General features: G+C 43.7%; 3 protein-coding genes across 4 annotated transcripts; 1 reads left to right on the top strand and 2 right to left on the bottom strand.

The window, feature by feature from the left end:
* Nucleotides 1-7,472: 7,472 nt before the first annotated feature.
* Nucleotides 7,473-9,152, top strand: lg14h17orf97 (linkage group 14 C17orf97 homolog). The gene is made up of 2 exons (XM_024445041.1): nucleotides 7,473-8,033; nucleotides 8,696-9,152. The coding sequence occupies exons 1-2, from the start codon at nucleotides 7,853-7,855 to the stop codon at nucleotides 9,112-9,114; spliced, it is 600 nt and encodes a 199-aa protein (XP_024300809.1). The 5' UTR covers nucleotides 7,473-7,852; the 3' UTR covers nucleotides 9,115-9,152.
* A 211-nt stretch (nucleotides 9,153-9,363) lies between these two features.
* On the bottom strand, nucleotides 9,364-12,255 carry LOC112267034 (refilin-B). 2 transcript variants are annotated; one of them, XM_024445040.2, is made up of 4 exons: nucleotides 11,946-12,254; nucleotides 11,613-11,812; nucleotides 11,271-11,365; nucleotides 9,364-10,952 (listed from the first exon to the last, which is right to left on the bottom strand). In XM_024445040.2, exons 2-4 carry the CDS (start codon nucleotides 11,808-11,810, stop codon nucleotides 10,634-10,636), a joined length of 612 nt encoding a protein of 203 aa, XP_024300808.1. In that variant the 5' UTR covers nucleotides 11,811-11,812; nucleotides 11,946-12,254; the 3' UTR covers nucleotides 9,364-10,633. The 2 variants fall into 2 exon arrangements, with proteins under 2 accessions (XP_024300808.1, XP_024300807.1); XM_024445039.2 differs by having other exon boundaries at nucleotides 11,613-12,255.
* A 1,398-nt stretch (nucleotides 12,256-13,653) lies between these two features.
* Nucleotides 13,654-45,406, bottom strand: LOC112267033 (VPS53 subunit of GARP complex). Its single transcript, XM_024445038.2, has 22 exons — nucleotides 44,957-45,406; nucleotides 44,417-44,497; nucleotides 43,002-43,051; nucleotides 42,848-42,914; nucleotides 36,969-37,055; nucleotides 35,689-35,804; nucleotides 35,120-35,239; nucleotides 33,269-33,347; nucleotides 32,975-33,118; nucleotides 30,151-30,293; nucleotides 29,570-29,711; nucleotides 25,421-25,516; nucleotides 25,100-25,194; nucleotides 23,801-24,043; nucleotides 22,662-22,809; nucleotides 22,505-22,587; nucleotides 22,303-22,381; nucleotides 22,060-22,208; nucleotides 21,832-21,901; nucleotides 21,543-21,680; nucleotides 15,078-15,182; nucleotides 13,654-14,909 (listed from the first exon to the last, which is right to left on the bottom strand). Exons 1-22 carry the CDS (start codon nucleotides 45,044-45,046, stop codon nucleotides 14,739-14,741), a joined length of 2,496 nt encoding a protein of 831 aa, XP_024300806.1. The 5' UTR covers nucleotides 45,047-45,406; the 3' UTR covers nucleotides 13,654-14,738.
* Between the last annotated feature and the right edge of the window lie 6,474 nt (nucleotides 45,407-51,880).

Genomic DNA, 51,880 nt, shown 5'->3' on the forward strand with positions numbered 1-51,880 from the left:
TACAATATAGCAATTAAACACTGGAATAGTAGGATGTGCAGAAGATGAATGTGCAAGTAGAGATACTGGGATGCAAAGGAGCAATATAAATAAATACAGTATGGGGTTTGAGGTAGATTGGATGGGCTATTTACAGATGAGCTATGTGCAGTGATCTGTGAGCTGCTGTGACAGCTGGTGCTTAAAGCTAGTGAGGGAGATAAGAGTCTCCAGCTTCAGAGATTTTTGCAGTTCGTTCCAGTCATTGGCAGCAGAGAACTGGAAGGAGAGGCGGCCAAAGGAAGAATTGGCTTTGGGGGTGACCAGTGAGATATACCTGCTGGAGCGCGTGCTACGGGTGGGTGCTGCTATGGTGACCAGTGAGCTGAGATAAGGTGGGGCTTTACCTAGCAGATACTTGTAGATGACCTGGAGCCAGTGGGTTTGGCGACGAGTATGACGCGAGGGCCAGCGAACGAGAGCATACAGGTCGCAGTTGTGGGTAGTATATGGGGCTTTGGTGACAAAATGGATGGCACTGTGATAGACTGCATCCAATTTGTTGAGTAGGGTGTTGGAGGCCATTTTGTAAATGATGTTGCCAAAGTCAAGGATCGGTAGGATGGTCAGTTTTACGAGGGTGTTTGGCAGCATGAGTGAAGGATGCTTTGTTGCGAAATAGGAAGCCAATTCCAGATGTCATTTTGGATTGGACATGTTTAATGTGAGTCTGGAAGGAGAGTTTACAGCCTAACCAGACACCTAGGTATTTGTAGTTGTCCACATATTCTAAGTCAGAACCGTCCAGAATAGTGACGCTGGACGGGCGGGCAGATGCGGGCAGCGATCGGTTGAAGAGCATGCATTTAGTTGTACTTGCATTTAAGAGCAGTTGGAGGCCACGGAAGGAGAGTTGTATGGCATTGAAGCTTGTCTAGAGGTTAGTTAGCACAGTGTCTAAAGAAGGGCCAGAAGTATACAGAATGGTGTCGTCTGCGTAGAGGTGGATCAGAGCATCACCAGCAGCGAGAGCGACACCATTGATGTATACAGAGAAGATTGTCAGCCCGAGAATTGAACCCTGTGGCACCCCCATAGAGACTGCCAGAGGTCCGGACAACAGGCCCTTCGATTTGACATACTGAACTCTATCGGAGAAGTAGTTGGTGAACCAGGTGAGGCAATCATTTGAGAGACCAAGGCTGTTGAGTCTGCCAATAAGAATAAAGGACACCCATAAGAAGATAAGACTTGTTTGGGCTAAGAAACACAAGCAATGGACATTAGACTGATGGAAATCGATCTTTTGGTCAGATGAGTCCAAATTTGAGATTTTGGTTCCAACCACCGTATGTATCATTGTGAGGTGCAGTGTAGGTGAATGGATGATCTCCGCATGTGTGCTTCCCACCATGAAGCATGGAGGAGGAAATGTGATGATGTGAGGGTGCTTTGCTGGTGACACTGTCTGTGATTTATATATATATATATATATATTTATATATATAGAATTCAAGGTACACTTAACCAGCATGGCTACAACTGCATTCTACAACAATACACCATCCCATCTGGTTTGCGCTTAGTGGGACTATCATTTGTTTTTTAACAGGACAATGACCCAGTACACCTCCAGGCTGTGTAAGGGATATTTGACAAAGAAGGAGAGTGATGGAGAGCTGCATCAGATGACCTGGCCTCCACAATCACCCAACCTCAAACAAATTGAGATGGAAAAGCAGCCAACAAGTGCTCAGCATATGTGGGAACTCCTTCAGGACTGTTGGAAAAGCATTCCGGGTGAATCTGGTTGAGAGAATGCCAAGAGTGTGCAAAGCTGTCATTAAGGCAAAGGGTGGCTACTTTGAAGAATCTAAACACACATACACTGAGTATACCAAACATTAGGAACACCTTAATATTGAGTTGTCGAAAGCATTCCACAGGGAAGCTGGCCCATGTTGACTCCAAAGCATCCCACAGTTTTGTAAAGTTGGCTGGATATCTTTTGACTGGTGGACCATTCTATTAAAAACACACGTGAAACTATTGAGCCTGAAAAACCCAGCAGCGTTGCAGTTATTGACACAAACCGGTGCGCTTGACACCTACTACCATACCCCGTTCAAAGACACTTCAATCTTTTGTCTTGCCCATTCACCCTCTGAATGGCACATGAACACAATCCATGTCTCAATTGTCTCAAGGCTAAAAAAATCTATCTTTAACCTGTCTCCTCCCTTTCATCTACACTGATTTAATTGGATTTAACAAGTGACATCTTAAGGGATCATAGATTTCACCTGGATTCACCTGGTCTTTCTACCGGTCATGGAAAGAGGTTCTTAATGTTTTGTATACTCAGTATTCACACCCCTTGACTTTTTCCCCACATGTTGTTGTGCTACAAAGTGGGATTAAAATGGATTGAATTGTCTTTTTTGTCAACGATCTACACAAAACATTTGTAATGTCAAAGTGGAAGAAAAAATAAATAAATACAAAATAATAGACAATAAAAAACGAATATATCTTAATTAGTATTCAACCCTGAGTCATTACATGTTAGAATCACCTTTGGCATTGATTACGGCTGTGAGTCTCTAAGTCTCTAAGAGTTTAACACCTGGATTGTACAATATTTGCCCATTATTCTTTAAAAAATTCTTCAAGCTCTGTCACGTTGGTTGTTGATCATCGCTTGACAGCCATTTTAAAGTCTTGCCATAGATATTCGAGACAATTTAAGTCAAAACTCTAACTAGGTCACTCAGGAACATTCAATGTTGTCTTGGTTAGCAACTCCAGTGTATATTTGGCCCACAAAGGTGAAAAGGTCTCCCAGTTTGTTGGAAAGCAGACAACCAGGTTTTTCCTCTAGAATTTTGCCTGTGCTTAGATCTATTTAGTTTCTTTTTATCCTAAAAAACACCCTAGTCCTTGCCGATGACAAGCATACCCATAACATGATGCAGCAACCCCATACTTGAAAATATGAAGAGTTGGGGTCAAAGCCAACCCCAACTTTGTATTTGGGACAAAAAGTTCCATTTCTTTGCCGTTTTAATTGAGTGCCTTATTGCAAACAGGATGCATGTTTTGGAATATTTTTATTCTATACAGGCTTCCTTATTTTCACTGTAATTTAGGTCAGTATTGTGGAGTAACTGCAATGTTGTTGATCCATCCTCATTTATCTCCTATCACAGCCATTAAACTCTGTTTTAAAATCACCATTGGCCTCATGATAAAATCCCTGAGTGGTTCTTCTCCTGGCAACTGAGTTAGGAAGGGCACCTGTATATTTGTAGTGACTGGGTGTATTGCTACACCATTCAAAGTGTAATTAATAACTGCACCCATCTACCAATGGGTGCCCTTCTTTACGAACCATAGGAAAACCTTTCTGGTCTTTGTGGTTGATTCTGTGCTTGAAATTCAAAGCTTGACTCAGGGACCTTACAGATAATTTTAAGTGTGTGTTTCAGAGACAGGGTTGTCATTTAAACATGTTAAACACTATTATTGCACACAGAGTGAGTACATGCAACTTATATGACTTGTTAAGCAAAATTGTTTACTCCTGAACTTATTTAGGCTTGCCATAACAAAAGGGTTGAAGCCTTATTGACTCAAGACATCTCAAGACATCTCAGCTTTTCAATTTTAATTAATTTGTAAGCATTTCTACAAACATAATTACACGTTGATATTATGGGGTACTGTGTATAGATCAGTGACACAAAAATGTAATTTCATCCATTTAAACTTTTAAAGTGCAGGCTGTAACAGAACAAAATGTGGAAAAAGTCCAGGTGTATGAATGCTTTCTGAAGGAATGTGGAACAGATATTTATATGCAAATGTTAGAAAAATAAATGTACCCTTCTTACTGGTTATTGCACATATGATTGCTTAAATTCTTTAGGGAAAGTCTTCCCGTCAACGGATCAGTCCCGTCAACAGGGCACACGCTGCATTAATGCAGCGCCGTGTGTCACGATCACAGATTTTAGAGAAACAACAAAAAACAAACAACAACAACAAACATTGAAACAACATTTAGGGTTAGATTTTCACAGATTCCTTTCTTTCCAAATTGAAAGAGTGGAAATACAAAATCGATCTGGCATGCTATATGGACCTTTTTAGGATATGAAAAATGATTTTATCTAACAAAACGACACTTCATGTTATCTCTGGGACCCATTGGATGACAAATCAGAGCAAGATTTCAGAATGTAAGTACACATTTCACCTTCAGAGGTGAATTTATCAAACCTATCGCGGTGAAAAAAGTGTTTTGTTGTTAGGAGCTCTCCTCAAACAATAGCATGCCATTTTTTCACAGTAATAGCTACTGTAAATTGGACAGTGCAGTTATATTGATGAGAATTTAAGCTTTCAGCCAATATAAGACACTTATATGTACAAACATTTGTTGTTTCTCTAAAATCTGTGATCGTGACACACGGCGCTGCATGATTTACAACTGCCCCATTGACGGGCTGCCTATCCCTAAAAAAGGTTTACTGGCTTAAGGCTACAATAGAAGCTTCCTGAACCACACTTCACTGGAGTTGTTGGATCTTAATTTGACCAGTTTTGTCACAGGAGTAAAATTATCCTGAGGCAGGTTATTTGTTTATCCTCAAAAAATAGATAATTTCTAACAGGAAATGTATTTTTGATAGGCTACAGTAGACTATAGTTCAGGTGCAGCTTGTGGCTGCGTTTTGGATTCACTTGTACTGTATGTCGTAGTGGAGACCAATATCGATCTTGTGTTATTAAGATACATAAATCAACAGTTGTGGATTTGTATGTCTGCATTTCAGATATATATTTGTACATTTGAATGTCGCATTAGTAGGACCTACAGAAGTAGAACATTTATTGTGCCTGGTGCTTTAGCTTTTGAGCGAGAGAGAAATTTATGTAAATCACAAGGCTCATTTGAATTTCCTGTGGAGCAGGAAAATTCACAGTGACAGCGGAATTATCAAATTAAGATAAGACCCCTGTACACTAAGGTTGAATATTTTTCCAATATTTTACAAATGTTCAATGCCTAGAATAAATCACTTTTCTCCCGGGTAACCTGGTATTTGGGGCGGCAGGGTAGCCTAGTGGTTAGAGCGTTGGACTAGTAACCGGAAGGTTGCACAGTTCAAACCCCCGAGCTGACAAGGTACAAATCTGTTCTTCTGCCCCTGAACAGGCAGTTAACCCATTGTTCCTAGGCCGTCATTGAAAATAAGAATTTGTTCTTAACTGACTTGCCTAGTTAAATAAAAGGTAAAATAAAGAATCCGGAAGTGTCATTCTAAAGCCTATAAAGCATATAATTGGATTTGATTAGAGCATGAAAATTCAAGCAGGACCTGAGCCATTACATTGAAGACATTTTATGAGATCTATATATATTTTTTATTTTTACCCCTTTTTCCTCCCCAATTTTTTCCGTGGTATCCAATTGTTTTAGTAGCTACTATCTTGTCTCATCGCTACAACTCCCGTACGGGCTTGGGAGAGACGAAGGTTGAAAGTCATGCGTCCTCCGATACACAACCCAACCAGCCGTACTGCTTCTTAACACAGCTCGCATCCAACCCGGAAGCCAGCCGCACCAATGTGTCGGAGGGTACACCGTGCACCTGGCAACCTTAGTTAGCGCGCACTGCGCCCGGCCCGCCACAGGAGCGACAGAGCCTGGGCGCGAACCCAGGGACTCTGATGGCACTGCGCCACCCGGGAGGCTCTTATGAGATCTATATTAAAGACATTATGTCCCAAGCCCCAGAAAATCCCAAATGATTGTGCCGTTATCCAATACATACGGTGCATTCGGAGGGTATTCAGACCTTTTCTTTTTCCACCTTTTGTTACATTACAGCCCAATTCTAAAATGGATTCAATTGTTTTCCCCTCATTAATCTACACAATAGCCCATAATGATAAAGCAAAAACAGGTTAGTAGACATTTTTGAAAATGTATTACAAAAAAATATATATCACATTTCTAGAAGTATTCAGACCCTTTATACTCAGTACTTTGTTGAAGCACCTTTGGCAGGGATTACACCTTTGAGTGTTCTTTGGCATGACGCTACAAAGCTTGCCACACCTGTATTTGGGGAGTTTCTCAAATTCTTCTCTGCAGATCCTTTCAAGCTCTGTCAGGTTCGATGGGGAGCGTCACTGCACAGCTATTTTCAGGTCTCTCCAGAGATGTTCGATCGGGTTCAAGTCTGGGCTTTGACAGGGACACTCAAGGACATTCAGAGACTTGTCCGGAAGCATTGTCTTTCCTGTGTGCTAGACTGATTCTTTAACTCATACATTACATGTAGTCCTATGTCCAATAATGGTCCGTTATTGTCTGGTTTATGTCTGGTTCACAGAGGCTGCTGAGGGGAGGACATCTCTTAATAATGGCAATATGGCAATATTGTGAGAGAGCCCACTCCCTTGGCTGAGAAGCAACCCCACACATGAATGGTCTCAGGATGCTTTACTGTTGGCATGGCACAGGACTGATGGTAGTGCTCACCTTGTCTTCTCCGGACAAGCTTTTTTCCGGATGCCACAAACAATCAGAAAGGGGATTCACCAGAGAAAATGACTTTACCCCAGTCCTCAGCAGTTCAATCCCTGTACCTTTTGCAGAATATCAGTCTGTCCTTGATGTTTTTCCTGGAGAGAAGTGACTTCTTTGCTGCCCTTCTTGACACCAGGCCATCCTCCAAAAGTCTTCGCCTCACAGTGTGTGCAGATGCACTCACACCTGCCTGCTGCCATTCCTGAGCAAGCTCTGTACTGGTGGTGCTCCGATCCCGCAGCTAAATCAACTTTAGGAGACGGTCCTGGTGCTTGCTGGACTTTCTTGGGCGCCAATCAACTTTAGGTGAAATCTTAATGGCAGCAATATCCTTGCCTGTGAAGCCCTTTTTTGTGCAAAACAATGATGACGGCACATGTTCACTTGCAGGTAACCATGGTTGACAGAGGAAGAACAGATTCCAAGCACCACCCTCCTTTTGAAACTTCCAGTCTGTTATTCAAACTCAATCAGCATGACAGAGTGATCTCCAGCCTTGTCCTCGTCAACACTCACACCTGCGTTAACAAGAGAATCACTTTACATGATGTCAGCTTGTCCTTTCATGATAGGGCTGAAATGCAGTGGAAATGTTTGAGATTCAGTTCATTTGCGTGGCAAAGAGAGACTTTGCAATTCATCTGATCACTCTTCATAACATTCTGGAGTATATGCAAATTGCCATCATACAAACTGAGGCAGCAGACTTTGTGAAAATTCATATTTGTGTCATTCTCAAAACTTTTGGCCACGACTGTACAATGGATTTTTTGCCCAGACTTGTCAGAGTAAAGTCACTCCCCATTTGACATCAGAATAGTTTTGATCGTGTCTCATTGGTTCGTGTCTGTGAAAGATCACGTGAGTAACTAGTGTTGTTAAAATGTTGCTACAGTAATCAATCGCTGCAACACTAGTTCCTCACGTGATCCTCCACAGACACGTCATATGGGGTCTTGTTTTATACTTTGTATCACGCGCGAGTTTTACTGTACAACTCATAGAAATCATTCTAGAATAGGTCAGACGAACGCGAAGAATTTGGGAATGGTGATCCTTTGGTTTCCATGGAGAAGTTCCATGTGAGAAGTGGATCGGAGTGCACACCTTGAAAGTATCTGATTAAGTTCTCGTTTCTCAATTCATCACGCCGGTGTAACCGTTGTATAAAGTTTAGGCCTTATGTAATCCTTCGATATAAAGCAGTTGACACAATGTATCAACTATCAATAATTTGATGGTGTATCGAGTTAGCCCAAGCATCGGTAGAGAATGAACCACAGCAGAAACGTTGATACGGCGGTATGGAGCCAGGACGCTCTGTCTACCAACGTGAGCCTTACAAATGACAGCAAGCGAAAGAAAAAGAGAAAGCACAAAACAAAAGATAAAAAGAAGAGTGGTTCGACGAGAAGAGGACCGAGCTCGCCTTCAAACTCCGATGATGCAGCAGGTTGGTTTGTTTTGGTGATGCTCACAAAATCTAGTTTTAAATGCCTAGTGTGGACCTATAGTCCTACCCACAACGGGTTTACCATAACGTTATCATAGTAACCCCAACATGGATTGTTTTTGTTAAAGCTGCAGTATGTAACTTTGAGTCACCCGAACAAATTCGCATAGAAATGTGAGTTGTAGATCTGTCACTCATTGAAAGCAAGTCTGACCCCCTGATAAAATAAAAAAGCGGTAGATATGTTTTATGTGCACCATTTCTGTTTCCTGTTCTGAAGTTTCGTTTGTGCGTTTTATTTTCGGTTTTGCTTCAAACACAATATTTTTGGTTAATATTTCACAGCGGTTTAGGTGGTACAATGATTTTCAACACTATACATTTCTTGTCAAAAACGGAAATTAGGGGAACTATTAGAATTTAAGTAAAAAGGAAATGTCTGAGTTATTTCTGCATGTTGCACCTTCAATAAACAATGAATAGCTTATAGCATTATATATTTTTTGAAAAAAAAACACTGCCTGCCCCGCTAAAAAGGCACTAAATGCGAGAGTCTAAAGTGACCTGCAAGGGGAGAATGTGTTGAGTGATAGTGTTGTGAAATCAAAACACTTTGGTATCAAATTAAGATTAACCTGCACTTTGCCGGCCTGCACTCACAGCAGATAAACTCACCAACACTGAGCAGCAACAGGTCGTCAAAGGCTCCTCCTCCACACGGTCCAAACCCACCCTGAAGAGCTCCAACAGCAAAAAGACCAAGGCCAGAAGTCTGACCAGCCTCCGCAACAATAAATCCCAGCGAGAGGCAATGAAACACGAGGAAACGTTGACAGGGCCAGACGCTGGTACCCACCAAGCCCCACTGTCATGGGACCAGGCTGGCCAGAACGACCCAGCCAGGGAGAGCCTGAGGTGGGATGGAGTTTTGGAGGATCCGGTGGCCGAGGCAGAGAGGATAGAGGTGTACAAGGCCAACCGGAGGAAACGGTACCTGGCCTCACAGCAGGGGGTGATGGACTACTTGGGCTTGTTCAAGGGACACTTGGAGAGCAGTAGTGCCATTACACACAATATCTAGGTGGGGCTGTTTTCACATGAATAAATCTATAGGTTTTATGTGCAGTACCTTCTCTATCCTGCAGATGGCATAGCAGTCTCAATCTGAGATGGTGGAACATTGTAATTGCATCTTTACTCAAATAGTGGCAATTTAAAAAAAAAGGCATATCCCTAATTGATAACCAAAAGATAAAATCCTGATAAGACCATTTTGAATTTGCTTATGGCATTGGAGTACATATCAAATAATTGTAACACTTCTCAAATCTGATATAAAACAGTTGGTCTTTATTTGAAACAAACACTATAAAAACAGAGCTTTAAAAGCGAAATCATTTTACTTCAATAAGGCCCTTTGGGTATCTCAAGACAGTTCAGGTCCTCTAGATGTGTATCCTTGTAGGAACTTGAGGGAAGTTACCTGTGTTTGGTAGACTAATAGTAATCTATTAGGCTACCAAAAGGAGTTTATTAGCATCAAATAAATGCGTAACTAAATTAAACCTCTGGAAGCAACCAGAAGAGGATAGGCAAAGATTATGGACAGTCCATAAGGTGTTAGTAAGAACAAGACTGCACTATTAGGAAAATACAAAAACTTTATAACTGAAAACAATAATGACACATTTGATAATCTCTCGCTACTCATTACCAACTAATACAAACTTCTTCAATTCGCAATGGTCTGTGGGAAGAAAAATGTCCCACCTTTCAACACAGAACTTGCAACTCTTACACAATATGAAAAAAGCTGTGGCTTTCTGCTCCATGACCATACTTACAGTAGACAATGTTGGTTTAGGCAAGACTTCGATGGGGTTTGGTGTTACACCAGGATCATACATCTCTATACATGGCTCGGTGTTACACTATCCAGGAATATATATATTCTGCTTGTGGTAAGTAATATTGTGCAACAAATACACCATAATACCATGATTTGACAAGCCATTTTGAAGCCCAGTCATAGACAGTAATTTGACAACTCCCCATGTCTACAAATGTAAAAACTTACAAAAATCACATGGAAACTCCACTATTGCCTTGAATCTTATATTGTTGGATCATTGTTCAATGAGCTCCACTGCAATGGTTAGGCCTAAACACAGAATGTTGACAGTGATGGTCCAGACTACATTTCCCTAACAATCCTTCACTTCCAAATCTGGTTTCTAAGTGCCTCCATGGTGATAGTATACAGTACACCATCACCTGTCTCAGTCCACAGTTCAACACATGGTTAAAATGAATCCAACTTTGACATACCAGAGAACTCTTTACTAGCTACTAATGGATCAACACTTTGGTAGATGGCAGCCTCACTCAGATGTCCCTGCTATTTGTTTGATACTCCAGATCTAGAGATATGGCTTCCATCTTCTGCCCTCCTGGAGACTGGAAAGTATCGTAGCCCACATTTGAGTACCAATCTAAACTAATAGACTGTGTAACCTGGGTCCATGTGTGGCGTCGGCCTGGTGGATGGTTGGGCCCCACAGGGCCCTCTCCCTCAGGCTGTGCCCAGCCTTCCCCTAACCTCAATGGGGTAGCCTTCTCCGGTCAGCAGCCTCCAGCTCCACGCTCGACAAGAATCTCCTGGCTAGCCGGCGGCTGTCGTAGCTCAGCTCTGTGGTGTAGATGGTGCGAGCGTGCTTGGGGTAGACAATGGTGGTGCTCTGGAAATGCTGGGCCCGCTGGCGAGGCTGGAGGTCTAGCTGGGTCTTGTAGTGTCTCCAGGTGCTGTGAGGGACAGCCAGGAACGTCTGACTGCAGTTCTCCAGACCCAGGCCTCTGGGCTGCATGGCCACGTCGTGGATAAAGTGACACTCTGAATCATAGTGGACAGACGATGTGTATCTAGGAATGACAACGTTTGGGCAAGTGTCATTTCACTGCTTGTTCAGCTAGATATCGTTTTAGAACTGGAATGCAGCAAGTTTTCAAGCACAGCAAACCTCCAAAAAATAGACACTTGGCTACAGGAGGCCTACAGAGGCTGACAGAAGTAAAATAACTTTTTTTTAAATGCAACATTTGATCTGTGGTCCACCACATTTCTTTAAAAAAAAAGGTATTTATACCAATAGCGAGGCAGATGCAGCACACAGTGCTAAGCGAATTTCAAACCACACACAAACATTCATAGCCTACATGCAGTCATTTAAAACAGCATACCGTATTTCCTTGGACGGTAGTGGATCAAGTTCTATGCCCTCCCCGTAGGACAACGTGTGCAGCTGAGGAACAGATCCAATCGATAAAATAGGGACCTGCAAGCAGTCAGCACTCGCATAAGGAGAACATATTTGGTGGAGGTGGCAAATGTGATTGGCTTAAGTTCCTCACCCAATTTACTATTGACATGACCCAGATTCACTATGGGCCATGCAGGGAAACGTATTCAGAGGCCATTTCAGAAACAATGTTTTAACAATGCAACAACTGTCTTACAATTTCATAGCAGGATTTTATCAGTTACTGTAACAATTGTAGTAAACCGTGCGACAGCCTACGTACCAAGGATGACCCTGTCCTCTCGTCTTCAGACACCGGGCTTATGGCACCTTTATCCCCGCAATCAGTCAGCAGCCAGTGGCTCGGACTGGGGCTGGGAGGTAGTCCGGAGTCCGGGCTGTCAAGTCCCCGCTCGGCTTTGCAACTCATGTCCAATGGCTCGTCGTCACATACATTCAGCAAGTTTAGTCTGCCCACCATTGCTTTAAAAAAAAAGTCAAAAAATGACGAGCCCTACTGCGCGACGAGTTTGCAGAACTGTAGGTAAAATTGATTTCCAATTCGTAGAAGCGACTTCCCTTGAATGAAATTGATCCTTCACGTTGAGTAACTTACCAATGATCAAGCACGTTGGCAATTGGCTTGCATCAACTTCTCTTGCTTCGCAATAGGCTACGGTCTAGACAAATTGTACTGCATGCTATTTAAATCTTCCATAAGTCAACGAACATTTCTCCTCCCCAATATGTTTTTGCCCTTCCAAATAAAGAGATTCAACATAAATCGTTGGCCTTGAAGTTAATAGAATAGTGAAATCAAACTATGTGTCAAGGGCACTGAAGTATAAAAGAACACATGAGAAGGCACTGAAGATTGTCCACGCCTACCTGTCTTCAAACTTCTCTCCCTTCAAAAACGTTTCATATTTTTTTTTGCAGTAAAATAGAGAAAAGGTAACGCCTTTCAAACGCACCCTCACCTCTGATTGGAGGAAAAATGAAAGGCAACCAAACGAAACATGGGAACTCCTTTTGCCCTCACCCCCTGAAAAAAACACCCTGGTAAAAGTTCAAACTGAATTGGACCTATTCATTGGTCCGGTTCTGTTGCAAAACATTTCTTAAACGGGAGCGAACTGAACAAAACCGGTAGGGACCTATCTGAATTTGTCTAATATATATTAAAAAATGGTTTGGACTAATGATTACATCTATGGAATCGGATAGAGAGCGGTGTGTGTGTGAGATACAACATTCCTACAAGGAAAACATGATGGCAAACTTGTTGTATTCATGTTTTTGACCAGTTGCCACTACAGTAGGCATTTTTTTAATTTTTAAATGTAACCTTTAACTAGGCAAGTCAGTTAAGAACAAATTATTATTTACAATGATGGCCTACCCCTACTGACAATATAAAGTAACATGTTTTTCTTCTTCTTAACTAAAGGCATGAATGTGTACATGAAAAGCATTAATATATAAATACATACATTTATCTCTTGGGGAGAATAAGGATTTCCAAGGATGAAATCCCAAAACAATCGTTCATGCCTCAACCACAATTATTTAGAATAGATACTTAACGATAAACACATTCTTCAGACCCCATCCTTATTTTGTGCTACACCACCAAATATGAATGAACCACCTCAAATGATCACTGATCCAGAGTATTTGCTGTTACATGCAATAAGTACTTTATCCAAAGCAAGTCACAGTAGAAATAATTAGCTCAATGACAGTATGAAAAGCAACTGTGTTCAATAATATATTATTGTTCTCCACTAGCATCATTGTTCTAACTTCTCAGTTCCCTGTCTAACAGAAACTCATGTTCACTGTTATACAATGATCATTTTCTACAATGTATGTTTTTTGTTGTTGAAGATTTGTCTAAAGCTTTTTCTTTTCTGTTGTTATTCCAGGCCTCTGTTTGACACTGACAGGCCTAGATGACCTGTCAATCATAATGAGAACTTGCCAGGAGATACCAACCCTACCGTTACGCTTGAGCTGTACTGGGGTCGGATCACAATCATGGTTACACACACCGTGAAGCACCATGGTTGAACAATAAAGGAGCTGATTGGCTGACACTGTCATTCCAAACTGGGTGCAGTGGCTACTGCTAGCTAGCATGAGGATGTAAAGGGATGTTTTCTGGGAAAACTAGCGGTATTTCAATCTTACACTGTCTTAATGTAACCATGATTGCATTCCCGACCCCAGTGCAGCTCAGTGCAAACAAGCATAATGGGAGTGTCAGTACATTTTCATTGTTATTGACAGGTAATCTAGGCCTGTCAATGTCAAACAGAGGCCCGGAATAACAGAAAATTAAACAAAAGGTTTAGACAAATCTTAAAACAGAAATCAATATAATGTTGTACAATGCATCCTTGTACAACAGTGAACATGAGTTCCTCTACACTCCTCATGAGTTCCTCTGTTATAAAGTACTGCAACTCTCCCTCACTGTAATCAAATCGATTCAGACTTATATATATATATATATATACACACACACACACACACACACACTTCAGATTGACATTTATAAAACGCTCAGCAAGGAATTACATGGGGAAATAGAGCTTAAATAAATGAACATGCTTAATGTCTCACACGCATACACAGTTCCTGGCAAAGGGCCAGAGTTAAAAGGCTTTGACTGGTTCTCATTTCATGGGGGATTTTCAAAAAGCACAGAAACTGTCTCGTGGCTAATTGAGGAGATAGGAAATCCCAAGATCCTCTCTGTCCTGGACCTGGGGGCTTAACCACTGAACCTGGAGACATCAATGCATGGTGGGATGCGGTCCATCCACCTGGAGGGTGTTCTTGTTGTGAAGGGACACTGGAAACATACAAACTCCTAACTAACTGCATCCTCCCCTTGAACAGGGAACCAAGAGAAACACACAAAGGCACAGGACTGGAGAATATCATAATGTTAGCTTCAAACGCATTGAAGTTCCTTGTTCTCAGTCTGGGACTGGGAGCATAGGTGCCAAAGCGGCAGCAAATTGCTCCTAAAGCCGTTTTTAGTTAGTAGCTCAGTCTAAGTGCAAACACATTTTGTTAAAATGCATAGCGTATGTATGATATAGTCTACATTTAACATTTACAAAGCTCTGGTATTTAGTGTCATAAAAAGAGAAGCAGAAAAGATGTACACAAGTAAATGAGTAATACGTGCCAACAGCTCTGCAGCTGAGGAAATTTCTTCATAATTCGACAGTTGACTTTGAAATCATTAGGGTCATTAAATGCTCCTAACAAAAATGAGACAATCATGTCTTTACTCTGCCTGCAATTCTCCATTATGCTTGAACAGAGCAAGAAAAAGTATGAGATAAATTACTGGAATCTTTTGTGTGTGGTATGGTGATGAGTGTGTGCACGCTTATAGTCTCTTTTTGATGAGCTTCTCCAGTTTGCGTATGCGCGAGTTCTCCTGCTCGGGGGTGGGGGTGCTGAAGGAGAAAGAGGGGCCTCCGTCGGCCCCTGAGGGTGGAGTGGGTAACCTCTGTCTGAAGAGCTCCAACATGCTGCTCTGCTCACTGCGCTTCAACCCCTACACACACACACACACACACACACACACACACACACACACACGTTATTGCAAGAGGAAAAAACAAGAGAGAACAAGACAACAGAGCCAGAGGAAGTAGGCGATAACTGTTGAAAACAGGTCAGTGAGAAAGACAAAACAAGTGAACCCAACCAAAGTGGCCCTTACCTTCATATCCAGAGTTTTCTGGAAGGTCTCTGGGTTTCCATCAGCGAGGAGCTTGATGTAGTTATCCACAAACACCACAGAGGGTTCATGGGGGGCCATGACCACCTGTAGAGGGTGGGTAGTAGACATCAGTGTTGCTCATACATTCACATCTCAATACTGAAGCACAGCATGGGGTTTTTAGACCCCCCCCCCAGTTCCCAAGAGCCATGATGAGACGACCAAGATTCATAAACTATGTGCGCACGGTAAGTGCTTGTGGCCCGTAAGAACAAACGGGCCCCAGAGTCAGTCAACTATCAGACCAGACAGTGTGCAAGTGGTTAAAGCTGCAAACAAAGCCCGAACATAACACTGACTGCTTCCAAAACTACATTCTATTCGCTATATACTGCACTACTTTTGACAAGAGCCCTATGGGATTTAGTCAAAAGTAGTGCACTTTATAGGGAATAGGGTGCCATTATAGAAGCACACACTGACTGCACTGTTAGGCTATATTACTGAAAGGCTATATATTTAGGAGACCTGATCACTCTTCTTTTTACACACCAATTACTCCACGCATGGTGGATGGAAATTAGCCTCACCGGTCATTATTTGGGGCTATAATGAGAGATCGAGTGTTTGGGCAAATTGCAATGGAGATTAGTAAAAAAAGTTTTAAAAAATAAGGTAAAATACTGTAGGTTGAATTTATTTTTTGCTTTCAAGAGAGAGATAGGAAAAGCTGGATCAGATAGCATTGAGACTGATTGTAGTGGGTTGCTACAGAGCGGGCAGACAAACATGGTTGACAGATAACACTGAGAAAAATATATATTATCATTTAAATTTAAAAAAACAAAAAAATCAAATTGAATTTTTATAAATATATATTTTTTAAAATCAGGAATTGCACCCCCTCCACCCCTCCTTTTCTCTACCCAAAACATTTGCCACTCACCAACCCCTCTTGTCCTCTCTCTGTGCCTAAGGGGTGTGGGCCAGAATGTATAAAAGAGCGAAACCAAAGAGAGACGGAACATAGAACACTGGATTGTCTGGAATTCTTGAGGTTCCTTCCCCTCTGGACTGAGTGATTTACTTAGCAACTGTCCTGGAGGGAGGCCCAGGGAAAGCTGGGAGGGACTGTTGTAGTTAGCTCGTAAAAACGAAAGGGAGGGAGACTGAGTGAGAACGAAAAAAGAAAAAAAAACACCCAGGCTAGAAGTAGGTGGGGTGGAGGGGTGTTGTAGCATTTCCACTCCCCAGAAAAGAACTCTGGTGGTGGGGGAGAGAGATGGGGTTGGTGGATAGAGGGCTGGAGAGCGTGGAAAACAGCCACGTCTCATGGGCCAAGGAGGGCTGCCTGAGCCTGAGAGACAGACACAACCTACAGACAGACTCACCAGAACAGGTCTAAACTTGGGAGACCATTATACTCAAACATCCTAAACTACTTTATCAGTCATCATCACCATAACCTTTGCTTTGATCACCCATGGACATCCTACAAACATTTGACCAGGAATAGTCCATCCATACTGGCCTGAGGCCCCACACTGACCTATGTGTATGGATTGATAAGGACTAGGGCTCTGGTCAAAAGTAGTGCACTACATAGGAAATATGGTAACATGTATTTCTCTAGACTTTCAGCATCTGTAGGCCCTGCCAGGCCCAACAAAAAACAATTACCTAACAGGCACATAGGTACCACAACTTCCAGGGCTGAACTGCTCACCAGATCGAAGAAAACAATTCTATACGCCTTGTTTGTCGGTTCAAGGCCTTACAACACACACACACACACACAGGAGAAATGGGCGGCAGACAAAGGGGAATGTACAGTACCAGTCAAAAGTTGCCCCCTACCCATTCAAGGGTTTTTCTTCATTTTTCCTATTTTCTACATTGTAGAATAGTGAAGACATCAAAACTAGACAGGTGTGTGCCTTTCCAAATCATGTCCAATCAATTGAATTTACCACAGGTGGACTCCAATCAAGTTGTAAAACATCTCAAGGATGATCATTGGAAACAGGATGCACCTGAGCTCAATTTCAAGCCTCATAGAAAAAGGTTTAAATACTTATGTAAATAAGGTATATGTTTATTATTTTGTATAAATGTGCTAAAATGGTCCAAAACCTGTTTTCATTGTAATTATGGGGTATTGTGTATAGATTTCTGAGGATTTTTATTTATTTAATCAATTTTAGAATAAGGCTGTAACGTAAGGCTGTAATACTTTCCGAAGCCACTGTATGTGGGAACTCATTCAAACGGTTGGAAAAGCATTCCAGGTGACTATCTTATGAAGCTGGTTGAGAGAATGCCAAGAGTGAGCAAAGCAGTCATCAAGGCAAAGGGTGGCTATATGAAGAATCTCAAATATATTTTGATTTGTTTAACACGTTTTTGGTTACTACATGAATCCATATGTGTTATTTCATAGTTCTGATGTCTTCACTATTATTCTACAATGTAGAAATAGTAAAAAAATAAGAAAAACACTGGAATGAGTATGTGTGTCCCAACTTTGTATCTGATACTGTACTGTATGTAAACACATTCAAGGCATTCCTCTATGGACTAACGGCCTTGTGTGCTTCACATGTGGAATCATCCATACACGTCCCAGGTGTCGACACTGAGGAGAGGCCGCGAAACTGTTTTGAATGTAGGGCCACATATCCTGAATATCTGATAACTAGAAGTCCCTTGGTATAAAATAATCTGATACATGATCTTGACAAAAAACACAGAAAGGGAGACGAGGCTATGCTTGTATCTTCAGTAGTCCTAACGATTGTGGTCAGAATAGATGACATCCTGATGGCTGATGTAGCATTTTTTAAATTTTATATTTCAACTTTATTTAATCAGGTAGGCCAGTTGAGAACAAGTTCTCATTTACAACTGCGACCTGGCCAAGATAAAGCAAAGCAGAGCGACAAAAAAAGAGCTACACATGAGATAAACAAATGTACAGTCAATAACAATATAAAAATCTATATACAGTGTGTGCAAATCAGGTAAGGAGGTAAGGCAATAAATAGGCCATATTAGCAAAGTAATTACAATTTAGCAAATTAACAATGGAGTGATAGATGTGCAGATGATGATGTGCAAGTAGATATACTGGCAAAGAGCAAAAAAGTAAAAAACAATATGGGGATGAGGTAGGTAGTTGGATGGGCTATTTACAGATGGGCTGTGTACAGCTGCAGCAATTGGTGAGCTACTCAAATAGCTGATGCTTAAAGTTAGTGAGGGAGATAAAGTCTCCAACTTCAGCGATTTTTGCAATTCGTTCCAGTCATTGGCAGCAGAGAACTGGCAAAGGAGGTGTTGGCTTTGGGGGTGACCAGTGATATATACCTGCTGGAGCGCATGCTACGGGTGGGTGTTATGGTGACCAGTGAGCTGAGATAAGGCAGAGCTTTACCTAGCAAAGACTTATAGATGATCTGGAGCCAGTAGGTTTGGCGACGAATATGTAGCGAGGGCCAGCCGACGAGAGCATACAGGTCGCAGTAGTGGGTGGTATATGGGGCTTTGGTGACAAAACGGATAGCACTGTGATAGACTGCATCCAATTTGTTGAGTAGAGTGTTGGAGGCTATTTTGTAAATGACGTCGCCAAAGTCGAGGATCGGTATGATAGTCAATTTTACGAGGGTATGTTTGGCAGCATGAGTGAAGGAGGCTTTGTTGTGAAATAGGAAGCCGATTCTAGATTTAATTTTGAATTGGAGATGCATAATATGAGTCTGGAAGGAGAGTTTACAGTCTAGCCATACACCTAGGTATTTGTAGTTTTCCACATATTCTAGGTCAGAACCGTCCAGAGTAGTGATGCTAGTCGGGCAGGCGGGTGCGGGCAGCGATTGGTTGAAGAGCATGCATATAGATTTACTAGCGTTTAAGAGCAGTTGTAGGCCACCGAAGGAGTGTTATATGGCATTGAAGCTTGCTTGGAGGTTTGTTAACACAATGTCCAAAGAAGGGATGGATATAGGTCTTTAACCGTTTGGGTCTAGAGTGTCACCCCTTTGAAGAGGGGGTTGACCCCGGAAGCTTTCCAATCTTTAGGGATCTTGGACGATATGAAAGAGATGTTTAACAGACTAGTACTAGGGGTTGCAACAATGGCGTCGGATAATTTTTAGAAAGACAGGGTCCAGATTGTCTAGCCCAGCTGATTTGTACGGGTCCAGGTTTTGCAGCTCTTTCAGAACATCTGCTATCTGGATTTGGGTGAAGGAGAAGCTGGGGAGGCTTGGGCAAGTAGCTGTGGGAGGTGTTGAGCTGTTGGTCGGGGTTTGGGTCGCCAGGAGGAAAGCATGGCCAGCCGTAGAGAAATGCTTATTGTGTTTCCCAGCCTCGGTGCAGTGGGCAGCTGGGAGGAGGTGCTCTTATTCTACATGGACTTTACAGTGTCCCCGAACTTCTTGGAGTTAGGATACAAATTTCTGTTTGAAAAAGCTAGCCTTTGCTTTCTTAACTGGCTGTGTGTATTGGTTCCTGACTTCCCTGAAAAGTTGCATATTGCGGGGACTATTCGATGCTAGTGCAGTATGCCGCAGGTTGTTTTTGTGCTGGTCGAGGGCAGTCAGGTCTGGAGTGAACCAAGGGCTATATCTGTTCTTAGTTCTAGATTTTTTGAACGGGGCATGCTTATTTAAGATGGTGAGGAAATTACTTTTAAAGAACAACCAGGCATACCAGGCAGTTCTCAGGCTCACCATTAAGACAGATCAGCCTGGCCATTAGAGCAGGTCCCAAGCTGACCATTAAGACAGATCAGCCTGGGAATTAGAGCAGGTCCCAAGCTGATCATTAAGACAGATCAGCCTGGCCATTAGAGCAGGTCCCAGGCTGACCAATAAAACAGACCATTAAGCCCATTAGACAGACATCAAGGCTGCCTTCCTTCGTGTGTGAGGGAGACAAGGGGGTGAGGGAAATTTCCTCTGGGATCGGGTCACAAGCCTTGGGGGCAGGGTAACTGGACTAGGGTAGGGTGAGGGGATAGGCTCTAGGGATGGGTGGGTTTTGGCTGAGAAGACAGGTGCGTGCCATTGTCTTTCTGCATTCTATTGGTCAACCCTGGGGCAAGGTCAACCAATCACAGACTGTGTTTACTCTGTAGAAGAGACAAGCCAAGGATACATGTGTCTGACGTATGTGAGCATTCCCGAAAGTGTGTGTGTTTGCTTGCGTGAGTATACGCGTGGAAGCCTGCATTCCCTAACCACTCACACCTCTCTTGGCTCCAGCAGGTTGACACACTGTGCATGAGCACGTCCATGTGTGTTTAAAGCCTGCCTTCTTCTCCGATCTCTCTCATTAAAACCCAGGGGCACAGCTCAGCTCCTATTCCTCAGCTACATAATGGGAACTTGGTCATAAAACCCTTTCCTTAGTGGGGTTAAAGAGAAATAATTAACCTGTAGACAAGCAGTTATTCAATTAAAATAAAACATACGTTGATAATCTGGTCAAGTCAGACAATGTTCATACTTGGCTCGGCAGTCAAACAGCACACATTTAGACAAAATCCAGTATTTAGTTATTGTTAAATGCCAAAACACAGGAATGAACTGTGGTTATAATCATGTTTAGCCAAGCCAGTGTATTTAAAAAGGGTAGAGGTTAATGGTTAGGATTACCCTTGAGGCGTGGGTTAAGGTTAAGTTTTAGGGTCAATTAAGTGGTAGGATTAGGTAGAAGTGGCTGTAGTGAAACTTTGTTGTGTGGTTGTACAGAAACGGTGTAGCATGGTCAAAGATAGACATTGTAGCATGGTTGTAGTGTCACATTGTAGCATGGTTGTAGTGTAACATTGTAACATGGTTGTAGTGTCACATTGTAGCATGGTTGTAGTGTAACATTGTAGCATGGTTGTAGTGTAACATTGTAGCATGGTTGTAGTGTAACATTGTAGCATGGTTGTAGTGTAACATTGTAACACGGTTGTAGTGTAACATTGTAACATGGTTGTAGTGTAACATTGTAGCATGGTTGTAGTGTAACATTGTAGCATGGTTGTAGTGTAACATTGTAGCATGGTTGTAGTGTAACATGGTTGTAGTGTAACATGGTTGTAGTGTAACATTGTAGGATGGTTGTAGTATAACATTGTAGCATGGTTGTGTGAAGTGCCTATCAGAGTCCAAAACATGTAGGTATACGCACAGCAGTGTTCAAGAATATTGGACTGCTGCCTTTCATACTTTTCGAATTCTCAGTGCGGCTTATGCAATTTCTCCAACTTAACACATTCAAATGAAAAGAGGATTTGTATGCAGAGCTGCGTTGGTTGGGGATTTTGGGGAGGTGCGCAGTCGGGCTGTGCATCCCCTGTGGATGGTGGTCATGTCTGTGTCACAATGGAATGCCGGACTATCGCGTCTCGGTGTCTGTGGACTCTGAATTATGTTTTAGCATCACAGGGCTCAGCGTCACAGGGCTCACCTTGAGGATCATCTCAGCGCGGGTCATCCCCTTCACGACTATCTTGGTGTAGCTGGCTGGAGCCTTGCGGACCACTTGAGACCCTATAGAGGGCAGATCCAACAACACTGTCTTCAGGGAGTGGGTGTCCAGGAGGAGCTGAAGAACAAAGCAGAAGAAGAAAACTAAGCTGAATTATCAGCTACAGGAGCAAACGAACAAATGTTAAAACGTTTGTATTGTTACGGAGACCGTAAGCGTAATTCTACTTAGATAAAGGCTAAGTAAATAAAAGGGTAAGTATGTTTACCTGTTCAGCCCCCACCATGCTGATAGGCTTACACCTGAACAAGTGGTTGATGAATTTAGGAATAAAAGAGCTGAGGGGGGAAAAAAAGACAAGAAAGAATATCAATTCAGTTTTCATTTCTGAACACTGACGATTTCTTCTAAAATCTCTAAATCAATTGTCTTGTCAATGGGAGTACCAAGTCTTCGTCACACATATTGACAAACAGTGAAGAGGGTAGTAACTCACTTGGTGAACTTGATGCAGAACTGGGTGAAGTATTTTCGTGTGGAGGCCAGGTTCCCTCTGATGATGGGGACGTTCTGTTTGATGTGCATGATGACGGACGTCACGTAGGGACTTTGGTCACCTACATGTTCTACACTCTGCCATGGCATCTAGAGGGAGGGAGACCAAGAGAGAATGGTTGAAAGTGAAAATATAATATGACAGCATGAGAAGAGGGAGGGAGGAATGCAGTGGGTGTCCCACCTTGCTCATGGCAGTGAGAGCAGGATCACAGGCAGCGTCCAGGTCCTGAACAAGCAACTGGATACTGTTGGAAATCACACTGATCGACGCAGAGAGAGAGTTTACAGTCATGGACTTCACATCCAATTAATCTCCTAAACTGTTGTTCATTTTGAGTTGGCAGAAGTTGCCCCTATAGTGAAGGTTAGGATTTGGTGCATACTTGCTGAAGGTGTCCATCTCTCCAGTCAGGTTGATTCTCTCCACCAGAGTCTTATCCACCTTCTCCTTCAGCTTCTCCTCTAACTGACACAGAATAGGTTTAACGTTAAGTCTAGACCCGTTTGTGTGTGTGTGTGTGTGTGTGTGTGTGTTCTAACCTGCTGTGTGGTGGCTAGACAGTACTCTGCAGTACTGAGGATGCTACAGATGAGACACAGCTCCTCTACATTGAACTTAGCAGCCTCCGAACCCTCCTTCTCCTGCAGTAGACTCTTGATGGTCAGTCCTCCACTATTACTGCTAGTCCTGAGAGACAGAGACCGAGAGAGACAAAGCATCTAAATAGTTTTAACTAGCTTCCTTTTCTCATGAATTAAAGACAGAAGTCTGCACACATGAGCTCTAAAGGGAAAACACTGGGACCTAGTGTGAACTGACAAGGAGAAACTCCTGGACCTAGTTATAGGTTATTATTCAAAGAAAGTTTGGGATAACTGAGGACACAGCCAGAAACATACACACACACAGACAGACAGGGGGGGCAGTGTTACCATGGCTAAACCGCCTCCCTCTCATTATTAAATGCCACAACCGAAACTTCTGGGAAAACCACAACACAGCTCCAACCCCCCAGAAGAGCCAGCATTAAAACTCCACAAGACAATACATACACTACGCCACACAAGACGTCTGTGTGGGTGTGTGTGTATCAACCCCAGTGAATAATAGGGCTTATGTGGCCATCGAGCCAAAGATGTTTTCGCTCATGAAGTATTAGGCCTCACCACGATGTAAACACCTCCAGAACCACATGACATACAAACAAAGACGATCAAACACAGTGACGACTAAACACTTAAAATTATCAAACAAACCCCTGAGAATTATGGATCACTCTTCTGAATTAACCCACTTTGGCAGATTCCTTCATCAAAAAGGGAATTGGAGCAGATGACAGCATATATCATCCATAAGAATTTGAATCTTGCTTTGACAGAAGCATTTGTCCAAGTCCAGCTCCTAGTAGGCCACAGTTTATACTGGTTGTCATAGTGCCACCTGTGTCAGAATATTTTCCTAACAAAGCCAGAAACCATCCAGAAAATGGTTTGAATGAAAACCAGAGTACACAGTGTCCTTCCGGAATCCATACTGGAAGTACTGCAACTTGCATTCCTGGTTCTAGGGCCCAACACAGTATGTGAGCAGCATGAATAAAAAGCACTTACTAAATAATCACTAGACCTACATTCTCACAAATACATCTGATCATCATATCATTATATAGGTAAATTACTTGGGCAGGTTTCCAGACAGTATCTTCCAGGCATACTCTCTGAGGTACTTCTGGAAGATGGTGGTGAGGGCGATCATAGGTTCCCCTGTGCTGAGCTGGGAGCACTGCACCATGCACTTCTTATAGTAGACAAACAGGTCAGCACAGCTGGGCAGCACTGCTCCCCCGTCCTCCGTGCCCGCCTTAGGGGGGCCCTGCGCCCGGAAGTCTGACACAAAACGGTCAATCATCTCCCCCAGGTTCCTGAGAATAGTAACACACACAGCTCAGTGATGACCCCTAGACACCAGCACACACATGCAGGTTGACGTTTATTGCCATGAATCTTGCCCTGGAGATAGAACTGAGCGATTTACACTAGATTGCCCAGCTGCAAAGTCAAAATGGTCTCTATCGTAAAAATTTCTGAAAACAAAAAATTACCTTTTTGTTCTCAATTGAAGGTTTGGCCTGAGGGTTAGCAGTGTGGTTAGGTATAAAATCAAATATTTATGGCTTTGTGGCTGTGCCAGATAGCAACCACTCTGCAGAGCTGCTTCCAGAGCAAGATTCATGACAAATGCCAACCTGCCACAGACATCAGTAATGATAAAATGGAAGAGACAGACAGGGTAGGAGATTCTCCCTCTATTGCAGCTGTATTCACTGTCCTTTGATTTCAATGTCTACATGGCTGTTAATGTCTAGTACTTTACCCCCTGCCCATCCACTGTTACTGTAAAATGAAGCCAAGGACAGAAAACAAAATCTACTTTGTATGAACAATCAGGTCACTATTCACTCTCCTGTTGTATCCATTGAGACAAGCTGCTTTGGAAATCTCTGTTGTAGAATTATCTTGCCCTGTCTGTTGTGACAGAAAACCATAGCCAGATCATGTAAGGCCCAGTCAGCACTAAACACACCAGATATCCAATACTAGGGGCCGCCACGAGACAGACAAGCCCCAGAACCATGTTCCTGGAGAGACCCCACGTCTGTGGTGGAGGGAGGGGGGGAGGAAATAGTGTGAGAGAGAGAAATAGAGTGGGAGAGAGAAACAAAGAGGAGAAAAAGTGGGAGAGAAAAAGCGGAGAAGGAGTAAAGAGAGAAAAGAATGAACTGCTGCAGCAGCACTTTTCAATCCATCTTTCTCAGCGTCTGTGGTCATGCAGCTAATAGGAACCATTTCTGCCTCAGCAGAGAGACAGAAAGAAAAACAGGGGACGAAAGAGAGTGAAATGGGGGGGGGGGGCTGATGAGGTGGAAAGGAAACGTTCTGGGCACACAGATCTCCAAGCGCGCACACACACAACTTACTTGTCCTGAGACTCGATGTAGACATAGAGGTGAGGCTCAAAGCACTTGGAAATGATGCCATGGAAGGGGTTGTCAGGAGCCTTGTGCTTCTTGGGCTGGGGAGCGGAAAATGGTCAACAATGTAGAATGTAGTTAATACTCATGATTTCTCTCTTTGGGGATGAGTATATTTTTCCAAAGTCATCCCTTAAAAAGGTCCTACCGAGATCCTCCAAGAGATATTTCCATCATGAGTCACCATGATAACCTCAGAAGGTCAGCCTATGCCTATCAAGATCGAAGTTCAGACCGGGTCAAAGGGTCATCTCAAACATGTCTTACCCTATCCAGATCCTCCTCCATCTCTGAACCATCATCTCCAACCTCGTCCTCCAGGAAAGGGTTGGTGGACTCCAGTGGTGGCTCAGGCCTTTTCACCTGAAAACAACACTACAGTCAACAATGATGGCCCAATGGTGTGTGTGTGTGTGTGTGTGTGTGTGTGTGTGTGTGTGTATACAGCACATTCGGACCCCTTGACTTTCCACTTTGTTACGCTATAGCCTTATTCTAAAATGGATTAAAAAAAACATTTTCCTCATCAATCTAAACACAATACCCCATAATGACAAAGTGAAAACAGGTTTAGAAATGTTTGCAAATGTATTAAAAATAAAAAACAGAAATACTTTATTTACATATGTATTCAGACCCTTTGCTATGAGACTCCAAATTGAGCTCAGGTGTATCCTGTTTCAAATGATCATCCTTGAGATGTTTCTACAACTTGATTGGAGTCCACCTGTGCTAAATTCAATTGATTGGTCATGATTTAGAAAGGCATACACCTGTCTATATAAGGTCCCACAGTTGACAGTACATGTCAGAGCAAAAACCAAGCCATGAGGTCGAACGAATTGTCCGTAGAGCTCCGAGACAGGATTGTGTCAAGTTAGGAACCACCAACACTCTTCCTAGAGCTGGCTGCCTGGCCAAACTGAGCAAATGGGGGGAGAAGGGCTTTGGTCAGGGAAGTGACCAAGACCCTGATGGTCAATCTGAAAGAGCTCCAGAGTTCCTCAGAGGATATGAGAGAACCTTCCAGAAGGACAACCATCTCTGCAGTTCTCCTCCAATCAGGCCTTTATGGTAGAGTGAGTAGATGAAAGCCATTCCTCAGTAAAAAAGCACATGAAAGCCCGCTTGGAGTTTGCCAGAAGGCACCTTGAAGGACTCTCAAACCATGAGAAACAAGATTCTCTGGTCTGATGAAACCAAGATTGAACTCTTTAGTGTGAATGGCAAGCTTCACCTCTGGCACCATCCTTACGGTGAAGCATGGTGGTGGCAGCATCATGCTGTGGGGATGTTTTTCAGTGGCAGGGACTGGGAGACTAGTCAGGATCGAGGGAAAGATAAACGGAGTAAAGTACAGAGAGATCCTTGATAAAAACCTGCTACCGAGCACTCAGGACCTCAGACTTGGGCGAAGGTTCACCTTCCAACAGGACAACAACCCTAAGCACACAGCCAAGAGGATGCCTGGATATTTTTTTAAATGCCTTCCTAACCATCTTAAATAAACATGCACCCATTCAAGAAATTTAGAACCAGGAACAGATATAGCCCTTGGTTCTCCCCAGACCTGACTGCCCTTAACCAACACAAAAACATCCTATGGCGTTCTGCATTAGTATCGAACAGCCCCCGTGATATGCAGCTGTTCAGGGAAGCTAGAAACCATTATACACAGGCAGTTAGAAAAGCCAAGGCTAGCTTTTTCAAGCAGAAATTTGCTTCCTGCAACACTAACTCAAAAAGTTCTGGGACACTGTAAAGTCCATGGAGAATAAGAACACCTCCTCCCAGATGCCCACTGCACTGAAGATAGGAAACACTGTCACCACTGATAAATCCACCATAATTGATCATTTCAATAAGCATTTTTCTACGGCTGGCCATGCTTTCCACCTGGCTACTCCTACCCCGGTCAACAGCACTGCACCCCCAACAGCAACTCGCCCAAGCCTTCCCCATTTCTCCTTCTCCCAAATCCATTCAGCTGATGTTCTGAAAGAGCTGCAAAATCTGGACCCCTACAAATCAGCCGGGCTAGACAATCTGGACCCTTTCTTTCTAAAATTATCTGCCGAAATTGTTGCCACCCCTATTACTAGCCTGTTCAACTCTCTTTCGTGTCGTCTGAGATTCCCAAAGATTGGAAAGCAGCTGCGGTCATCCCCCTCTTCAAAGGGGGGACACTCTTGACCCAAACTGCTACAGACCTATATCTATCCTACCGTGCCTTTCTAAGGTCTTCGAAAGCCAAGTCAACAAACAGATTACCGACCATTTCGAATCTCACCATACCTTCTCTGCTATGCAATATGGTTTCAGAGCTGGTCATGGGTGCACCTCAGCCACGCTCAAGGTCCTAAACGATATCTTAACCGCCATCGATAAGAAACATTACTGTGCAGCCGTATTCATTGATCTGACCAAGGCTTTCGACTCTGTCAATCACCACATCCTCATCGGCAGACTCGACAGCCTTGGTTTCTCAAATGATTGCCTCGCCTGGTTCACCAACTACTTCTCTGATAGAGTTCAGTGTGTCAAATCGGAGGGTCTGCTGTCCGGACCTCTGGCAGTCTCTATGGGGGTGCCACAGGGTTCAATTCTTGGACCGACTCTCTTCTCTGTATACATCAATGAGGTCGCTCTTGCTGCTGGTGAGTCTCTGATCCACCTCTACGCAGACGACACCATTCTGTATACTTCCGGCCCTTCTTTGGACACTGTGTTAACAACCCTCCAGGCAAGCTTCAATGCCATACAACTCTCCTTCCGTGGCCTCCAATTGCTCTTAAATACAAGTAAAACTAAATGCATGCTCTTCAACCGATCGCTACCTGCACCTAACCGCCTGTCCAACATCACTACTCTGGACGGCTCTGACTTAGAATACGTGGACAACTACAAATACCTAGGTGTCTGGTTAGACTGTAAACTCTCCTTCCAGACCCATATCAAACATCTCCAATCCAAAGTTAAATCTAGAATTGGCTTCCTATTTCGCAACAAAGCATCCTTCACTCATGCTGCCAAACATACCCTTGTAAAACTGACCATCCTACCAATCCTCGACTTTGGCGATGTCATTTACAAAATAGCCTCCAATACCCTCCTCAACAAATTGGATGCAGTCTATCACAGTGCAATCCGTTTTGTCACCAAAGCCCCATATACTACCCACCATTGCAACCTGTACGCTCTCGTTGGCTGGCCCTCGCTTCATACTCGTCGCCAAACCCACTGGCTCCATGTCATCTACAAAACCCTGCTAGGTAAAGTCCCCCCTTATCTCAGCTCGCTGGTCACCATAGCATCTCCCACCTGTAGCACACGCTCCAGCAGGTATATCTCTCTAGTCACCCCCAAAACCAATTCTTTCTTTGGCCGCCTCTCCTTCCAGTTCTCTGCTGCCAATGACTGGAACGAACTACAAAAATCTCTGAAACTGGAAACACTTATCTTCCTCACTAGCTTTAAGCACCAACTGTCAGAGCAGCTCACAGATTACTGCACCTGTACATAGCCCACCTATAATTTAGCCCAAACAACTACCTCTTTCCCAACTGTATTTAATTTATTTATTTATTTTGCTCCTTTGCACCCCATTATTTTTATTTCTACTTTGCACATTTTTCCATTGCAAAACTACCATTCCAGTGTTTTACTTGTTATATTGTATTTACTTTGCCACCATGGCCTTTTTTGCCTTTACCTCCCTTCTCACCTCATTTGCTCACATTGTATATAGACTTGTTTATACTGTATTATTGACTGTATGTTTGTTTTACTCCATGTGTAACTCTGTGTCGTTGTATCTGTCGAACTGCTTTGCTTTATCTTGGCCAGGTCGCAATTGTAAATGAGAACTTGTTCTCAACTTGCCTACCTGGTTAAATAAAGGTAAAATAAATAAATAAATAAAAAAGACAACGCAGGATTGGCTTCAGGACAAGTCTCTGAATGTCCTTGATTGGCCCAGCTAGAGCCCGGACTTGAACCCGATCAAACATCTCTGGAGAGATCTGAAAATTGCTGTACAGCAACGCTCCCCATCCAACCTGACAGAGCTTGAGAGGATCTGCAGAGAAGAATGGTAGAAACTCCCCAAATACAAGTGTGCCAAACTTGTAGCGTCATACCCAAGAAGACTCAAGGCTGTAATCACTGCCAAATGTGCTTCAACAAAGTACTGAGTAAAGGGTTTGAATACTTATGTAAAAAGTTTGAAAGAAAACTGTATTTACTTTGTCATTTTGGGTATTGTGTGTAGTTTGATGAAAAAAACTATTTAATCCATTTTAGAATAAGGCTGTAATGTTACAACATTTTGAAAAAGTCAAAGGGTATGGAAACTTTCCGAATGCACTGTGTGTGTGTGTGTGTGTGTGTGTGTGTGTGTGTGTGTGTGTGTCTAACCCCGGGCCCGTCGGTGAGGGTGCACCCAGAGAAGCGCTTGGCGAGCAGCCCCTCGAAGTTGGTGGTCCTCTGAATGGCAAACAGAAGCAGCTTGACCTCAATCTCTTTGGCCCGCGTCCGCATTACTTTGGCCAGCTCTGTCCTGGATGACACGGAGACACATAGGGTCGTCAATATGTCACATTGCAGCATGAATGACTGATCGCAGGTCAGTGCTCATGTAGGCTAACAAAGACTAAATCAACTGTCTACTGAATAGTGTTGGGATGATAGAGGAGCTATCAAAATAAATAAAGAGAGTCGTACACACACATATATATATGTAAATAACTCCCAGTAACTTATTGGGTAAAACTCTCTAGGTATAGAGAGTGTGTGCAACTATTTATTTGTATATAGTAGCTTACAGTTTATTTGCCGTTAGTCAGCACCTCCACACAGAATAATTCTCTGTGCTCCAGCTCATACATTTTATTAGGGGATGATAGAGCATAACTATTACAATAGTTGATAGAATGTGTAGACAGTGAGGCACTGGCTGTCTCAACAGTTTCCAGCACAGGGGGTGTGTGTGTGGGTACCTGGTGATGTGGCAGAACTCTACAGCGATGCGTTCGGTCATACACCACTCTTCAGGAAACATGCGTCCGTACTTCTCCTCATAGTCCACCAGCTGACGCTTAATCCAGGCGTAGCGCCGGTCGATCTTATCCAGCCAAGCTACCTGGGTCAGTGGACAAACACACTTTCAGGTGGAGGGTCCACAGACATACTGTCACAACACTAGCATTATTAAAGATCAGTCAATGTACATCTCAATTATGATTCACATGATCTACAAAGGAACAAATACTGGGATGTAAAAAAAATAAAAACGGTCACTTATCCCCATTTGTACCTACCCAAAATCCCTCGTGTAGTGGGCCCAAAATGGACGCCTTAGATTAAAGTGTAACTGGAAAAAGATCCAATTCCAAGTTCATGCTTCAAAACCAACTTTATAAGAGGTTTTAAAGATATGGAATTTTGAGTAAAATATAACCTGATGTACAGTGAGGCATTGTTGGCAGAATAGGTGGATGCAGTTCAATGCATGATTAATATAATTCACCAATACATGTTTTGGTAGTCCAAAACAATATTGCTATCAGTTCGTAAATCACAGCTGACCTGGTATATGGTTTGCTGGTTCGCCACCCATTCAGGACACAATTTCAATGACTCAATATTTTGAACAAAAACGAACAACTGTAACTAAGGCTGGGAATGTTAATACAATCAAACTAGGAAAGGCAATGACCACAAGTCAGTCATTATGTGGCTAATAGGCTAGGGCACATGTCAAACAAGGCCCGCGGTCCTGTAAATAAGTCAACAGTTGAGTCATCGACAGTGCATTCGGAAAGTTTTCAGACCAATACCTTTTCCACCTTTTGTTACATTACAGCCTTATTCTAACATTTATAAAATAGTTATTTCCCCCCTCAAACTACACACAATACCCCATAAGGACAAAGCAAACTGTTTTTTGTTTTTTTTGGCAGCGATTAGAGCCTCGAGTCTTCTTGGGTATGACGCTTGTTACGTTCCCCAGATTATGTGTTGTAGTTTGTGTATTTGCATGTGTTTATTTCAGGAAATGGCTTCCTGAAATCCCTCAAGCAGCTGATTGGTCGACTCCAGGGCTAATTGGAGAGCTGACCCCGCCCCCTCGTCAAGACACAGCTGTCTCTAATTACCCATTCCTTCAGAAGCTATATAAAAGCCAGTGTTCTGTTCAGAAGATTCTTTTTGTAGAGGATTTTGCTGGAGGTAGGTTTGCTAGAGAGATATTTTGCTAGAGGTTGATTTTGCTGGGAGTTCATTGCTGAGAGTTGGTATGTTTTGTGAGTTTGTTGCTCAGATAGAACTTATTTGATGTCCTTTGTCTCTTAGTTTGTTTGTTTGAAATTGTTTAATATTCTGTTTTCATTTGTTCCCAGGGGGGAAGGGGAAGGCACCTAGGGAGTGCTTAGGCAAGAGGCCCGCGGGCATACATATACCCGTAGCATATTCGCTGTCTAGGCACACTAGGTAAGACCTGGGCGGACCACCCCTTGTATTTTGGTTAGGGCACCAGGTGGTGCTAAATTAGGTAAGTAGTGGGTAGGCAGGTAAGATGGGAGAGGGGGGGGGCTTTGAGATTTACTTTCTTTGCTTTGGTTCCGTCCAGCCCCTTTTCCCCATATTACCGTGTAAAGGGATAAAGTCCTTGTAAACGGTACCACATTCTGCTTGTTGTCATTTTTACTCGCACCTACAGTCCATACCTTTTTCGCTTCACAGAGAGTTTAGTTGTAGCAGGGTGTTGCGTTCCCTCTTCATAGAGGCGTGCGTAACAACGCTACAAGCTTGGCACACCTGTATTTGGTGAGTTTCTCACATTCTTCTGTGCAGATCCTCTCAAGCTCTGTCAGGTTGGATGGGGAGCGTTGCTGCTCAGCTATTTTCAGGTCTCTCCAGAGATGGTCGATCTGGTTCAAGTCCCGACTCTGGTTGGGCCAATCAAGGACATTCAGAGACTTGTCCCAAAGCCAATCCTGCGTTGTCTTGGCTGTGTGCTTAGGGTCTTTGTCCTGTTGGAAGGTCCCGAGCACTCTGGAGCAGGTTTTCATCAAGGATCTCTCAAGTTCCCAATCAGTTATCAAAACGTGAGTTGGAAAAAGCATGCATTAGCAGGCAAGCTGCAGAACGATGAGCAGGGTACTGTTCCCCATTGCTTATCAGTGCAATTGACAGCCAACTAGCTAAAATGTTTGAAAGGGTTTACCTAATGTTCCCTCATTAGATTTGAGCTCTTCTCCCTCTGGCTAGTGTTAGTTGTTCTTGTTGATGTGCATAGGCAACTGAGAGAGCCTACCTTTTCATGTTTTTTTGATCAATAAGACTGTAGTTCCCTAATGTAAGAACTCCCATGGTATTTACATATTTGCAGAAATCCATTCAGGTGTATTTTGTGGCTTTTGGCAAATGATCTAAAGCTGTGCTGTTGCTACACCCTGTGAAAACAGTCCAGTTCAAAGTGAATGATGGCAGGCCCGTGTGGCAAATGGCTTGGTAACACATAGCCAATCAGAGCTACAGTAGGCCTATGCATAGACTCCGGTCATGGACAAGACAGATGTTTTTATTAGGTATTATTTGCTGCAGTGTCTAATTGTCCAAACGCATGGTGAGATTTTCACAAATGCCTTACTGGACGTCATTCCCAAACATTCTATGAATTTGGGAAAATGACCATATCTAAGTGCTTGCTTGTCAGAATTCTTCCTGGGGGTGTTTATGAACAGATTTGAATAAGATTATGTTGCTAAAACGCTGTCAGTTCCACTTTAATGCTTAGCAGTACAATAAACTGAAACTCACATCCTGGTTCTCCTGGAAGAGCACCATGTACTCAGAGAGGTGCTGTCTGATGAACTTCTTGATGATCTCCTGTTTGATGCGAGGGTCCAAGACGTTGGCCACCAGACAGGCATCCCTCAGAACGTTACTGGGTCCCCCTGCTCTCTGGGGATATAGAGTACACACACAAAATACCTTGGGGTAACACACACACAATTATAATATACATTACACAATGTATAGTCATACATATACAATTGTTTAATGAAGCTCATATGATAACACACAAGGCATTCATAGCACAAAAATATTCACCTTTGACCCCTGAGCGGGGAAGGCCTCTTCGAAGTCTGCCAGGATCTGAGTCCCCAGCTCACTTTGGGCTGCTTTCACCCTGTGGATGACACAAACAGTGGAGAAACATTGAGAAAACATTGCCATCGTGAAAGCTGGAACTGGGTATAGAGCTGGTGTAGCATAACTGTAGATATTTTTATAATGCAACGGTTTCCCAAATGGTAGCTAGTTTGAGAGGGACCCACTGGTAAGTCGTGACTGACTGGTTTCAGGCCATGGCAAAACTGGCATGACTTGGGCCAGTGGTTGTGTTAACTAATTGGGTCAGAGATATTCCAGAAGTCTTTATTGGGTCACACAGTACATCACATAGTTCCATGGTGGGAACCAGAACCACTGGCTTAAGAGGAGAGGACACACAGGCACATACCCATGGTGAGAACTAGAACCACTGGCCTAATGTGATGAGTGAATTTGGTAGGGCATTTTGAGTCCAATCCTAGAGCAACAAGAAGAACCTTCCAGAATAAACAAGATGGATGCCATGCCACAGGGCAGGCAGTGCCCTGCAGATGCCCCTGACAATCAGTCAGACCCACGCTACAGCTGTCCTTCTGTCTGGTCATCCCTCCATATATGTTTGTCAATTTCTTCTGAAGACTGTTTATTTTTTTCTCCCATTTACCCTTTTCCAGATAACAAATCAGTGGTGGTCAGAGAGTGTGTGGGTGGCTTTGAATGATATTGGACACACAGACACAAGCCTAGATAAACATAAAAGTTTATGGAAGAAAAAAAAACATTAAAATGACCCCTCCCACACACACACACACAAACACACTTCCTTACTCTCCTAAATTCATGTTCTTATCATCCACTCCAAGGCAAACAGAGCAGATAGCCTAGCTAGCTCCCCCGGCCAGAGAGACACAGGGACTAGCTGGTTTGAGGGCTGAACACAGACCGTACTCTGGTATGGGGTCTGGACTAGTGCTTAACACAACCCACAACTGATCCTGTGAAGGGGAAAGAAGAGGGAGAACAAAGGCCTACTTTTCAATCACACACAAAGAAACACTCGTTCTCTCTCAAACACAATTTTCCTATCTGGCACACACACACAAACACACACACACACACTCTCTAACACACCCAGCCGAAGGAAAGCCCGAGCCCTCAGTGGAAAGAAATGTCTGCATAAAAAAGTTCCTATTCAGTACATTCCTTCCTGTGTATTTCAGCAGCCTGCAGCCTCCTCAGTAAATATTAAACAGGATCTGATTCTGATGAGCACAACAGAATACCTCTGGGATCTACAGGCTTGGCCTGGCTGCAGTCTAAATTATTGATTGAGGACCTCTTTGTAGTTGAATGTGATTGCTTTTATTATTGTTTATTGTGCTGAATTATATTGTTTTATATACACACACACACACACACACACACACACACATATATATATATATATACACACATATACATATATATATATATATATATGTGTGTGTGTATATATATATACACACATATATATGTTTGTGTGTATGTAGTTTAAATATACTGTTTTTCTTGTAATGTGTACAGGACTCTTGTAAAATAGATGTTTAATTTCAATGTGACTCCCTGTTTAAATAAAATAACACTACGGTTAGGGAGAGCACCAATAATAAAAAAACAGTGGCGTTAGGGATGAATACAATAATGACAGGAACATTGAGGTGACTGGGAAATACAGTATGATGCATGCAAGATTGAGCTGTGTTTGTTTGAAATACTGATTGTTTCCCTACAGTATTACGGGTACAGTGTTATGGTCAGTTCAGAAAGGGAATGTGTTTGAGCATGGCGTGTGTGTGCGTGTGTGGTTACCTCTCTGAGAGCTGTCTGATCTGAGGGATGCCCATGTATTTGTGGAAGTGTTCCAGCACGTTGACCACCCCCTGTAGCAGGTTAGCCACCTCGCCATACTGCCTCCTCCTCGTCATGGCCCTGGGACACACACAGAACACATCACCTGCAGATCTAGCTTAGAGTCCTGTCTAGTGGCTACGCATTTCTATTTGATTTATTTAACCTTTATTTAACCAGGTAGGCTAGTTGGAAACAAGTTCTCAAGCAGCCACTTCAACATGTAGTCAATGGTATATGTGCCAAACTAAGACAGACCCAGCACCTTGGCTTGAGGCAGTAAAAGTGCACAATGGTTTCCAATGATCTTTAGTATTCCTTTCTATGTGCCAACTGATAACTCGAGATGCACATACAGAGGTACATTTTCACACAAATCTTCCATTGACAACAACACATGTATTACAAGAAAGTCTGAGTTGCCCACAAATATTTAACTTAGGTGTCATCCCTGTGTAAATTCTCGATGGGTGCTTTTCAAACAGTTGGCCCTTTCCTCCATGCCCATAGGTGGCACTGTGAGTACCCACTCTAGAGAGTCAACGCCCCTGGCCAGCATGTGCAGGTGGTTGAGGGTGGTGATGGAGGTGGTCAGGTGACGCTTAGCATGGTCCAGCTGTTTGATGTCCCGCGTTATCTCTTTGACCTGAGAGAGGGGGGTGGAGAGAGGATGAAGGGAAAGAGAAAGGAGGTAGAAGGGGTGAGAGAGGAGATGAATATGAGAGAGAGAGAGAGAGACGAGGGATGAGAAAGAGGGGGAGGTAAGGGTGAGAGAGAGAGATGAGGGATGAGAAAGAGGGGGAGGTGAGGGTGAGAGAGACAAGGGATGAGAAAGAGGGGAGAGGTGAGGGTGAGAGAGACGAGGGATGAGAAAGAGGGGAGAGGTGAGGGTGAGAGAGACGAGGGATGAGAAAGAGGGGGAGGTGAGGGTGAGAGAGAGAGACGAGGGATGAGAGAGGGGGGAGGTGAGGGTGAGAGAGACGAGGGATGAGAGAGGGGGAGGTGAGGGTGAGAGACGAGGGATGAGAGAGGGGGAGGTGAGGGTGAGAGAGACGAGGGATGAGAAAGAGGGGGAGGTGAGGGTGAGAGAGACGAGGGATGAGAAAGAGGGGAGGTGAGGGTGAGAGAGACGAGGGATGAGAAAGAGGGGAGGTGAGGGTGAGAGAGACGAGGGATGAGAAAGAGGGGGAGGTGAGGGTGAGAGAGAGAGAGACGAGGGATGAGAAAGAGGGGGGGGAGGTGAGGGTGAGAGAGAGAGAGACGAGGGATGAGAAAGAGGGGGAGGTGAGGGTGAGAGAGCGTGGAAGGGAGATGGAGGAGTAAGACATACCTGTTTGAGTTGACACATAATTGCTACAACATACACATTGAGGGAGGGGTTCCCCTCTCCCTGTTTACCCACCCAATCCAGCGTCCTTCCTGCGACCCCCCCACGTAATGTTCTTCTATCCTTCTGGGGACCTAAAATACATTTCAATTCAAAATCCTAACCCGTAAACCTAATTGTAACCCTAGCCCTAAACCTAAACCCTAAGCTTAAAATAGCCTTCGTCCTCCTGGGGACGTGGGAAATGTCCCCACGGTGGAGAATTTTCCTTGTTTTACTGTTCTTGTGAGGAATTTGGGGGATTTTAGGTCTAACCCACACACACCAGGAGAATTACCTCCACTCATAACAACACTACATGTCCCAAGAGGATGTCAGAGTCCCCAGGGGGCACCCTCAGTCACACACACCCTGAAGCTTTAGACAGGGTAGACAAGATGGCTCCTGTGAGGTGGTCTGGCTGTGTTTTGTTTGTTTGCTCACCATTTGCTCAGATTTCTCAGCCTTGTCCTTAATGTCTTTGATTTTGCCAAAGAGCTGGCCGATGGCTACCTGGGCCTCTGCCAGTGCCTGGGAGAGAGAGAAAGAAAGAAAAAGAGAGACAGGTTTGAAAGATGTCATTTAGGTACCAGCAATCTCTAAAGAAGTTTACTTTCTGGCAGACATCTCTTCAGACACATTGGGATGAAGCTGACATCTAGCATTAAGGCAAAGAGGGATTCTTTTCAACTTCTTTATCATCTTCTAGCCTGGTACCAGATCTGTTTGTTTGCCATGACAATGGCCATAGGAGTTGGCAAGACAGCAAATTAGACTTGGGACCAGGCTATTTAGTCTCTCCTTACAGCAGGCCAGAAGCAAGTGTTCACGCAAGAATTTGGCTCTGGGTTTGGAGATTACAGGCTAATCAAACCAATCACTATATCTTGTTCAGTAGGAAAACCCAGGGACATTCTGGAGTCATGCTATTCTCCTCTCTTCCTTGTCAGGTCGTATTTATAGCGCCTCACCAGGGGGATGGAAAACCAAACAAAATGGCGTGATGAGAAACCAGAAGGAACGGCGTGGGGATGAGAAACCTCTCCCACAGTTTGCTCTCACATTCCAGTTGGTAAGAAGAGCGGTCTCTCCCTACTGCCAACCGATGCACAGAGAGAGAGATGTCCAACTACTCATTCCCAACCCAATAGCCATGGATTTGAAACCCAACAACCCATGTTATAGACTGACTGACTAATGGAATAGCCAGTGGACCTGCTCATGACATGCGTTATAACATCGCTTATAGAGAGAGGTGCAAAGCAAAATGTCAAATAAAGTGCAACGCTGATCAAAAGATGAATCTCCAACTCTCTCAAAATGTAGGCCTAGTAACTAGTGTTTGGCCACAAATTCTTGAAACAATTAGAGTGGAGGGGAACAGAGTGGTGCTTCTTTCACAGAGAAGTAAACTAATTGCTATGTTTCCCTTTTAGGCCACACAGCTGGGCTTTGATGGTCTGAGCTGGGCTTTGGCACTGCCATCCAATGCCAGGGTAATTGGGGGTAGCTGGTCCCAACACTGGTCCAGCGTGGGGTGTCTGTGTCTGTGGGGGGCCTCTCCTCTCCTTCTCACACAGATGGAATCCAAACAGCCGGCACCAGCTGCCCAAGGAATGTACCACTTTTACAAGGCTCTTCAAAAAAGGGCAAATGCAAACACACATCTATTCTGTTTGGAGGCCTAGCATGATGACAGGGTCAAAGAGCCAGACAAGGTCTCACACACACACACACACACACACACACACACACACACCTTTCAGTTAAACCAGCAGGCATGGAGGACAGGCTCTGATAATAACCACGTAGTCCATCTGTTACCAGGAAAAAGTGAGGAAAGTCAGGGGCAGGAAGCTGAGAACCTTGGTCGGTCATGACCTGTTGAGGGTTGCCACTGGCCAGGACCATCAACATACTTTGAATACTTTACAAAATGCTTCCTTTCCGCCTTACTTCCTTGAGCTTACCATTGACTGATCTATATCTGATTAAATAAGTGAAAGAAAGGTCTCAACCGTAACTGCTTCCACCAATCCAACCCTCTCAGATCTTTGATTACCTCAGGGAGGGAGGGAGGGAGGGAGGATGTTATTTTGATTCAAACAGGCCCCTAGAGACAAACTACCTCTAACCACCTTAGGAACCCACCAGAATACTAATTCCAAAGCCCCTCATTCACAACAACCTAAGGCCCAATCAAACAACCAATACCAAGAACACACACAGACACACACTAAGTAGAGTCCATAGTCTGAAGACCTTGATAAAGAATTAGACTAGAGAAGCTGCTCAGTGAGCCAGCCTGTCTGGTCTCTCTCCTCCGAACGTTAATTTCCTACATTTAGCCTAATCGCCAAAGCGTCTGAGCATTGGGAAAGGAGTGGGGAGACCACAGCCCAGCACACTTCTGCCTGGCTGAGATCGCTATCTTTACTACGCCCACATCCATCCCCTGTTCCAACCCAGTCCCAGACAGGGAGAGGCCATATTTCAACCTTGCAGAAATAGAGCACTGTCTGCCACACATGTGGACTCTATTTGGGGATTTTTGGAGGAGGAGGGAAAGCCAGGGGGCGGTTATAGGGAGGTTTCTTCACTGTCAGATATGAAGAGATGTGGATGTACCCCACAATGACAAGTCACACATTCCTCCTATCCACAGACCCTGTAGCTTATGGGGTAAGCCTAGGTTGTACATTTATTATTTATTTATTGAACAAAGCAAAGTGAGTTAAGAACAAATTCTTATTTACAATGACGGCCTACCCCGGCCAAACCCTCCCTAAACCCGGACGACACTGGGCTAATTGTGCACTGCCCTATGGGACTCCCGATAACGTCCGGTTGTGATACAGCCCGGGATCAAACCCGGGTCTGTAGTGACGCCTCTAGCAGTGCAATGCAGTGCCTTAGACCGCAGTGCCACTCGGTCCCCCTGAAATAGTGAATGAAGACATATTGAACATGCAAAAAACAGCATACAAGGCATTCTTCATATGTACCTAGCTGAACAATCACATACATTTGTTAAGAAAGCAAACAGGCGAGGCAACAATAAGTAGCCAATTGTCTGAACTAAGTACTCCATGATAACAAGGACAGAAATATGTTCTGATTTATTACAGGAGAGGGCAAAGCCATTGAGAATCCAGTATATACAGCTGGATGCTTGGTCCATAGAAATAGAATGAGCATTGGTTTGTATGGGCATGTCCATTCTAGTCAATCTATTTCTGTGGTTGGGTGGGCCACACGTGTGTCCAAATTACATGGTAACCATCAAATTAACCCAGTGTTAAAGGATATGTTCATATTGTTTTGGGGAACAGGCAACAGCAACACATCAACATCAAACAGAGAATGAGAAAGCGAGGGAGAGAGGAAGAGGGTAATCGAGAGTTTTCCGTACTGCATGTAATATATTGTGTTTTGTATACTTAGGTCACAAAATTAATTTCCATGTAAGTGGACAATAAAGTATATTGTATGAAAAACTGAGAAACAAAGAAAAGATAGGAAGGGATACACAGCAGATGAAAGAGCAGAGAACCCAACTTGAAGCAGTAAACCTCCCTTCCTGAGTTTAGATGAAATATTTATGTTATGTTTGCTTCTCAAGGAGGTTCCCATTCCATCTCAGTGTTCCTAATAAGTACATCCAGATGCTAGGAGCTACAGTAACACATCTGCAACACACACACGTAAGACATTTGCATGGACACACACACACACAATAGCCATAACCCATCCACATGACGGCCGGCCGGATCCCCACCCGCTGCCTCGTTGACGACCATAAAGCCCCACAGCTGACCTGACCATGTGGGGACATCAAGCTGCACATGGGAAAAGTTTGGTGCTTAGCTGAATAATGGCTATGGTGACTGAGCTATGCAAGCTCAATGCTGTTAACATTTTCTGGCATGAATGGCTAGGCTACGTGTAATTGATAACAAATGTTGCTTTGTGAATGAGCCTCTCTAGCCTACTGACTAGAGTGTTGGGTCAGTAACCAGAAGGTTGCTGGATCGAATCCCAGAGCTGACAAGGTAAACATCTGTCGTTCTGCCCCTGCCTGAGCAAGGTAGTTTAACTCTGTTCCCCGATGTCCCTGGGCGACACTCAGGAAGGGGCTCCCGAGTGGCGCAGTAGTCTAAGGCACTGCATCTAAGTACAAGAGGTGTCACTGCAGTCCCTGGTTCGAATCCAGGCTGCATCACATCCGGCCATGATTGGGAGGTGCACAATTGGCCCAGCGTCGCCTGGGTAGGCTGTCATTGTAAATAAGAATTAGTTCTTAACTGACTTGTGTAGTTAAATAAAAGATTTTTAAAAAGTCAATTAAGGCAACCCCCACGCCTCTCTGATTCAGAGGGGTTGGGTTAAATGAGGAAGACACAATTCAGTTGAATTCATTCAGTTGGACAACTGACTAGGTATCCTCCTTTCCCCAATCCCATAACGTCCCACCCTCCCCCAAAACTGAGCCTCCGCAACTCACTCTCCCATACTGACTCATTGCTTGTTGAGAACAATTAATCAATTTCCTCAGGGTAGAAATAACTTCCCCTTTTAGTTTTGGCTGCAAAGTATCATAATCAGTATGTCTGAGAGCAAATTATGAATCACTTGTAAAATTGTTCCCTCTGAGATTGTAAAGACTAAAGAGAATGGCGAGGAATGGAAAAACTAGAGTTGACTTGGGATTGAGGCAGTTTAAACTGCAGCGAGCCAGAGTGAGACATGTTTGGCCTTCTGGTCCATGTTACCATGACGATAGGCTGGACAGACAAATCACTTGTAGCTACTTTTGACAGCTGCTTAGTAGAAGAGCTAGCGAACAACAACAAACCAGTCAGAACTGCTTACACAAGGAAGAGAAGACTGAATGGAATGTGTGTGTGCATGTAATTCCATCAATCAACAACATCAAAGAGCCCCCTCCTAGTTCTAAGACTCTGATATGCACCTACACCAACATACATACACCCAATATCCCTGGCATTCTGATTCCATCTACCCCTTGCCTGGGGATTGGGCATCTGAAGCAGACACCTCCTTCCCCACCCTGCTGATCACTGCCAGTCTGCCGCCCCTACAGACTAAATACAAGGGAAATCTTAACAGTCCTTCTCCACCTCAGTTCTTTTTCTGTTCCCTTTCTTTGTCATTAGGAGCGCTCAATTAATTAGGTGGATTTGGCACCTTCGGACACACTCTGCCAAACTAGAGCCCCAGGCGAGCTAAATCAAATCCCGCTCTCCTCTTCTCTCAGTCTCCATCTCTGGCTGTAATGAACACCTCTCCACATTTATGTCTGCAAATAGGATTTTCCCTCAGCTCTTTGGGAGATGTGGATTGTTCAGTGGGCCGCAGCTACGAGACCACAAGACCCAGAAACCCAACGGTACAGTACAGTGTCATGCTTGCCGTGCCTACCAACCTCATGGGTTAGTGGATTCTGTCCAGAACACTTCTGATAATCCAGTGGAAACAGAGCAGGACGGGACCACCATCCCAGAAACACACAACACACACACACACACAGAAACAGCTCCCCCATCAGGTGTTACGCCTCAAAACCACAGTTCCCTGACAGAGAGAGGGTCTGAGTTAAATCAAGGCTTTTTTCTGACTTTCTCAGACGAGAAATGGCGGGACACCAAGCCACAGGTCCAAATGTAATCCCTGAATAATGAAGGGTAATCTTTTCCTTTAAGACAGCAGTAGTTCTAACAGTAGGGAATGAGATGGTTCTGACTCATCCTGTCCTTTTCCATGGTATTAGTGAGGACAGAGGAACAGAAAAAGGAGCACCAACATATTTGTCTGGGTTAGAAGGACTAATCCTGGGGAAAAGGTTGCAAAACATAATCTCAACCAGTCTGTTGGAGGGGTGATGTGTGTGTATGTGTGTGTGTGTAGTCAGTGTGAGACTGAAGCAACATGCTACAGTCTTGTAGCCCCAAAGTCAACCCTCTGTGAGGGCCCGCCAGTGTAGACTGACTGACCGGTCTCTCTCGTCACCAAAAGGCCCTACTGTGTCTAACAGTAAACTGCTACTGCTATTCATCTGTCACAGCATGCTATCGCTGAGCCCAGTGCTTAAAGCCAAGCATAACAAAACACTGCCTGCCACACACACACACACTACCCCCCCCTTCCAAACATGAGCTTACACATGCACACAGCTTAGTCCTTAATTAGCTCATTAATAACAACCAACCAACCAAACTATTTACACAGTCAGGGGCAGTTCCTAGGAAAATTAACCAATAACAACACACTGAAGAGTAATCCCAGATGGTCCCCTCACTCACCTGTCTGCCATCCTGGCCCACGTTGGTCTGACCTCTCACCACCATCCTGATGTTATCATCCAGACGCCTGAAACACACGCACACAATCAATAATATTATGTCAAACTCATCTTTAAAAAAACTTCAACCAAAACAACACAATGAGGTCACTCACCGAATCTTCAGACGGATCTTGTTGACCACTTCATCTATATTTGCCAGTGACTGTGAGGAAACAGGGGTATCATGATTATCAATTGACCAAAATCTACTCCCCCACATAAAACCAAGTTGCATGGACTGATTTGGATGATGAAGGATCCTTTTCTAATGTTACAAAGGTATGCAGGCAGCGCCACCTACTGGGCATGTCTACATGATTATTACTTTCGACTTGGTCAATCAGACCTTTGTTTTGCTAGGCCATATACATTTCACAAAATGTTTAATGAATTTCATTTTTTGAAAGGAAGGTGAGCAAGCGACAAAAGAAAAATAAGTAAACACTTTTTAAAATACTATAGGATCTTTAAAAAGAAAGGAGGACCAAGGCACTCATCATATAATTAATTAAAATGCATTTATTTGTATGGAATGTTCAATAGAAACAAAGTTGTAAAAAATCCATCACGTTTCGGCTACAAGGTCTGTTTGATACGAGCAGGGCGCGCCGCGCTCAGCCGCTTTGCACGGTCACATGGCAGGCCATAGCCTGGTTCAACACAGGGCAGCTTAATCGAATCCCCTCAATCAGTATATCGACAGAGCGTGCCTACAACATCAAGGAGCCTTTCCAGGCGAGATTCCCTATAAACACGCCACTTCGATACAACTATGACCGTTAAGTGACTTTTTCATAGCAGGTTAGGAGAATTTACGCAGCAGGTTAGGATAATTAGGTTAAGATTAGGAAAAGGGGCCTCCCAAGTGGCGCAGTGGTCTAAGGCACTGCATCGCAGTGCAAGCTGTGCCACTAGAGATTCTGGGTTCAAGTCCAGGCTCTGTCACAGCCGGCCGTGACCGGGAGACCCATGAAGCACAATTGGCCCAGCGTCGTCTGGGTTAGGGGAGGATTTGGCCGGCAGGGATGTCCTTGTCCCATCTCATACCAGCAACTCCTGTGGCGGCGCCAGGTGTATGACACATTGGTGCGGCTGGCTTCTGGGCTAAGTGGACATTGTGTCAAGAAGCAGTGCGGCTTGGTTGGGTTGTGTTTCAAAGGACGCACTGTTCTCGACCTTCGCCTCTCCCGAGTCCGTATGGGAGTTGCAGTGATGAGTGTAACTACCAATTGGATAACATGAAAAAGGGGTACAAATTAAAATTACATTTATTTAAAAAATAATAACAAAAGAATAAAATAAAAAATACAAAAGGTTTGGGAAAATGCCAGCCTAACCTGCTAAGAAAAGTCACGCAGTGTTTTTAGGGAGTCCCTTTCCAGATTGAAGCCAGGAAGACTTCAAGTTTGGTGTCAGCCAGGTGCTAGACTATAACTTTTTTATTATCATGTAACAACATAGCTTTGCTTAGAATCACAGAAGTATCCAAGACTAGAGTGTAACATAAAATAACGGACTCTAGTCTTACCTGCTCAGTGGGAAACAATGTATTGATGTATTCCACAGCATTAAAATCTGCTCTGTCCAATGGGTCTTGACTGGGGAAAACCTAAGGCATAAAAAAAGATGACTCAATGAATACGTTGTTGGTTCTTCATTGCTTAACACCTAGCCTATACAGTGGTTAATAGCTAGCTAACGTTACTATCTATGTAGCTAGCCTAACAAACAGTTTTCCTAATTAATTAGAATCAACAACCATGCATTTCGTAAAGAAGGCTGATTTCATGCATTTCACTAATGACATTTTCAGATAATTATCTTACGGTACCACTGTAACTAGGTGATGTTGTACAAAGCTAGCTAGTCTGCTAACTAAGTTAGCTAGAAATACAAAACTATACACTGACAATATGATGACTGTTGACATGTATTAAAAATAGCTAACGTTAGTAGCTAACTAGGATAGCAACACAGCTAAGTTAGGTAAGCTATCTAGCTCATGCCTGAATACAGACTACCATTTTCATTGTAGATAAGAAACGTATCCTTCTTAGCACATGATTACCTGCTCGATGGCCAACTGCACCTCTGGAGTAAGATGCAAAATAGCCTCCAAATCCTCCGAAAATTCCAATTCTTCCTCCTCCATCATCATGCACAGCTAGCAAACTACCGCAGAAAGCCGATGCAGGTCACTTCCTTCACCTGGTTCTTCTTCTTCTTCTTCTTCTTCTGTGGATTTTAAGTGGCGTTTGGCAACCAACATTAAGGTGTATTACCGTCACTAACTGGATTGGAGCGTGGACCAGAGACAGGGAAGGTCTACATCCTACCCAATAGTATCGTCTTCCTAAGGAAACTAAATACATAATTAAATGCTACATCCCCTGAAGATTTCCCCAACAGTGCACTTAATCTTGGCTCTTCAACCCCATTACACCTCAAATCCAATAACACTCGCTCTCTCCCTCCCATATTTCTGACATTGAAATAGAACGTGTTTCACTGTCTCTATCTCCTCCTGACACTGATCTCGCCTCCCAGTCAGATGTTTTCCCACCAATTTCAATGTACTATTGAGCCTCTGTGTCCCAATCTCATAATTGTTATTACACTTTCCTCCCTTCTCTTGCCATTTGTTTTCAACCACTGTTTTTATCAACCCCTTAGCTTCTGTTTTACTGATTGACAATTCCATCTCAACATTAGGATGTTTACGAGTCTGCTTGGCGATAACATCTACCTCCTCATTCACCTCTACTCCCACATGAGCTGGTATGCAGGGGAACATCACAAATATCCCCATCTGTCTCACCCTAAAAACCTCAAACAATACATCCAGTCTGCTCCGAAATACAAATTAATTTAAGCTCATCAGCGCTGCACGGCAGTCAGAGCAGATGACTACCCTGTCTGGCCTCACGTCTTCCAGCCACTCTGCAGCCAAGAGTATGGCCATTGATGGATTCTGACTTCTACACCTGAAATATGAAATATCCTTGTTCATGGTACTGAGGGAGAGAGGGGAATGCATGTTATTGTTATACATCAGGTATCATGTGGAAGGGAGAAGGGCCACGGTCTGGTACAAGTCAACAGGACAGCCATGAGTTAGGGAGGTGTGAGGAATTTGGGCCGAGGTCAGGTCAGATGAAGTGAGAAAGAACAGACATCACTAAAGTCTTATCTAGCAACAGAGGTGTATTGGCTGTCTAGATGTGTAAGCAGGAGACTCGGCATAGGAGAAAGGTTTAAATGACACTGCTTCTGTGGGTGAATAAACTTCTTTTGAGCTTTTCATAGTTGTCCGTTAGTTTTTACTCTGTTTATTTAGAACTTAACACAATCAACTCCATTGTGTAAACAGATAAATTATCCGTTGCTCTTTTTGTCACTGCCACCTTCAACCCGGGAACACGAAAAGCTGCACCTGTCCTCCCTGTTTTAGGGTCCTTAGATCCATCTGTTAATATAGTCAAGAAAGCATAGTATTGTGTTCTTAAATGGTAACTTACAACTGAATCTACTCCTTCCTCAACAGCTCAAGCAACTCTAGACCTATCACTGGCTGAGGGAGCAACCAAGGTGGGAAGGTCCCCAAGAACACAGCGGCCTCCATCATTCTTAAATGGAAGAAGTTTGGAACCACCAGGACTCTTCCTAGAGCTGGCCGCCCTGCCAAACTGAGCAAATGGGTGGAGAAGGGCTTTGGTCAGTGAGGTGACCAAGACCGTGATGGTCTCTCTGAAAGAGCTCCAGAGTTCCTCTGTGAAGATGGGAGAACCTTCCAGAATGACAACCATCTCTGCAGCACTCCACCAATCAGGCCTTTATGGTAGAGTGGCCAGACGGAAGCTACTCCATAGTAAAAGGCACATGACAGCCAGCTTGGAGTTTGCCAAAAGGCGCCTAAAGGACTCTCAGACCATGAGAAACAAGATTCTCTGGTCTGATGAAACCAAGATTAAATTATTTGGCCTGGATGCCAAGCGTCACATCTGGAGGACACCTGGCACCATCCCTATGGTGAAGCATGGTGGTGGCAGCATCATGCTGTGGAGATGTTTTTCAGCGGCAGGGACTAGGAGAATAGTCAGGATTGAGGGAAATATGAACAGAGCAAAGTACAGAGATCCTTGATGAAAACCTGCTCCAGAGTACTCAGGACCTCAGAATGTGTCGAAGGTTCACCTTACAACATCACAACGACCCTCAGCACACAACCAAGACAACGCAGGAATGGCTTCGGGACAAGTCACTGAATGTCCTTGAGTGGCACAGCCAGAGCCCAGACTTAAACCCGATCAAACATCTCTGGATAGACCTTAAAATGGCTGTGCAGCGACGCTCCTCAGACAACCTGACAGAGCTTGAGAGGACCTGCAGAGAAGAATGGGAGAAACTCTCCAAATACAGGTGTGCCAAGCTTGTTGCATCATACCCAAGGAGAATCAATGCTGTAATCTCTGCCAAAGGTGCTTCAACAAAGTACCGAGTAAAGAGACTGAATACATATTTCAGTGTTGTTGTTTTTTTTATGAGAAAACAAATCTAAAAAACTGTTTTTGCTTTTTCATCATGGGGTATTGTGTGTAGATTGATGAGGGGGGAAAAAATATTTATTACATTTTAGAATAAGGCTGTAACGTAACAAAATGTGGAAAAAGTCAAGGGGTCTGAATACTTAGCTACCTCAATTTACGTACCCCTGCACATCGACTAGGTACTGGTACTCCCTGTATATAGCCATGTTATTTTGTCCTCCCTATATATATCCTTGTAGTTTTTACTCTTTATTTCTATTCATTATTCACTGGGCATTTATTCCTCATGTCACTATTTCAAATCAAATTCAAATCAAATTTATTTATATAGCCCTTCGTACATCAGCTGATATCTCAAAGTGCTGTACAGAAACCCAGCCTAAAACCCCAAACAGCAAGCAATGCAGGTGTAGAAGCACGGTGGCTAGGAAAAACTCCCTAGAAAGGCCAAAACCTAGGAAGAAACCTAGAGAGGAACCAGGCTATGTGGGGTGGCCAGTCCTCTTCTGGCTGTGCCGGGTGGAGATTATAACAGAACATGGCCAAGATGTTCAAATGTTCATAAATGACCAGCATGGTCGTATAATAATAAGGCAGAACAGTTGAAACTGGAGCAGCAGCACGGCCAGGTGGACTGGGGACAGCAAGGAGTCATCATGTCAGGTAGTCCTGGGGCATGGTCCTAGGGCTCAGGTCCTCCGAGAGAGAGAGAGAGAGAAAGAGAGAATTAGAGAACGCACACTTAGATTCACACAGGACACCGAATAGGACAGGAGAGGTACTCCAGATATAACAAACTGACCCTAGCCCCCGACACATTAACTACTGCAGCATAAATACTGGAGGCTGAGACAGGAGGGGTCAGGAGACACTGTGGCCCCATCCGAGGACACCCCAGACAGGGCCAAACAGGAAGGATATAACCCCACCCACTTTGCCAAAGCACAGCCCCCACACCACTAGAGGGATATCTTCAACCACCAACTTACCATCCTGAGACAAGGCTGAGTATAGCCCACAAAGAACTCCGCCATGGCACAACTCAAGGGGGGCGCCATCCCAGACAGGATGACCACATCAGTGAATCAACCCACTCAGGTGACGCACCCCTTCCAGGGACGGCAAGAGAGAGCCCCAGTAAGCCAGTGACTCAGCCCCTGTAATAGGGTTAGAGGCAGAGAATCCCAGTGGGAAGAGGGGAACCGGCCAGGCAGAGACAGCAAGGGCGGTTCGTTGCTCCAGAGCCTTTCCGTTCACCTTCCCACTCCTGGGCCAGACTACACTCAATCATATGACCCACTGAAGAGATAAGTCTTCAGTAAGGACTTAAAGGTTGAGACCGAGTTTGCGTCTCTGACATGGGTAGGCAGACCGTTCCATAAAAATGGAGCTCTATAGGAGAAAGCCCTGCCTCCAGCTGTTTGCTTAGAAATTCTAGGGACAATTAGGAGGCCTGCGTCTTGTGACCGTAGCGTACGTGTAGGTATGTACGGCAGGACCAAATCAGAGAGATAGGTAGGAGCAAGCCCATGTAATGCTTTGTAGGTTAGCAGTAAAACCTTGAAATCAGCCCTTGCTTTGACAGGAAGGCCGTGTAGAGAGGCTAGCACTGGAATAATATGATCAAATTTTTTGGTTCTAGTCAGAATTCGAGCAGCCGTATTTAGTACTAACTGAAGTTTATTTAGTGCTTTATCCGGGTAGCCGGAAAGTAGAGCATTGCAGTAGTCTAACCTAGAAGTGACAAAAGCATGGATTAATTTTTCTGCATCATTTTTGGACAGAAAGTTTCTGATTTTTGCAATGTTACGTAGATGGAAAAAAGCTGTCCTTGAAATGGTCTTGATATGTTCTTCAAAAGAGAGATCAGGGAGACCAGAGTAACGCCGAGGTCCTTCACAGTTTTATTTGAGACGATGGAACAACCATTAAGATTAATTGTCAGATTCAACAGAAGATCTCTTTGTTTCTTGGGACCTAGAACAAGCATCTCTGTTTTGTCCGAGTTTAAAAGTAGAAAGTTTGCAGCCATCCACTTCCTTATGTCTGAAACACATGCTTCTAGCAAGGGCAATTTTGGGTCTTCACCATGTTTCATTGAAATGTATAGCTGTGTGTCATCCGCATAGCAGTGAAAGTTAACATTATGTTTTCGAATAACATCCCCAAGAGGTAAAATATATAGTGAAAACAATAGTGGTCCCAAAACGGAACCTTGAGGAACACCGAAATTTACAGTTGATTTGTCAGAGGACAAACCATTCACAGAGACAAACTGATATCTTTCCGACAGATATGATCTAAACCAGGCCAGAACTTGTCCGTGTAGACCAATTTGGGTTTCCAATCTCTCCAAAAGAATGTGGTGATCGATGGTATCAAAAGCAGCACTAAGGTCTAGGAGCACGAGGACAGATGCAGAGCCTCGGTCCGATGCCATTAAAATGTAATTTACCACCTTCACAAGTGCCGTCTCAGTGCTATGATGGGGTCTAAAACCAGACTGAAGCATTTCGTATACATTGTTTGTCTTCAGGAAGGCAGTAAGTTGCTGCGCAACAGCCTTTTCTAAAAACTTTGAGAGGAATGGAAGATTCGATATAGGCCTATAGTTTTTTATATTTTCTGGGTCAAGGTTTGGCTTTTTCAAGAGAGGCTTTATTACTGCCACTTTTAGTGAGTTTGGTACACATCCGGTGGATAGAGAGCCGTTTATTATGTTCAACATAGGAGGGCCAAGCACAGGAAGCAGCTCTTTCAGTAGTTTAGTTGGAATAGGGTCCAGTATGCAGCTTGAAGGTTTAGAGGCCATGATTATTTTCATCATTGTGTCAAGAGATATAGTACTAAAACACTTGAGCGTCTCTCTTGATCCTAGGTCCTGGGAGAGTTGTGCAGACTCAGGACAACTGAGCTTTGAAGGAATACGCAGATTTAAAGAGGAGTCCGTAATTTGCTTTCTAATAATCATAATCTTTTCCTCAAAGAAGTTCATGAATTTATCACTGCTAAAGTGAAAGTCATCCTCTCTTGGGGAATGCTGCTTTTTAGTTAGCTTTGCGACAGTATCAAAAAGGAATTTCGGATTGTTCTTATTTTCCTCAATTAAGTTCGAAAAATAGGATGATCGAGCAGCAGTAAGGGCTCTACGGTACTGCACGGTACTGTCTTTCCAAGCTAGTCGGAAGACTTCCAGTTTGGTGTGGCGCCATTTCCGTTCCAATTTTCTGGAAGCTTGCTTCAGAGCTCGGGTATTTTCTGTGTACCAGGGAGCTAGTTTCTTATGAGAAATGTTTTTAGTTTTTAGGGGTGCAACTGCATCTAGGGTATTGCGCAAGGTTAAATTGAGTTCCTCAGTTAGGTGGTTAACTGATTTTTGTCCTCTGGCGTCCTTGGGTAGACAGAGGGAATCTGGAAGGACATCAAGGAATCTTTGTGTTGTCTGTGAATTTATAGCACGACTTTTGATGTTCCTTGGTTGGGATCTGAGCAGATTATTTGTTGCAATTGCAAACGTAATAAAATAGTGGTCCGATAGTCCAGGATTATGAGGAAAAACATTAAGATCCACAACATTTATTCCATGGGACAAAACTAGGTCCAGCGTATGACTGTGACAGTGAGTGGGTCCAGAGACATGTTGGACAAAACCCACTGAGTCGATGATGGCTCCGAAAGCCTTTTGGAGTGGGTCTGTGGACTTTTCCATGTGAATATTAAAGTCACCAAAGATTAGAATATTATCTGCTATGACTACAATGTCCGATAGGAATTCAGGGAACTCGGTGAGGAACGCTGTATATGGCCCAGGAGGCCTGTAAACAGTAGCTATAAAAAGTGATTGAGTAGGCTGCATAGATTTCATGACTAGAAGCTCAAAAGACGAAAACGTCTTTTTTTGTTTGTAAATTGAAATTTGCTATCGTAAATGTTAGCAACACCTCCGCCTTTGCGGGATGCACGGGGGATATGTTCACTAGTGTAGCCAGGAGGTGAGGCCTCATTTAACACAGTAAATTCATCAGGCTTAAGCCATGTTTCAGTCAGGCCAATCACATCAAGATTATGGTCAGTGATTAGTTCATTGACTATAATTGCCTTTGAAGTAAGGGATCTAACATTAAGTAGCCCTATTTTGAGATGTGAGGTATCATGATCTCTTTCAATAATGACAGGAATGGAGGTGGTCTTTATCCTAGTGAGATTGCTAAGGCGAACACCGCCATGTTTAGTTTTGCCCAACCTAGGTCGAGGCACAGACACGGTCTCAATGGTGATAGCTGAGCTGACTACACTGACTGTGCTAGTGGCAGACTCCACTATGCTAGCAGGCTGGCTAACAGCCTGCTGCCTGGCCTGCACCCTATTTCATTGTGGAGCTAGAGGAGTTAGAGCCCTGTCTATGTTGGTAGATAAGATGAGAGCACCCCTCCAGCTAGGATGGA

The sequence above is a fragment of the Oncorhynchus tshawytscha genome, linkage group LG14 (assembly GCF_018296145.1).
Source record: "Oncorhynchus tshawytscha isolate Ot180627B linkage group LG14, Otsh_v2.0, whole genome shotgun sequence".
Lineage (NCBI taxonomy): Eukaryota > Metazoa > Chordata > Actinopteri > Salmoniformes > Salmonidae > Oncorhynchus > Oncorhynchus tshawytscha.

What these genes read in the sequence shown, in the direction of transcription:
- lg14h17orf97 (XM_024445041.1), top strand. Translation starts at nt 7,853, where the DNA reads ATGAACCACAGCAGAAACGTTGATACGGCGGTATGGAGCCAGGACGCT. An exon ending in AAACTCCGATGATGCAGCAG is followed by an intron (nt 8,034 to 8,695) that starts GTTGGTTTGTTT and finishes CTGCACTCACAG; the next exon opens with CAGATAAACTCACCAACACT.
- LOC112267034 (XM_024445039.2), bottom strand. Translation starts at nt 11,810, where the DNA reads ATGGTGGGCAGACTAAACTTGCTGAATGTATGTGACGACGAGCCATTG. An exon ending in AGAGGACAGGGTCATCCTTG is followed by an intron (nt 11,366 to 11,612) that starts GTACGTAGGCTG and finishes GACTGCTTGCAG; the next exon opens with GTCCCTATTTTATCGATTGG. An exon ending in CTACCGTCCAAGGAAATACG is followed by an intron (nt 10,953 to 11,270) that starts GTATGCTGTTTT and finishes TGTCATTCCTAG; the next exon opens with ATACACATCGTCTGTCCACT.
- LOC112267033 (XM_024445038.2), bottom strand. Translation starts at nt 45,046, where the DNA reads ATGATGATGGAGGAGGAAGAATTGGAATTTTCGGAGGATTTGGAGGCT. An exon ending in TGGAGGAGGATCTGGATAGG is followed by an intron (nt 25,195 to 25,420) that starts GTAAGACATGTT and finishes TCCGCTCCCCAG; the next exon opens with CCCAAGAAGCACAAGGCTCC. An exon ending in TTCTGCATCAAGTTCACCAA is followed by an intron (nt 21,902 to 22,059) that starts GTGAGTTACTAC and finishes TTCCCCCCTCAG; the next exon opens with CTCTTTTATTCCTAAATTCA.